The sequence below is a fragment of the Acinonyx jubatus genome, chromosome X (assembly GCF_027475565.1).
Source record: "Acinonyx jubatus isolate Ajub_Pintada_27869175 chromosome X, VMU_Ajub_asm_v1.0, whole genome shotgun sequence".
Lineage (NCBI taxonomy): Eukaryota > Metazoa > Chordata > Mammalia > Carnivora > Felidae > Acinonyx > Acinonyx jubatus.
The window spans coordinates 34,940,569-35,001,829 of record NC_069389.1 but is presented as its reverse complement, the minus strand read 5'-3'; the positions used below and the strand labels follow the sequence as shown (position 1 = coordinate 35,001,829).

Here is a 61,261-nt window from a genome sequence, read left to right as displayed (position 1 = left end):
CGTGCTGGTATAAATAATGGAATAAATAAATGGGGAGAAGGGAAAGCTCTTCTTTATAGAATTCCAGTTAATAAGAAGGAACGATGAAGGGGCCCCTGGGTGGCTCAGTCGGCTGAGCATCCTATTTAAGATCAGGTCATGATCTTGCAGTTTGTGAGTTCAAGCTCCACACTGGGTTCTCTGTTGTCAGTGCGGAGCCCGCTTCGGACCCTCTGTTCCCCCCTCTCTGTCCCTCTCCCGCTTGTACTCTCTCAAAAATAAACATTAAAAAAAAAAAAGGAATGATGGAAATAAAACATTTGGGGGCGCTTGGGTGGGTCAGTTGGTTGAGCGTCTGACTCTTGATTTCGGCTCAGGTCATGATTCCAGGCTGGCCTGTGTCGGGCTCCATGCTGAACATGGAGCCTGCTTGAGATATTCTCTCTGCCCCTTTCCCCTGCTTGCATGCACTCACTAAAATAAAAATAAATAATAAAAACATTATTTGGTAAATACCACAGTAATAATTCTTTCAGGCAAGAATCAATGGATGCTAGAACGGGTGACAGTAAAATGAATAATGAGATATACATCTATTTTTTTTTTTTTTTTTTTTTAAGTAAGCTCAGGGCACTTGGGTGGCTTGGTCGGTTGAGTGTCCGACTTTGGCTCAGGTCATGATCTCGTGGTCCTTGAGTTCGAGCCCCGTGTTGGGTTTTGTGCTACTAGCTTGGAGCCTGCTTTGGATTCTGTGTCTCCATCTCTGCCCCTGCCCTGCTCGCTCGCTCTCTCAAAAATAAATGTTAAAAAAAATTTTTTTAAGTAATCTCTGCACCCATCGTGGGACTTGAATGCACGACCCTGAGATCAAGTGTCACACGCTCTACCAACTGAGCCAGCCAGGTGCCTCTAAATAATAGTCTTAACGTGTCTAATTACAAAAGAAAAATAACTGTTTAGGGGAAAAAACTGGCAGATACCACCTTAAACAAAGCTAATGTCACCAGAAAGGAGACATTGACATCCATGCGCCTCCTGACAGGGACAGGCTGAGATGGACCCACCACTTCTGTGGTATTCTTTCTGAAAACATATAACCTGAATTTCATCATGAGCAAATATCAAACTCAAGCTGAGGGACATTCTATAAAATAACTGTCCATTACACTTCAAAAACAAACTGTTCCAGATTAACGGAGCCTATGCAAACAGGAGAACTAAATGCATTGTGTGCTCCTGAATTGGATTCTGAGCCAATAGAAGGCTCTTAGTAGGACAGATGGTGTAATTTAACCAAACCACTGTTCCCATTGTTTGCAACCAAGAAACTGGCGAGGACACATCAAAGGTACAACCATAGGCCCAAGCAGACTTCCTGGGATTTAGCACTGTTATTTTAGAAAGCATTCACAACCCTTAGAACATGATAGTGTACTGAATGCTCATTCCCACAAACTTGGGAGTATTACCATCCCCATGATGTAGATTTAAAACTGATTCAGAGATTGAGGGATTTGCCCAAGATCGTTCAGCAATTAAATGGTGACATGGCAAACTGAATTCATCTGTAGGACGACCCTTGATGCATTTTAATCACAGTACTTCTTACTAACGGCCTTCTCCAACAACTCCGTTGTTCCAAGAAACCATTGCATAGTCATTCCGTGACAAAAAGGCTAGAAAGAAACTGCCTGAGCCTAAGGTTAGAAGGCCTGCTCACTGACCCCAGTTCCTATGTCCTTTGCAAATTGTTGGTTTGATCATCCATTAAAAAGTAAGTTCATGGCTTCTCCATTATTTGGTATCAGTGAAAATGTACTCAGATTACCATTACTTCCAAACAGCATAGCCAAAGAAAATAAAAATCAGTTCTATATCATTCCTAATAGAATTAGGCCTTAAGCAGTACCTAACACATGTAGAATCTCAGATATTTTATAAACCTGGAATATTCTGATTACATAAAAGGTGATTAGGGTTTTTTTTTCCCCCATCTGTCAGTAGATAGTCTGTCACGAGTCTAGCTTTCCTGCCTCTCACACAAATCTCGACACTGTGATTTATGTTCCTGAACAAATTAGACTTAATTTAAGAGCAAATCATCAGCAACAGGTATAATAATCTTGGCAGAACATTTATTTTAATTAATTGCCTTCTGCCTAACAGACAGAAGGGTGCTGATGCCATCTACCCTATAAGGATTAGTGCGGTCATGTAATTTTTTTTCTCCCCTAGAACTTAGTCTCATCAGTTTTAAATTACAAAGGCATTGGTTTACCTCATTATAAAATCGTAATCTTCTATGGCAATGTTTATATAAGAAACTTGTGAAAGAAATGTGGATTTTAACTACTCTGTAGCGTTAGACGTTCCTGGCTCCCCAAACACAGGCCCTGTTGAGTTCTGTGGAGGTCAGTGTTCTGGGGCTAAGCAGCTGAGAACACCTTCACCCCCATAAACTTGCCAGGGAGTTAACAGTGGAGAATACACATGTGATTTTAGAACAGTGTCGTTTCTTTTCTTGGTGAAGTTATCAGCTTGACTGTTTATGGTTAAATGAGAGGCAAGAAGAAAACCTTCCTCTACGGACATTTAACGCTGTAACTGTTAAAGGCGTCTTGCATTAGGTGGTAGAAAACACACTAACTAGACTCCATCTTTTCCAACCTGCCAACTTCAGTGTTACTTAGAAATGATTTGATGATCTTTCCAAAGAAGAGGCACAGAAACGTTACACACTAAATCCAAGTAGGGTTCCCAGGGGCAGGGCAGCATAACTCTCCGACTCAAGTAATCTTGCTACATAATCATGAAATTTGAAATTCTATTAAGTCTTTTAAGAAATAAAATTATAACCTTTAAGACTTCATCTTAGTCCTTCCTATTTTGACCGATTACTTATTCGTCTTTTGAATACCATAGGGAAATTTAAGCTTTTCCTACCTCTAGTATGAATTCACCACATATTCTGTATAAATTCAGTAACAAGAATGGTAATTCAGATGTCTTCCTTGTCTTGATACCGAATCTCGGAGACAGCGAGAATAAACAAACGTAAAAAAAAAAAAAAAAAAAAAAAAAAAACCACGAAACCGTTTGTATAACAAAACTGCCAATTCTGATTAAAACCCTGTTTAGTTCGGTTTTTACAATACAAAATAGATTTAGTATTGAAATGACACAAATTTGGAATCATTAACTTTATTTGTCACTCTTTATAGACATTGGTCCACTTCTGCATGAAAAGTAGGGAGCATCTCCTTCCACTTAATATTCCAGAGAATGACGTTGTACCACAAACCATTAACAGTAACTTACACAGGGGGAAAAGTTACTAAAAGATTTTATATTCAAGCCCCAAGATGTCCCCCAAATATTGGTTTTTGTGGGTATAATTATAGGTATCTATAACTCCACAAAGCTAGTTTCTTTTTAGATCAGTGTAGTATTTTTTAACACCCACACCATGACCTGCATCACCCAACTTTCAGGAGAGGTTAAAAAACAGCTATCCTCTGTCAATCAGATGCAGTGCCCAATCTAAGTAACTGTGTAAGAAGCACTCTTATAGTTTAGGGCTACTTGAAGTTAAAAAGTTTCTATCTTGTTGCAGAGATATTTACATCAAATTAAGACATTTACACATAGTTCATAGGATGTAACAACTGAAATATTTTCACCTATCCTGTGTAAGGAAGTTATTAAACACTCATAAGTTTCTCTAATTCAGTGCATTTTCCCAACATAAATAACACAAGCTATTCTAAATGTTTTACATTTATTTCAGTGCACATTTCCAAATGTTAAATGGAATGAAATTATATTAAATGGTTATATCATATTTGAGCATATTATGGAATCTAATCACACAAATCAGTTCACATCAATATAATTCACTTTAAAAGAACATCACAGGCACACAGAACAAAAAAAATTTTTTTTTTTTATAAATTTAAAGTATACCATCTACTTTCAACTACACTAAAAGATTTAACAAAACAGCCAATTTCCAAACCCCTTTTCTAAGTCTGGCATAAGGAAAGTTCAATCCATTCGAATCTTCTGGTTTGTCATCCTATAAATAATGCTGTCATATCCAGGATCCATGTTCCAGATATTGTAAGAGGTGACAATCACAGCCAAGGCCAAGGCGATCATTATCCAAAGTACCATGTTGAAAACCACTGAATACTCAAGGTTATACTTATATGCAAGATTATAGGGGCTTGGTGGGTTCCTCTACAATGAAGAAAAGAAAGATATCAAAAGGGAAGAATTTTAAGATAGGAAATTATCCCGGTTTGGTAGCTATGATTCATTTATCTGATGATCACTTATTTCTAGGTGGAATCAAGACATGCTTATACTAGGAGGAACCAAGAAGGGGAGCTTTCCCAGAAAAGGTAAGCACATGGTCAGTGGAAGTATAAACCAGTCCAACTGCTTGAGAAAATGGGGCAACACCAGTAACGTTGAAAGTGTGAATATCCCATGATCTGGCAAGTCCACACCCTAAGAACCACTGCTGTATGTACCAAGAGACACGCACAAGGATATCCATTAACAGCACGGAAAATGCGGCACATCCACACGACGGAACCCACAGCAGGGAAGACTGAACTACAGCCTGTGTGACCCTTGGAAACAAGAAAGAGCAGCAAACGATACAGAAAAATACAGATAGTGTGATTCCATTTATGTAAAATTCAAACACAGGCAAAACCAAACAACACTGCTTAAGGATAAATCCATTAAGTGGTCAAACCGTAAAGAAACAAGGGCATGATTAACGTATCAGGGCAGCAATTACCTGTAGATGGGGAGGGTAGAGAGAGAAGACGAGGTTCCTAGGAACAAATACTCCCTTCCGCTTTATACAGTATTAAAATGTTTTTCCTTAACTAGCACCACACACATTACATGTTTGTGCGCATGTTCATCCAGCTGGGGCTTGGTGGAGGTGGACTCTATTCCAGGCCTGTGCAAAGGCACCGTTTGGGAAACAGTTCATTCTGACTAGAGAACACAAGGAGGGAAACCGCAGATGTGGCTCGAGGGTAAGTATGGAGAATCTGGCCTGGAGCCTATGGGCAAGGAAGAGGCACTGACCCGTTTCAAGCAGGAAGTGAGTGACAGGACCAGGTTTGTCTCGAGAGAGAAGAGATTGTAGCCCCACAGCCCCAGCACCTGGCGTGCTGTAAGCACGCAAACGTTTCCTTAAACACTTCAAACTAAGAAAGCAAGCTAGTGATTTCCGTTGGGAGAGAGAGGGTGGGTACACACACATGGGGGGAGCTTAGAGAGGAGGCAAACGTTAAGGGATTTCACCCTCGAAGACCTTTCTTTTTTCGGGGTAAATGGGTTCCCTATCCCTGTGTACATCTCCCTGCATCTTCATATATTCACAGAGATCATCACGCACAGTCATCAGCACAATCGAATTGTGGAACGTTCCCATGACCGTAAAAGAGCCTCAAGCTCAAGGCCTCATTTCCAGTGAGGTTGGCAAGACTGTCAGCACAGGGTTGAGGGGCAGACGCTGGACACAGACCACCGGTCTGGGCAGAATGGTGTTTATTCCCAGGAATGTTTGGTACCAGTCTCCCATCTCAAAGTGGTTTCGTCTATTAGTATTAACAGATAGGAAACTTTAAAAATTCAGATTACATATGTAAAATGTTAATTCACAACCTTGTAAGTAAAGAAAACCCAACAACCACCACCTGGTTCTTGCTCCTCACCACGTGCATAATAATTTCAGAAACTACTTCCTAATAAACCCACTTTATCCATTATAAATTCAGCCTAACACCTCAGAGCCAATTCACCTCTATAAAACTGGTTTGTCAAACTCCCTAAACAAGGGTACCTTCTTCAAACTGGCACACTTCTCTTTGGAACTGCTTCACATAAAACTAGCGGGCCTGACGTGGACAATGTTGAAAGAATCTAGTATTTAAAGTCTCTGGTTACATTCAAATCTTCCTTTAAAAACAGTGTCCTGTGGGGTGCCTGGGTGGCTCGGGTCATGAGCTCACAGTTTGTGAGTTTGAGCCCCACATCGGGCTCTGCAGTGTGGAGCCTGCTTGGGATTCTCTCTCTCTCCCTCTCCCTCTCTCTCTAAAGTTCTTTTTTCTTGACTTCTTTATTTCTTTAAATTGTTTTGTAGCCTATACCCATATTCTTCTGAGGTTTTTGGTGGTCTAACGGACGCTTTGGTAGCTACCTTGCACTCACGGTGGACTGGCTCCACCTGCTTTACGGTGTTCTGAGTTCACATCTGGGGACGCCCCCTCCACTGTGGCTCGTGGGGAGGGAATGTCCTCCTGGAGGTTTTACACAGACTCCTGCTGGGCACCGCGGGTCTTTACCAGCCTGGGGCCAGGGTTTGTATTAATTTCTTGGCCTGGGGCTTTCTGGAACTTGCAGGTAAGAGAAATTTGAGCCGCACACCAACAGGAAGGTGGTCCTGTGGTTAAGAATTCCCTAAGAGACATTTCCATCCCCAAATATACCCCGACTACATAGGGCCCAAGCTGCTCTTCTGTCTCCTGCTGGTGGGCAGATGACGGTTTTCTGGTCTACCCTCTCCCTAAGGGCAGAGCCCTGACAGAGTCTCACAGTTTTATATGGAGGGGTCAGTTTCGAACTCCACCCTTTCAGGGAGCCAAGGGCCTTGTTTCCGGTCTCCTGGTAGCCCAACTGGAAATGTGCCTAGGGTAGCCTGCTTACTAGTTTCCAAGTACCTCTTCTTTATTTGCTCCTTAAGAATTTCCCTGTCTTGAGAGCTAAGCTGTGCACTCAAAAAGCTGTTTATGTTTTATGAGTATTTCTAAGTGCTCTGCAGTGGAAAAATTGTTGGATTGTCTAGCTTGCCATGCTGTCTTAAATCAGGTCCTGCAACTCCAATTACAGAATGAAACCACCTCAAACCAGGCACCTCTAGCTTACCTTGAGCAGGCATTACCTCTGACCATCTTTAAGGGCCACACCGCACTCAGTAAAACTGAGCACGGTGGCGGCTGCAAATGGGTCCAAAAGGGAGTGTCTACAAATGACGGGGTAGCTAATTGCTCCACGCTATGAAGCCAACCGTTAATAACGGCCACACGACGTTCGGGAGTATCCGCGATGCTACTGTCGTATAGGTGCACGTGTAACATGTAAAGCACGTGTTTTGCTACGGCTGGCACTCTCGCCCAGGACCCTCTAAATGCTGAAAGCAAGATCCAGGCCCAAAACTTGTGGTACATTATCAGGAGTATACGGAGCAGATCGTAGCAAATGAGGGACCACGCCACACAGATGGCACACGTCCTGGAAAAGCAGACTCCACGTGCTGACTCCTACCACTCCTTGCGACAGCAACATTTGAATTCCCTTACCGGCTTTGACACATTTATCCCGAACTCAAACGCTTGCTTTATCTGATTACAACCCCCAAATCCTGGCAAAACACATCGGTCCATGTGAATAAGCAACCTGTGTTTTCATTTGAATCGCTTTTCAGATTTCCTGACTCTTCTTCCAGGTCTCCCACAGGTGATCTAGGACTTCGTGGGCTTTCTTAACTTTATAGTTTTAAAACAGGACCTAAAAATGTACTCACCTCTTGTTTTGCCTCAAGAATAGTCCTTGTCTTCCTCACAAGAGACGTGTCAAATGATCTGACGGTCACTAACTCTACCACAGCATTCCCACCGTAAAGGTTATACATGTCATCTGCAAACTGGAGAGGTACTGACATCACTATGAATCACAAACATGTATTTATTAAAATAATTTTAAAGCCCTGTGCACCTACAAGAACATTTGCCTATTGGCTAATGAAATACACTATGTCTTAAAGGTTTGATTATGTTAAAATATTCAGAAAAGTTCACCTTCAACATATATTCAAATGTTCAAAATGAAATTAAGAGACAAGTTGTTGGCATGTAAACTGGGGGAAGGGAAGTGGGAAAGGGAAATGAAAATCTTCCTAAGTGGTCTCTGGTTCATCACAAACACCTAGAAAGTTTAACTCACCGAAGACTTGCAGGGGAGCAACTCCAAGGGCAGAGAAAAACTAGCATTTATTACACGTGTACCACACATCTACTCAGTGTCTGGGATTGTGCTAAGTACTCTCCTTCGATGATTTCCATAGGGCTAATGGGGACAGAGTTTCAGTTAGGGAAGAAGAAAGTTCTGGCAGTGGACAGGGGTAACAGTTGCACAACAATGTAAACGTATTGAATGCTACAGAAACGGACACTTAAAAATGGTCAAAATGGCAGATCTTGTGCGTATTTCACCACCATAAAAAAAGAAAAAAGTACTGTGCTGGAGTTAGTGATCTGCCAACATTAGAGAGAGACCTCCTGGCACACACCTCTGACCCACTCTACCCTGGGACATGAAAATGAGGGGTCCTCCAAGAAGGGGAAACTTCAATTAATGGTACTTCACTAAATGGATTTTTCCACTGAGAGGCTAAAAGTGAAATGGTCACACTCTAACTGCTCAGTAATTTACCTTTTGCAGAGCATCGACAAGAATCTTTGAAGCATCCCTGAATTGTTCAGAGTCTTCCCCATAATGTTTCCCAATTTCATCCAGACCTGCCAGCTCCAGCGAATATAAATCAGGAGAATGATCCTTGGCTAGATGCTTATGTCGAGACAACTTAGGAGAACAAACAAAAGGAAGTGGATAAAGTAATGTCAGACACAGCCACTTGAAGTTTTATACCTAACTAGACTAGGCTGAACAGAACCATACCAGTGTGCCACAACACACAGTCTACTAAAACGGTGGCAGACAGAATCAGTTGAAATGGGAGTTTCCGAGAAACCCAACACAAATCTCATTTTTAAGAGCAGTTTTAAGACTCCTTGAACATTTAATAAAAGCTCTTTAAAAAACTCCTTAGTTAAAAAACCTCAGATAGGAGGGAATGTCTGGCTAGCTCAGTCAGTAAAGCATGCAGTGCTTGATCGCAGGGTTGGGAGTTGGAGCCCCACGTCGGGCCTACGCAGAGCTAACTCGAAATAAAAAAACCTTAGATATGAGCCGGTGTATGAAAGAACAGATAGTTGGACCAGTTCGATCCCAAGAGAGCATGAGCCATCAGTGCTCAGAGGGCAGATACCTCCCAGATGCCCTCCTAGACCACCTGGGCTGACCCCTAGCAATACACCTCTAGACTCCCCAAACCAACCTGCTGAAAACTTTGGGCAATAAATTCAGAAGACAGTATACAGGTAAGTTTTCTTATTTCAGTAACAGGAGGATCTTTTCGAAAGTATTCACACAGGGGAGCCTGGGTGGCTCAGTCAGTTAAGCGTCCAGCTCTTGATTTTGGTTCAGGTTGTGATTTTACAATTCGTTGAGTCTGAGCCCCTCATCGGGCTCTGCACTAGCAGTGCAGAGCCTGCTTGGGATTCTCTCTCTTTGCCCCTCCCCTGCTTGCTCACTCTCTCTCAAAATAAATAAACTTCAAAAGTATTTAAAAAAAAAAATCACACACACACACACACACACACACAATATACTGCAGGGATATTTATTTCCTTCCTTGTGACAGCATTATTAGTCCAAACTGTTATTTCTATTTGTTTTTTAAATTTTTAGATAAAGCACGTGCATGCACGAGCAAGAGAGCGGGGAGAGATTCCTAAGCAAGCTCCACGCTCAGTGCAGAGCCCAACCCCATGATCGTGAGATCATGACCCGAGCCAAAATCAAGAGTCAGATGCTCAACAACGGAGTCATCCAGGCACCCCTGTTATTTCTATTTTGGACCCAAAGATAAAGATAGAGGAATCGGGTCTTAATGTCTCTCAAGAAATCAACAGCCCCGTCAGGACTACAGTGAGGGTGGCCTTACTCCCAGGCCTGTGTCCTTAGAAGATACACTCCCTGTCTCTCCCAAAAGCAAAAATGCAAAATAATTTCTCTGTAACAAGAGAGGAGTTCAAAATTCCCAACACCACTGATTTCTCAATTTTCGTGCTATTATAACTCTAGGGCATACTTAATCAAACTTCAGTTGGTTTCACTATCATTCACGGATTCTCAGGAAATGTCTTTTGGAACCAAAATAAATGAAACTGAAATACGAGAGTAACCTACTTACCAAACTTGAAATATCGTGTAGCACTTGCAATTCAGAAAGAAAGAGCAGATCAACCTGCAGAGAACCAAAGGAAATAAGCATTATTTTAAATCTGCACCAGAGATCTGCGTTTTGCCATTTATCACGTAAGGAACAAGATACTACAAATGTTAAGCACAGTAAGTGACTTCATGCAACAAATGTCCTCCATTTGGCAGGTTCACTTCAATTGAAAATGCACATAAAAACACTATTTCCTAACAAAAAGGTGATGGTCATTCCCAGCACAGGGACTACCACTCAACAGCTGTGTTTCTGATAAAGGCACGATAAAGCATCCAAAGTCTCAAGGGGCCTTCCCTCAGGGCATCACAATACTCTGACACACTGCAGTGAGATCCCGCCAGCGGCCCTGCCTGCTCCCCTTCCTTGAACATGTTCCGCAGCAGAGCAGAAAAGATGGTGGCCCTGCTCAGCCACGGGTGGTGAAGAGGGGAGGCTGCCACAGAGGTGGCATGCCGCGTGCTGAGGCTGATGGGAGTGAAGAGTGAGTGCCTCCCTCCACTGTATTGCTGAGAATCAGGAAGAGGAGGCAACGCGTCAGAAATGGCAGCGAGTAACGAGTATCGGCCTCTACGTAACCAGATCAACACAGCTCCACCCATCGGGTGGTTCGTGTGACTTCTGGCCGTCTGCATTCACTGGTGGCAGCCCTCGCACGAGAACGCAATACTCATTTGCTCAACTCACAAAAAAGAGTCTGTCTAGTCAGGAGATTCGTTTAAAAATTACACTAAAGGAAAAAAAGAATCTACTCCAGCAGTCAATTTGTAAAACTTGTCATTTCCTAAAATTGCAAGTTTGCTCTCATGTCAGAGAGCATAAGGAATGGGAAATTAGTAATGATATTTATTCATTCAGTGACAGCACCACTTACTTCATTGTTCCTACTCAGAGAATTGAGGGGAAGTGAATTGAGAACAGAGTTTTCTTGAAACAGGCGATTGCGGAGCTGTCGTAATGTTACTGAGAGGTCTTCAAAAACCGAGTTCGCCTTCCCCACCATATACACTCTCTGCAAGAAGAATCCAAACTTTTGTTACAGTCGGCAGATTAATTCTAATATACAAAGTAAATACAAAATAGAATATAGGTTATATATACTATATATATACACAGCATATGCAATCTTTCATAAAAGTAGGTTTTTAAAAATTTATTTAGAAAGCGTGTGTATGGGAGGGGCAGAGAGAGGGAGAATCTCAAGCAGGCTCTATACTGTCAGCATGGAACCCAACACGGGGCTCGATCCCATGAATCCTGAGATCGTGACTTGAACCAAAATGGACGCTAAACCGACTGGGCCACCCAGGCACCTCCATAAAAGTAGTTTTAAATTTTCATTACATAAGGAAGCTTATTAAAATAATTTTTTTAAACATTTATTTATTTTTGAGAGAAAGAGAGAGAGAGAGAGACAAGGTACGAGCAGGGGAGGGGCAGAGAGAGGGAGACACAGAATCTGAAGTAAGGCTCCAGGCTCTAAGCTGTCAGCACAGAGCCCGATGCAGGGCCTGAACTCACGGGACTGTGAGATCACGATCTGAGCCAAAGTTGGAGGCTTAACCGACTGAGCTATCCGGACGCCCCAAGGAAGCTTAGTTTTTAAAGCATCTTCAGTAAAAACTGTATCACTTACCTCCTCACTGGGAGCCAACTGCAAAACTACCGGAGTTTCTTCAGAAAATAAGGAGTGAATGGAATTTGCAACGCTGTCAAGACTAAAAGGAACTGCCTGAAATTTAAGAGTAAGACCTCAATTATCATTGGAACCCAAGGGGTAAGAAAAACCATTCAGCAACAAAAGAGCCTTAAAAGAAAACAAACAAAAACCCCATCATTTCCTATGTAAATTCAAAAGACCCCCATCATTTCAAAACATAAACAGCCTTTTGAGGGTGCAGACAAAACAGCCCTTAGTGGGCCAGGAGTATGTATCTCCCAATAAGCCTTAATGGGAAATAACTTGCCAACATGAAGGACACAACACTCTTGCACAAACTATCATTTTCTGGTCATAGGTCATGTATTTTAAGCAGGAAGTAATTTGGCTTCAATATGGATTAAGTGTGTCACAACGAATGTATATTCTACTAAAAGGTATTAACTTGTATGTAAGAGGAGGTCAGAAGAATTTAATTGAAAGAGAACTAGACTTCATTTTCCATTTCAAAATGTTTAAAATGCTGAATTTAGGGTTTATCTCCAGATAGAATGAAGACTCAGACAAGGCATAAAGTATGTCATAAGAATTTTGAAGCCTCTATCTTGGGACCACATCAAATTAAAAGAACCAATTGTAGCAAAATCTACTTTTTTCTTGAAATTGTTTTTACTAAAAGTATAACATACATGTAATAGTGCACAAATCTTGGGGTAACAGCTCGAGGAATATTTACAAATGGATATGCTCATAAAGCCCAGGCAGATCAAGACAGAACGCTATCAGAGCCCTAGAAGGCTCCCCATCCACTCTCTCCACGCCCAAGGGTAACCAAAATTGACTTCCATCCGCATAAATTTTTTAACCCCACGTTATTTTTAAAAATAAGTTACAGTAACATTTCCCCTCAAAAAATTATGCTATCCTCAATATTACTATAGTAAAACAGCACTATAATAGCATTTTTGTTTTTAATGGAGATTTCTTACAGTGATTGTTTTCCCGTAATTCCCTTTGCTAACATGGTATACAGGCAGAAAGAAATATGATTAATAAATCTTAGATGAAATCCCAGCATCAAAATGAAATTGATCAATTTCATGATACTGTGAAATAAAACCAACTTTTTCTCACTCAAGCTGTGTACTAATTCTTCGCAAAATTCTCTTAAAATAAGTTCTGGAGACACTGAAGAAGGAGGAAGAGTCACACTTGCAAATGCACACTGTCATGGTGCCCGAGGCGGCCCCGAGTGCTCTCCTCTTGCAGTCACACAGTTCACCTCAGGCTCTGGAGGGAACACAGGAGATGTGACACACTCTCCAGCCTCATTCCACCTTGTCAAATGGCACTTGTGTCAGGAAAGTGCCAGATTAAAGGTAACATATCCTTAGCAATCAAATTGGAGAAGCTAGAGTCAGATAAGAGCCAAACTGTAAAGGGAAAATCACACAGACCACTAAGCTCAGAAAGGAAAAGGCTCAGCTGCTTAAAATCTGGCTCGTTTTCTTCCACTGTATTAGAAGGATGTGTGTCTTTGTCCCGGAGAAAATGAAATTCCTGTATCTTTAGACTTGACATTCTAATGAGAACAGCTGGCTAATCAAGTAGAAGCTTCATTAAGGGGAATTCTAAGACATTCTGCTTTTGTAGGTTTTGTCCTCTGAGCCTTGGATTTCATTCACCACCTACTGCCAGGAAAAGTATTAGGAGCAGTCAGTCAGGGTCAAGAAATAACATGAGCTCTTTTTACAGCTTCTACTCCTGTAAAATGAGGCTGGTCTGTTAAAAATGTTGAGTTTCAGATTGTATGTGATTTAAATTCTTAGTAGCATTTTGGATATTTAATAATTTTTTTTAAGTTTATTTATTTAGGGGCACCTGGGTGGCTCACTTGGTTAAGTGTTCGACTTCAGCTCAGGTCATGATCTCACCACTTGTGAGTTCGAGCCCGTATTGGGCTCTGTGCTGACAGCTTGGAGCCTGGAGCCTGATTTGGATTCTGTGTCTCTCCCTCCCTCCCTCACGCTCTTTCTCTCAAAAATAAATAAACATTAAAAAAAAAGTGTTTTACCATTTATTTACTTTGAGATAGAGAGAGAGAGAGAGAGAGAGGTATGAATGGGGGGATGGGGGAGAGGAAGAGGGCAAGTAAGAATCCCAAGCAGGCTCCATACTGTCAGCACAGAGCCCAATGCGGGCTTGATTCCCACAACAAGATCATGACCTGAGCTGAAATCAAAAGTTGGATGTTCAACCAACTGAGCCACCCAGGCACCCCTATATATTTATTTTAAAAGGATCTTCCACAATGATTTTCACAGAAATTGCATACTTAATAATCTTACTATGATTAAAACATTTTTAAAATCTGCCTCTTTTTTTAATGTTTATTTTTGAGAGAGAGAGACAGAGACAGGGCATGAATGGGGAGGGGACAGAGAGAGAGAGAGAGAGAGAGAGACACAGAATCTGAAGCAGGATCCAGGCTCTGAGCTTTTAGCACAGAGCCCGAATCAGGCTTGAACTCACAAACCACAAGATAATGACCTGAACTGAAGTTGGACTCTTAACTGACTGAGCCACCCAGGCACCCCTGCCTTTTTTTAATAGGCTCCATGCCTAGTGTGGAGCCCAATGCGAGGCTCAAACTCACAGCCCTGAGATCAAGATCTGAGTGGAGATCAAGAGTTGGATGCTTAACCGACTGAGCCACCCCGGTGCCCCTAAATCTGCCTTTTGATTTTTATTGTTCCCTTTCTTCCATTTGTTCTGAGATTCTTCTGGTTTCTTTAGCTCATTGATTTCCAATCGTTTAAACTAACATGTAGCATTTAAGGCTATAAATTTTCCTTATCACTTTAGCTGCACCCCACTATTTTTTAATATATGGTACATTCACTGGTATTTAGTTCCAAATAATTTCAAAACTCCCACTGTGATTCTCTCTTCAACTCATGAATTATTTGGGAGCACATCTATTCCAACTAACTTTTCCTGTTGACTTAAGAAATTTTTTTTCAAGAGATATATAGAAAACCATATACAAAGTCTAGGGGTGCCAGGGTGGCTCAGTCTGTTAAGCGTCCGACTTCAGCTCAGGTCATGATCTCATGGGTCGTGAGTTTGAGCCCCGCGTCGGGCTCTGTGCTGACAGCTGGGAGCCTGGGGCCTGGGGCCTGCTTCAGGTTCTGTGTCTCCCTCTCTCGGCCCCTCCTCCACTCATGCTCTGTCTCTCTCTCTCTCTCTCTCAAACATAAAATAAAATAAAATTAAAAAAAGAAAGAAAGAAAATGAGGATTTACCTCTCCCACGTCTCCAACCACACAGCCCCATACATGCACTCCATTTCTCTATCTTCACCCTCCCAACAGTCATAACTTTCACTGGATCCATATCATTTCATTATTATGATGATTACACAATATTCTCAGCCTAGCCTTATACTAGACAATTACTGCTTTTCGGTTTTGCTCTTCTAGTCCCTAATGGCAATAGGAAATCTGCTATCTTTCTACTCTCATTCCTTTGTAATAACAATGTCTTTTCTGTGACAGCTTATATGATTTTCAGTGTGCTTTAAACCTGAGGAGTCATGTATTTTGTTTTTACCACTTCCAAATACATTTTCATTTATTTATTATTTCTTACTGAACTGTAGTCGACACGCCATACTCGTTTGCAGGTGTACAGTGATTTGACATTTATATGCATTAGGAAACGATCACTATGGTAAGTCTAGTTACCATCTGTCACCAAACTTATTACAATATTATTGACTGTATTCCCTCTGCTTTACCTCACATCCTTATGACTTGTTTCATAACTGTAAGTTTGTACCTCTTCATCCCCTTTACCTATTTCCTTCATCCCCCCCACCCTTCCAAATACATTTTTTTAAGTATTTTGAGAGAGAGCGAGTGAGCGCATGAGTGGCGGAGGGGTAGAGAGGGCGAGAGAGAGAATCCCAAGCAGGCTCTACACTGCCAGCGTGGAGCCTGATGCGGGGCTTAAACTCACGAACCATGAGATCATGACCTGAGCCAAAACCGAGAGCTGGACGCTTAACTGACTGAGCCACCCAGATGCCCTCCAAATACATTTTTAAGGTATCGTTTTGTGGTTTTCAGATATAAGTGCACTGTGGTCAGAGAGAGTGGTTTGATACTAATTATTACTTGTTGAGATTTGCCTCGTGGTCTAGTACATAGCCCTTTGTAATCACGTCATGTGTGCTTTGGAAATACTAGACCACAGAAAGTCTGCAAAATTCCTCCCAAACCATCATATAGACCAGTCTTACAATGCCATGAAATTAGAAACTGAAAAATCAAAAATTACTTGAAAAGAACCCACACGTTAAACACTTCTAAATAACTCATGGGTTAAAGAAATCACAATATAAATTATGAAATATTTAGAAGTGAATATCAATGAATGCATCACCTATCAAAAGCATCATCTAACTGTGTCATAGTTTGTATCCCTTCCTTTAACTCCTTCACAATTTTAACGTACGTATTTTCAAATGTCTTTGAGATTGGTCAATTATCTGTAGCTCTAGGGATTAATTTGGTTTGTGGCACCTGCTGACTCTCTCATGACATTTTTTTTTCTTGCAAGGGCTTTGTAAATTCAACTCATTTTCAATTTTTTTTTTTTTTTTTTTTAACCAAACCAGCCCCGGGCTGTGGAAGTTCCATATGCGGTGGGTCATGGGAATTTGGAGCACAGCACTCTGCACAGCACAAGCCTGTAGTTCTGATTTCTCTTGGGAGACTCTTTGGGTCCCAACGCCGAGAGCGGTAAGCCAGCCCCTCTATGGCAGCCCTGGGGCAGTTGGGGCTTTAGCAGTCCTCCTTCTGAGGACGAGACAGCACTCTACAGCCCCTGGCTTTCTGCAAGGAACATAATTCCAGCTTCAGCTCTTGCTCACCGCTGTGGCGTTTGAGTTTCCCATTCCTATCTGGCAGCTAGGTGTATTTCTTCCTTATCTGAAAGTTCAGTTACGCACATAAAAGCATTTTGGTGACTTCTACGTGCCAGCAGTGAAAGGAGGGTCTCTCACGACAGCTCAGCCAGCCATACTGCCTGAAGAGCCAGTGAAGGAAAGAGTGAAGCAGCAAAATAGCCTCCAGTCTCCTTCTTACACAAAAATCAGGTAAAATTCGGAAGGGAAAGTGACAAGATAATGCTCGAGAAAATGTAGACAAGAGAAGTGTGCTTAGAACACAATTCATAACGACGGCTGACAAGATTAAAAATGCATGCCTTTAATTTTTTATAATAAATACTCACATTCTCCAGAGGGTATGAAATGACACTGCCTGGGGGTAGAGCGAGTTTGTCTACTCCCTTCACCAACACCAGAACAGTAGCCCGAGGACGATGGAACAGGTTACCCACCGCAAGTCCCGGCCAAGAAAGGTCCTAAACATTGGAAAGCATGAAACGGTGCTTAATTATTAAGTCCAGAAACCATTTCCTCAGTAACATCTACTGAGCAGAGCCAAGGGGTTCTGGGATGACACTGGCAATGAAAATTCACAGGGAGAGCAAAGGTTTCGTTTAAGGCAGCAGCTGTAATCTAATGGAGGATACAGATTTCAAGCTCCTTCGTGCTCGTACACTTCTATGGATCTGAGATGACAAAGTCAGTCATCTCACACCTTTTGTGGAAGAAAACAGACAAGTAAACAAAATGCAGGTACTTTTCAAATTCCAGATTACAAACTATTCTCTTCATATAAACATGGACGTTTTCTTCCCCCACATCATCACTTGCCCTTATCTACAGCATGGCTTCTCTTTCACAGGGACACAGCAAAACTATCACCAAAAGTCTTCTCTACAGACTAAGCTCTTCATAAAAAAAATTCCTGCTGGAAGTAACCCATATTAATTTACTAATAATTATTTCTAAGGGTTATTTTGACAGCCATTGTAGTCGATTTTAAGTTTGTAAAGAATTAGGTACAAAGTTCATCCTTATACGTAAACAACCAGTCCCGGCCACACAGGGAGCTCAGGGGCTCCACCCACAGGCCCAGTAGAGAGTAGCTCCCAAGCGTGGCTTCTGGTTTCAAGGGCACTCAGCACCTAGGAGGAAAGTTCCTTTGAGTAACTGATGATATCTAGAGGCCACATCAAAAGCACCAGATTTATGAAGTGGGAAGAGATAATGACAGCAAGACAGAGCAAACTGCATCTCCTATCTTCTAGCCCTTAACTTCAGATCTCTCACACTGACAGGATCTAGGCCCCCTCCACTACATCATGTAAGCAGCCAGTTACTCAACAGGTTATGGCTTCATTGTGGGAAACCAAGGTCCTAGGCTATCCCACAGCTACTGACCACACTATCTTCTTAAACTCAGGCAAGATGCACATGCATTTTATCATTCATAATAAACTGCAGTAGGCTGAACGTTTCTGCCCCCCCCCCCCCCCCCCCGCCCGACACACACACACAAATTCAGGTTGAAAGCTATTCCCCAATGTGGTAGTATTAGGGACAGACCTCAGGGACCTGATTAGGTCATGAGGACGCAGCCCTCATGGTGGGGTTAGTGCCTTATAGGCTTCCCCCCGCCAATCTGAGGACGTGAAAAGAAGCCAGGGGTCTGCAAACTCGAAGAGGGCCCTCACAAAGAATCCCACCGGGCTGGCACCCTGATCTTGGACTTCTAGCCCTCAGAACTGTGAGAAATAAATGTTTGTTGTTTCTATACGCCACCCAGTCTATGGCATTTTGTAATAGCCCGAACTAAGATAAAGAAATATATCATGTACTGAAAAATAGGTACAACTATACATCCTATGGACAGAGGCATTCTCTCATATACAAAGAACATCACTACTCTGAAGAATTACATGGTTAATGACTTATGATGATTGGGTTTCATAAGCAAGCTTACAGCACATCTCTAAATCTCCCCAACTACAAATGAGCTTTTTTACTTCTCTAATCTGTACCCAATATACCTATGTTTGCTTGTTGCTTTCTTGGGCTATTAGCAGAAATCAGCAAAAATACTTTCAGAATTAGCTCCCAATATCTTTTTTTTAAATACACATACTTCTTTAACAGAGAAGCCCATGGACAATGCAGCCACGTCTGGGATTCGCTCTCCTGGTATAGGCCAATTTCCATCTCGGAAAACAACAGACCCTGGTGATCTCAATATACTAAACTCGTTCCCCAAAACACCTGGAAGAAAACAGATTAATAAATGAATGCTCAACATCATAAATCTTTTGCACCCACGTTGAAAATTATTAAATATAGAACATGTTTCCCCATTCTTGACTTAGCATACTATATATTATTAGACAAAATACTGAATCAAAAACATCAAATTATTTTTCAAAGTACTGCTCTCAGAACCTAAGTCGATACATTCTGCTCTAACAGAGGCACAGTTATGAAACAGGATTCTCCTAATGATCTACCTGCCTTCCTACAGGTAGCCCTTAAACAGGGGGGCATGTGGTACTTCGGCAAGAATTAGAAATCAATGGCATTTCTCCAGCATTTAAAAATGCAAACAAAACCCTGGCACAGACTAAAAAGGAAGAAACTTGAAATCCCTATTATTATGTCTGCCCTCAACCCTGTCTTCAACATGCAAACTCATAAAATTCCTAGTCTTTCACTCTGAAACTTTAGCAAGTTCGCCTATCTTAGGATGGAGATCTTTCTTTACATCCCATAAGCAAATAAGGACTGTCAGACACTGGGCAGAGGCAGTCAGAATATGAACACGTCATATGAACCAGACAGAATATGAACACATCAGACTTCAGAAGCAAAGTAGTCTAAGAAATAGTATTTCCGATGGGTGTATCAAGAGGCTGAGGAAAGGTATTCTGTAATAATAAAGCCCACTAGTCTAGCTAGGGAGCCTGGGATTAACAGGCGAAGGATGAGAATAAAGGGACTATTTGATAAGTCCTCCGGGGGCTAAGGATGAGGTCTTCGGCCTCTTCAGCCATTTTGTGTTAACCCATGATGTCTAGCTTACACAAGAACATGTAACTAAGGGAAACTTTCAGATTCCTATGAAAAGATTAGCTCCAAGTCCAAAACAAATCTTAGCCATGCTTACCTCGTATGAGAAAATTAGACTTTAATAAAGCATCACTGTTATTCTCTTGACCTCAGGAAAGTATCACTTATGGGGTATGGGAATAAAGTTGGAAGCAACAATAAATGTTTTGGTGTTGCAGTACTGACAGTAAATAAAAGGCCTCAGGATGGTGCTGATACAACATGAAGAGTTATGAGTTTCAATTCAGCGCAGCCGCCAGAGTAGGAATTTCCAAAATGTTCTAGCCGAAGGCAGGCAAAAAAAAATTAGCAGAATGGGATGGCTGTCTGTAACTGATGGACACCTTGGTTCACTCAAGTAGTGGTTACTGCAAACACTAAGGAAAATGGGGCAGCAAGAGACCTATACTTTCCAAGTACCATACACATATTTGGGTCTGGAGACAGTCCTGTTCTACAATATGACCCTAATCACTCAACCCTGGCAAAGAAAGCTATACGGAATGACTTTGCCCCTCAACATTGTTGTTGCTGTTGTTTTTTTAATGTTTACTTATTTTTGAGAGAGAGCGAGAACCAGGGTAGGGGGGAGGAGGGGGCAGAGAGAGAGGGAGACAGAGGATCCGAAGCAGGCTCTGTACTGACAGCAGAGAGCCCGATGCAGGGCTCGAACTCACGAACCATGAGATCACAACCTGCAGTCGGACAGACGCTTAACCGACTGAGCCACCCAGGCGCCCCTGCCCCCAACACTGTAGGCAGATCCCCCACTTCTGTGCCTGTACAACAGTCCTTCAGGAGTCTTGAGCTTTAGAAAACCTTATGCTGTGGCTCCCAGACTGAGAAACTCTACCAGAATATAACCAGGGAGGGAGGACACCACCTCAACTTACAAACCCTACATTTGCCAGCAGTCATCTCCACTGTGCCAACATTCCAGTCCCCTGAAAAGTCCTTCCTTGTACTGAACTGAAATGAGCTTCCCAGCTTCTTGCAACTTACTTTATCACCCCGACTCAGTCTTAACAGATAACCTCACCTCCAGTTTCAAGAGAAAACCGAGGAATCCCTCCCACTGCCTGCTTCCTCTCCCTACCACAAATTTATCTGCACAAGCTCCTAGCCTTATCTCCTCTCCCTCCAGATGTTGGCAGGGACGTCCCTCCAAGAGTCTGACATTATCCTGGCATTCAGCCTTCTTAGGGACCTTCATCTGCTCACCTATTAGTCATTCAACGTTTATTACGCCACTATTCTGGGAAGACAACCGATCAGGAGTGAGGCGGCTATGTGGTTGTAAGCATAAAAAGCTGGCCCTGCTGAATATAAGCTCCACGAGGGCAGGGATTTCAGTTTGTCTTGTTCACACAATATCCCCTAGAGCGGGAGAACAGTGCCGGACACATTGGTGCTCAAGAAATAGTTGCTGAGTTAATGAATAAAAGCCACACCTTGCACTACCAACTTCCCCTTTTCAACTGGCTCTTTCATTTCAGCATAAAAATACACTTAGAGTGCTCCCATTCTAAAATTACAACCACAAAAAACCCTCCTTTGGGCCTACCAGCCTCTGCTTCCCTTCAGAGGAAGAATCCTAGAAGAGTAATTAACCACCATTTGCTTCTCTACTTCATCTCATATTACTACCTAAACTCCCCCATGCCACTGAAACCACTCACCAAACCCAAAAGACAATTCTCAGCCCTTAATTCATTTAACTTCTCAAAGCACCTGATACTGAGCAACTCCCTCCTTAAAAATCTTCCTGCCTTGACCCTCCTGAAGCCCGGGCTACTGTTTGTTTTTTTCCCCAGTCCTTCTGGGACTTGGTCTCTTTCTCTTCCATCCTTTAAAACAGTGATGTCCTAACTTCTTAGATTTCAACTGTTTCAGTACAAAATCTGAAAGTAGCCCCAATATACACATAAAGTACACACGTGTAGGACAGACTATACGTTGATAATATATTACAAAACACACAAAAATAGAAATGTTTTAAAATGTTTATTTGAGAGAGAGAAAGAGCAGGAGCAGGGGAGGGACAGAGAGGGAGAAAGAGAGAATCCCAAGCAGGCTCCACACTGTCAGGTCACAGCCTGACACAAATCTCAATCTCACAAACTGTGAGATCATGTCCTGAGCCGAAATCAAGAGTTGGACACTTCATCGACTGAGCCACCCAGGAACCCCCAAAACAGAAATTTTTTTAAGAGGATGAGGTAACTGTGTAATATTCTTCCCAATTCAACCATGAGAAAACATCAAACTCAAATGGAGGGACAGTCTATGAAATATTGGACCATTAGTATTAAAAAAAACAACAACGGGGAGTCTAGGTGGCTCAGTTGGTTAAATGTCCAACTCTCCATTTCAGCTCACCTCATGATTTCCGGGTATCCTGAGTTCAAGCCCCGCACTGGACTCTGACAGTAGAGCGTCTGCTTGGGATTCTTTCTCTCTCTTCCCCCTCCCCAGCTCACGCTGTCTCTGTCTCTCTCAAAATAAATAGATATACTTAAAAAAAAACCCAACAACACAGGAGATTAAAATGGACGTTCTAGTACCCTCTTCTGGCATCCCAAGAGACCCCTCTTTTGAGATCTGAGGGCTCCATTCTTGACCCTCACCGCTTTCCTATTCTATATCCCTGTCCCTGGCTGAGCCCAGCTACTCCTCAGGCTGCAAACACTACAACACCGATGGCTCCCAGATTCTTCCCTTGAGCCCGAGACCCACAGACCCAACAGTCAGCTGAGCAGTTCCTTCTAAGTCCCACGGGCCCCTCAAAGTCAACAGGTTCCAAACTGAACTGACCGTCTTTTCACAGGCTCCTTCAGTATTCTCTATCTCAAAGGATGACACCACCTTTCATGCAGCTGCTCAAACAGGTCTTTAAATCCTTCCTCAGCACCACAGCCAATCAACTGCCAAATTCTGTGGATTTTTTTCTTCTTATCTCATATATCCCTTCCCCTCCAGGTCCATTTGCACACTCCAGGTCCTTACCGGGTTTGCTAGAACTGGCCGCCTTATGACCTGTCACACCATTCTCTGAGCCAGCCTTTCTAGAACCTTTTCAAAATAAGGGTGTGCTCATTCACCCACCAGTTTAATCACCTTCACTTGCTGCCCAGAGCTTTGGAGACAACCCAAAACATAACACCCAAGGAACTTCACCAAACTTACTTCTTCTGGGATGTCCCCAACTTAACTCTTATACATTCAAGCCCCACCAAACTACTGGTTCTTTTGCACTCACATCTCTGTGCTTACACATGCCTTTCTGCCTAAACTGCCTTTTGCCCCCACCCCAACCTTTCACATATTTGCCCCCCTCTCCCCCCAGGGAAATTTCCCTCAGCTTCCCCATTCTGGGAGAGAGAGAAAGTATCCTTCCCTCTAGAACTCCCACCATACTATGCTGTGATCAATGAACGGTGGATGGAATCAGTAAGAGAAAAAATAAATAGGGGTCCCTGAGTGGCTCAGTTAAGCTTCTGACTCTTGGTTTCGGCTCAGTTCGTGAGTTCAAGTCCCGCACTGGGCTCCACTCTCAAAGTGCAGAGCCTGCTTGGTATTCTTGCTCGCCCCCTCTCTTTGCCGCTCTCCCAACTGAGCTCTCTCCCCTCCTCAAAGTAAGTAAATAAACTTTCAGAAAAAAATAATACATAGGTCCTACTTTTGACCTCTGGGGCATCACTGACCACATCACACCCCTCTTCTACAGGACACTCCTTCAAATTCCACGTGTTTGCCCTTGGCCTTTCCTCTCCAGGCTAAACACCTGAATTTTTTCAAACACCCCTCATGACATGGTATTGATAACCCTAGTTCCCTTCCTCTAGTCTCTCTCCAGTTAACACCATTTTAAAGGACTTCTATTTTTTCTCAAATAGAGAAGCCCAATCTCTTAAAGATGTTTTCCACTAAATCACATTTAGTCATTGTGGAAAATAGTAATTTAACCTCACATGACAAGACCAAGCAATGCAGAGCTGACAAGATCTGATTCTTAGTTTGTATGAACTAGACTATTCTAGTTAGGAAAGCATGTTCAAACCATGTACAGAAGCAATTACTTTGCCTCAGACCAAAAACAAACAAAAAACACCTAAACTTCACTGAATCAAAATAGTATCAGTCACAACATTAAAAGATGGAATTTCGGGGTGCCTGGATGGCTCAGACGGTTGAGTGCCGACTTTGGCTCAGGTCATGATCTCACCGCTGGTGAGTCTGAGCCCCGCGTCAGGCTCTGTGCTGACAGCTCGGAGCCTGGAGCCTGCTTCGGATTCTGTGTCTCCCTCTCTCTCTGCCCCTCTCCAACTCATGCTCTTCTTCTCTCAAAAATAAACGTTAAAAAAAAAAAAAAAAAAAAGACGGAATTTCAACAGACACTCAGTTAAATCCCAGTATCAAAGGGAAGATTCTGAAATTTCAAAAACTGTGGGTGCCTGGGTGGCTCAGTCAGTTGGGCAGCCAACTTCAGCTCAGGTCATGATCTCACACTTCCCGAGTTCGAGCCCCACGTCCGGCTCTGTGCTGACTGATCAGAGCCTGGAGCCTGCTTCGGTTTCTGTGTCTCACTCTCTCTCTGTCCCTCCCGTGCTTGCCCTCTCTCAAAAGTAAATTAAAACATTAAAAAAATTTTTTTAAAGAAGAAATTTCAAAAACTGAATTAAAAACATCCCTCAAAGTAACTTACTAGGAGTGCCTGGCTGGCTCAGTCAATTAAGTGTCTGACTCGATTTCAGTTCAGGTCATGATCTCATGGTTCATGAGATTGAGCCCTGTGTTGGGCTCAGCACAGAGCTTGCTTGGGCTCTCTCTCTGCCTCTCTCCGGCTCGTGCACACATGCGCACTCTTTCTCTCTCAAAAGAAATAAACAACCCTTAAGAAAAAAGTAACAGATAGATCAGGATGAATTTTCCAGAGCCAGGAGCAGAAACGAAAGGAACAAGACAACCCTAAAACTTGGGGGTATGAAAATAAGTATAGCTATCATCAACACACCACCCTGAGCACACCTCCCGGGATGGCCAAGACCTACAGATTTCAAGAACATCAGTGGTCTATACCCTCACGCAGAATTAAACCACCATTCCAAAAGTGGGTTGGGTCACCCCAGCACCTCACAAAGATGTTTAACCTACAGGTTTTAGGCACACTGGGGAACAGAGCCCCGTTTCTCTAAGTTGTTCTCAACTTGGCCTCTTGTTCGCCACTGTCTGAGCCCCCAGGCCCCATCATTCCCACGCAGTAGCAGCATTTCCATTACCTGTACCACAACACACATAATGGAAAAGACCCACACTCTGAAGCCAGCTGTCGTGGGTTCAGTTCCAGCTTTGCTGCCTACTACTTGCATTGGTGTTGGGTAATTTATTTAGGCTTGACCACCCTGTAAAGCGAGGACGATGTCCTCTTTAAGAACTGCTATAAAATTAAATTAATTCCATGATACACAGAAAGACGCCAAACATTAGCTGACTTGAATACAAGAGAACCTAGGTTCTACCCTGAAAGCTACCATTTACCTGACATGTGACCCTAAGAACGTGACTCACATCTTAGTTTCCAAATCCTTAAAATGGAGAACCCTGACAAACTATTGAGAGGTACTCTGAATTTGCCTTTAGAAAGAATCCTATAGAAACAATCACTCCACCTCCAACTTTTCTATCCTGAAACACGTTAAGGGAAGAGAAGGGAATTTCATCAATTACTGATGACAACCGCTAGAAAGGAAGACGGCAGAAAAATGCCAAGAAACGCAGCATCTGATGGCAGCTAAGAAGTCTGCCTTCCCTTTCTCGCAGAGGGCTGCGGTTCCACAGTCAATTGGGAAATGCATCCCCGTGCTTCCGGAGCCGGAAAAGACCCGCGGCAGGACCGGCGGACGCGCCTTCCTGGAAGAGGCAGCGGGCGGAGGCCGGCTCAGGTGTCCCCCACACGGCCCGGCCCGGCTCCGCCCCGGCGGCCCTCCAGACTGCGCCGCCACAGGTCGGTCCGAAGAGAAGGTCGAGGGGGAGGCGGCTGGGGCGAGGCCGCCTCCGGTTGCCCGCACTGCGGCACCCACCCCGCTGCCGCCCACCTGAGGCCGCCCCCGACCCCCGAGGCTCACGGACACCCCGAGCGCGCCCCGGTCCTCACCCGCCGCCAACAAGGACAGGAGCACCACGAGCACAGCCATGGTTCCGCGGCGGCCGCAGCAGTGCAGGGCGGCACGGACCCGGCCGGCTGAACGCGAGCGACCACCGCAGCGGGAGGGGGTGACGCTCTCTGGCTCGTCCCGACTGCCTGAGACCGCCCCGTCGTCGCCTCCGCTGGGACGGCTGGCGCCTTCTCCACCAATCGCCAGCTACGTCGCGGCTTGCGGGAGAGACGTAGGCTGGGGAACGTCAGGCTCTTGGGCGGGGCCTAACGTGATGGATGGGAAGACCTGCCAATGGTAGGCAGCGATTGAAGAGTCGAGCAGCTCCGCCCCCCGGCCCGTGACCGCCAGTCACGAGATTGAGGGTAGGGCAGGGGGTCGGGGATGTGGGGGATGACGGTGCCAGTCGAGGGATCCTGAGTGCCCACGGGGTGGGACTGGCTCCCAGGTGCGGACCCCTTGGCCGATCTCTGGTGACGGTCTCCAACCGGTCTTTCCTGGTCGCATGGCTCCGCCCCGCTACGAGTGCAGCTGTGGAAGCTACGGGCTGATTTGGATTTCCTTCTAACAATTGCCCAGATGCTGAGCACCTGCTGGGAGGAAGCCAGGCGCCTTGGAACCCCGGCCCTCCAAGTAGGAGTACCGGATAAAATACAAGACGCCTAGTTAAATTTGAATTTCAGATGAACAACGAATACTTTTTATTATAAATGTCATGAATATTTCATTGGAACATGCTTATACTTAAAAAAATATATGTATTGGGGGGCGCTTGGGTGGCTCAGTCAGTTAAGTGCCGACTCTTGCTTTCAGCTCAGGTCCTGAAGTCATGATTTTGTGAGCTTGAGCCTGGCATTGGGCTCGTGCGGAGCCTGCTTGAAATTCTCTCTCTGCCTCTCCCCCATTTGCTCTCTCTCTCTCAAAATAAATAAAGTTAAAAAAAATTAAGTATTCATAGGGGACCCTGGGTGGCTCAGTGGTTAAGCCTCTGACTCTTGGTATCAGCTCATGTCTTGATCTCAGATGGTGAGTTTAAGTCCCACTTAGGATTCTGCAATGGGGCGTGAAGCCTACTTAAAAAATTTTGTTGTTGTTGTTGTTTATCTGAGATTCACAGATGAGTGGGCATCCTGTATCTTGATTTGCTAATTCTGGCAACCCTATCTCCTAAGACCCTCCTGTCACCAGGAGTGATGGGACAAGAATATTATTTCCTTCATCCATTTGCTCAGTGTTAGGTGAGGGCTAGACCTACTAATCATGCCTGCATCCATTCTTCCCCCTTTTCAGGGTTGGTTTTTTTTTTTTTGCCTAGGTTTTTTTTTTTGTTTTTTTGGTTTTTTTTTGCAGGAAGAGACACAGTTTAACACCTAAGGTCAGCAAAGGATGCCCCAGCCCAAGACCTTGAAAGGTGTTTGTGGTTTCAATATGCAAGTACAGGAGAAGAAGAGGTTCTGGCAGGTAGCAAAAACCGTGAGATGCAGCATGGAGAAAGCCTGTCAGGTTGAGCATTAACTGATTTAATGAAAGAAGAGATTATATGGGGAAGGGGTGGGGGGGAAGATGGAGCTAAAATGTTCAATTACGCACATGTTTATTGAGAATATTAAATGCTAAATAAAAGAACTGCACATCAACCTGCAGGAAATGGGGAGCCATCGAAGGTGTTTGAGCTTTGTAAAGTGCACAAAAACAAGCCAGACTTGTTGGGGGTAAAATACCCCACTGTTTACAGTTTCCCATTTCCATTTGCTTCTTGGGATTAACTGAAGGGGAAAAAAAAAAGAGGTGAGTTGGAAGCAGACCTACCCCAGGAAAAACTTGCCCTACTCAAAACTGGAATCAGAACACTCCCCAAATACTCAGTTTTCAATTTATGGAACCCACTATACTCACCAAAGCCACTCTCAATTTATAGAATGGAATCTGAATCTCCTCGTTCAACTTCAGGAAACTTTTGACTCTCAAATTTGTATTCTTTCAGAGGAGAATTGACACAAAAGTGACTTTAAAGAAATCTGAAAGGGGAAGGGAAATTTTTCCATTAGGAATGTGAAATTATTAGATTCCTCAAAATGTCTAAAGCAGCTGATTTCCAAAGCATCAACTCTGAAATGACTGGCTTGGGAAAAAAAAAAAAGATTGATAAGAATTTAATCATTTTTTGAAAATTAATTTAAAAATTTTTTTTAAGTTTATTTATTTTGAGAGAGAGGGAGAGGCAGAGAGAGAGAGAGAGAGAAAGAGAAAGAGAGAGAATCCCAAGCAGGCTCCACACCATCAGCACAGAGCCCGATGCAGGGCTCAAACTCACGAAACCGTGAGATCATGACCTGAGCCGAAACCGAGAGTCAGACACTTAACCAACTGAGCCACCTTGCCACCCCTAAAAATTCATTTTTACGCATGATGGAATCATTTCTCTTTGCATCAACTAAAATTGTATTCTTTGTCCATCTTGCTTCATATCCAAGAACACATTCTTAACCAAAGGCCCTGAAAGAAAAAATAAACCTTATTTAGGAGCATAATCAGCTAAAAGTGGAGAACTCCCGCCATTTCACCCAGCCTAAAGAAACAGGAAAAGGAGGGGCACCTGGGTGGCTGAGTCGGTTAAGTGGCCGACTTTGGCTCAGGCCATGATCTCGCGGTCCGTGAGTTCGAGCCCCGAGTTGGGCTCTGTGCTGACAGCTCGGAGCCTGGAGCCCGTTTCAGATTCTGTGTCTCCCTCTCTCTGACCCTCCCCCGTTCATACTCTGTCTCTCTCTGTCTCAAAAATAAAGATGTTAAAAAAATAATAAAATTAAAAAAAAGGAAAAGGAGTGAATTTTTCTGTTCTTGAAAGAGTTCTAGGACATTCTTCTTTTAATTTGAAAAAAACCAAAAGTGTTCGGAATAGACAGGAACATAAAATAAATCCCTCTTCCTTCCCCTCCCTGCAAGCAAACCTCAAAGTTTTCCATACTCTGTGTCTTGAGAAATAGCACCCTTCTTTGAGTGAGGGGTGAATAGCTTATCCTTTAAAGGCCCCTTTCCTCTGAGGTCTCCAAGGGGCATCACTGCTCCTTGTAGCCTTGGAATCCAGCAAGATAAACACTGTGGGAAGCTTTCTCTTTGTTTCACAGACTGAGAGATTGAAACCTGGGGAAGGGCGTAGGTACTCAAGGTCACATTTTGAATCGTCAGCAGTTCTGCTCCCTCAGTGTAGGCCCTCCGATTCCATCTTTTGCGCTTGGTAAACAATCAGGGATGTGCGGTTAACTTTCCGGTTGAAGCATTTAGAGGTAGGTATATGTGTGTCAGGATAATACAGGAACTAATGACCCGCATTTAGCCTAAAAGAAGCCCCCTCCTCCACCTCCGTCCCACCTCTCCTCCCAGGCCAGATAGCCAAGACTCCTGTCATTCGCTGCCCTGAGGGGAGGATTCTCAGAGACGAACCAGTAGACAAAAGCGGCTGATGCTTAGCCGCTGAATTTTCAAAGGAGAGGTCCCAGGATTCGGATTTGAAAGAATACATAGTTCAGTTTGTTTCCCTCATTCTGTCCCCCTGACCCATTAATTTCAGCAGGAAGTTCTGAGCGATCCCAGAGGCAGCATTTTGAGGTGGCTCGGTCCCTGCAAATCAGCCATCCAGGAGCCCTGTGGAGCCCAAGATCATGCCATGCCCCCAGAACGTGCAGTCCCCACTCAGTTAAGAATTTCTTTTCAGCTGCGCCTGGGTGGCTCAGTTGGCTAAGCGTCCGACTTTGGCTCAGGTTATGATCTCATGGTCTGTGAGTTCGAGCCCCAGGTGGGGCTCTGTGCTGACAGCTCAGAGCCTGGAGCCTGCTTCGGATTCTGGGTCTCCCTCTCTCTGCCCCTCTCCCAGTCGCACTCTGTCTCTCTCAAAAATAAACATTAAAAAATTAAAAATTTTTCTTTTCAAAAGATACCATATACAGAATGGGAAAGGGGAGGAGAAGGGGTGAGGGGAGAGGGACTTTACAGTGGAGAAACCTGACAAACACTACCTCAGCCAGCTGATCAAGGTCAATGGCAATAGTGACAAACCACGTGTGTACTCTTGATACGATGTGATGAAAATGGCACTTTACCTCTATGGCCTACCTCTCCAAACCCATAACCCCGGTCTACTCATGAGAAAAATATCAGACAAATCCCAACTGAGGGACATCCTACAAAATATCTGATGACAAGTACTGCTCAAAACTCTCAAGTTCATAAAAACAAGGAAAGTCTGAGAAACTGTCACAGCCAAGAGGAACTTAAGGAGACATGACAATGTAATGTGAGTTCCTGGATGGGATCCTGCAACTGAAAAAGAAAATCTGAGTACAGTATGGATTCTACCGAATAATATGTCAATATTGGTTCATTAATTGTGACAAAATGTGCCATACTAATGTAAGATGATAATAATAGAGAACACTGGGTGTGAGGCATATGGGAACTCTCTGTATATCTTCTCAGTTTTTCTCTAAATCTAAAACTGTTAAGCGTCCGACTCTTGGTTTTGGCTCAGATCACGATCTCATGGTTCCTGAGTTCGAGCCCCACATCAGACTCTGCGCTGACAGCATGGAGCCTGCTTTGGATTCTGTCTCCCTTTTTCTCTGCCCCTCACCCACTCATGCGCTCGCGTGCTCTCTCAAAAATAAACATTAAAAAAATAAAAATAAAAAATAAAGTCAATAAAAAAAATCCAGAAAGTAAAGTAAATGAAAATACAAGCCACAGCGGTGCCTGGGTGGCTCCGTTGGTTAAGCGTCTGACTTCGGCTCAGGTCATGATCTTGCAGTCTGTGAGTTTGAGCCCCACATCAGGCTGTCAGCACGGAGCCTGCTTCGGATCCTCTGTCTCCCTCTCTCTCTGCCCCTTCCCCCTTTTCTCTTTTTCACATAAATAAACATTAGAAGAAGAAGAAGAAGAAGAAGAAGAAGAAGAAGAAGAAGGAGAAAATACGAACCACAAAATGGGAAAATAGAGATAAGCTGTATCCAGACTATATAAATTACTCCTACAAATCAATAAGAAAAAGTCAGCCTGGGGTGCCTGGGTGGCTCAGTCAGTTAAGCGTCGGACTCTTGGTTTTGGCTCCTAGGTCTTAATCTCACGGTTCCGTGTGATCAAGCACCATGTCAGGCTCTGCACTGACCGCTCAAAATCTGTGTGGGATTCTCCCTCTGCCCCTCCCCTGCCTGCACCTGCGCGCGAGCGCTCTCTCTCTCTCTCTCTCTCTCTCTCTCTCAAAATAAATAAATAAATATTTAAAAAAAGAAGAAAGAAAAAGTCAGCCTGATAGAAAAATGGACTTGAACAGATACTTTTCAGAAGAGGAAATCCAAAAGGCCAGTAAATCTACATATAAAAAAACCACTCAACCTCGTTAGTAGTTAGGGAAATGCAAATTCGAAACCAGGGGAAATTACAACACACTGCTAGATGGGCAAAAGTTAAAAGGTCTGACCATGCCAAGTGTAGACAAGGATGTGAATCAACGGAAACTTTCATAACATGTTGGTAAGAGCATAAATTGGTACAATGATTTAAAAAAATTTTTTTTAACTGAGCTTTATGCCCAACGCGGGACTTGAGCTCACGAGCCTGAGATCAAGAGTCCCGTGCTCTACTGACTGAGCCAGGCAGGTGCCCCAAGTACAATGATCTTTTAAAAATATTGCCTAGTCTGGGATGCCTGGGTGGCTCAGTCATGATCTCATGGTTCGTGGGTTCAAGCCCTGCATCGGGCTGTGTGCTGACAGGTCAGAGCTTTGAGGCTGCTTTGGGTTCTATGTCTCCCTCCCTCTCTGCTCCCCCCCACCCCCATGCTTGTGCTCTGTCTTTCCCTCTCTCTCAAAAATAAATAAAACATTAAAGAAAAATTTTAAAACATTGCCTATTCTATTAAAGTTGAAGATATACATGCCCTGTGACCCAGCAGTGCCATTCCATGTATTAAATATTATAGGAATATGCACTTACATGTGCCAGAATACACGTACAAAATGTTCATAACATTCATTTGGTCACTATTCATAATTGCCAAAAACTGGAAGCAATTTAAATGTTCGTTAACAATAGAATGGATAACAAACTGTGGTATATTCCGTACAATGGGATACTTTACCACAATGAAAATTAAGAAATACGAATAATATATATTACATATCATATATATTATATTATACATAAATGTAAATAAGAAATGAACAATGTGATTCCATTTATGTAACGTTCTGAAACAGGCAAAAAGAAAGTATATTGTTTAGGGATATAGCATAGGCGTTCAAGGTATACAGAAAAGCAAGGAAGTAATTATCATAAAAATCTAATAGTGGTTACCTAGGCATGGGGTGGTAGGCACAGGGATGTGTCTAAAGGGGACATGCACAAGGATGTGGGGGTGCTGGCTGTTTCTTAATGACCTAGATGGTGGTTATCTCACTAGTGTTCAGTTCATAATTATCCGTATTCTGAACATTGATATTGTATGTTTGTGTGTTATATTTTACCATAAAAAGGTTTAAAAAAATCTAGTTTGCTTTTTTGAACCTTAAGAAGATGTATCTTCCTTTGACTTGGTAGGAATTGTTTGTATGTGATTTTCTTTTTTTTTTTTAATGTTTTATTTATTTTTGAGAGAGAGAGAGAGAGAGAGAGAACACGAGCATGGGAGGGGCAGAGCAAGAGGGGGACAGAGCATCCAAAGTGAGTTCTGTGCTGAGAGCAGACAGCCTGATGCGGGGCTTGAACTCACAAACCGTGAGATCATGACCTAGGCCGGAGTCAAGAGTCTGATGCTTAACCGACTGAGCCACCCAGGCGCCCCTGTATGTGATTTCAGTGTATGTTTGGAGAATCTTGTGTTTACAAAACATGTCTTCAGTGAGTGTGGAAGTTTCCAAAGAAAGTTCAGTTGGCATCTTAGAGGTGGTATCTATCGTGGGAGTTCACCACAGGACAGAATCTAGCCCTCAGCCTTCCAGCCTGAGAACCCCTGTTTTGTCACTGTCTCAAGAGTGAATCTGACTTTATGACAATGACCTAAAACAAAAAAACTTGGAAGATCTTAATATTGAAAACAGCATTTTGTTAATTTACAATGAGGTATAAGCATGTGGTAATCTGCATATTCATATCAACCGGGTCAGTGTATTCTCTCCAAAAATGGAAGTGCCACAGGAATCCTAGTTATGCAAAATCAACTTGGTGAGTTTGCAATCAGAGCAAATATTTAACGCATGGCATTCTGTTGTGCCCATCTCCACAGCTGGAATATACTCCCTGGGTAGGCTGGATATTTGTGTCAGACTAACAGGGCACTGTAATAAGCCACTTTTTTGGGGTGACTGCACAGACCATACCTCTCCGTTCATGAGAGCTCCCCACCCCCTTCCATACTCCCCACCATGTCTGTTTCCCTGATTAAACCCTGACTGAGATGTGGCAATCTTTTTTTAATGTTTATTTATTTTTGAGAGAGAGAGAGAGAGAGAGAGAAAATGCGTGTGTACACGTGCGTGCGTGCGCGCGCACACACACACACACACACACACACACACACACACACAAGTGGGGGAGGGGCAGAGAGAGAGAGGGAGACAGAGAATCCCAAGAAGGCTCTGCACTGTCAGTGCCCGATGCAGGGCAGAGCCCCATGCAGGGCTTGAACTCACAAACCATGAGATCATGACCTGACCTGAAATCAAGAGTTGGATGCTTAACCAACTGAGCCACCCAGGCGCCCCAAGACATGGCAATCTCATTTCCAAGCTTTAGTGGGCACTTTATCTCATTGAGCCACTGGATACTAACTACAGTGACTTTAGGATAGTTCTCTCCAACTCCCCTGAAAACTCTAATCAAAAACACTGTGTCCTCTGAATCTATGATAGAAGTCAGAATATTCATTATCTCTGAGGGTGAGGGAGGTAGACTGATAAAGGGCTTAGGGAAACTTTTAGGGTGATGGAAATATTCTATATCTTGATCTGGATGGTGGTCATATGGAGGCTATACATAAGTGAAAATACAATAAGCTGTTCACTTAAGATGAACTTTGCATTTTACATGCAAATTATACCTAAAATATTTTTAGAGTATTCACACTTTGCACCTAGTGGATGATCATATTGAAACTAACGTGAATAAAAGCCATTGTTCATTTAGTTTGTTCATTCACTCACTCATTCATTCGTGTATCCAACATTGTACACTTACAATGTGCTCTGTGAACTCTGGGCTCTGCTAACTTAGAGCTGAACCTTGGGGAAATAAGCTGAGAATTTATGTCCTATTTGCGGGGAGAAAGGGGAAAAAGCTTCCTTTCATATGGCTCACCTCTATGTTAGCAGGGACCCATGTTCACAGAGCACATTGCAAACACAACATTGGATATATGAACGAATGAATGAGTGAACAAACTAACAAATGATGGCTTCTACTTGTCTGTGAAGAATGAAATGGAAGGAATCTTCTGCTAGTGAAGTGATCACAGTAAATTCAATTTCCAGATCTTTACAAAGGCAAAATTAGGGCAAGACTGGGATGCGTGGCTGGCTCAAGAACATGTGACTCTTGATCTCAGGGTCATGAGTTCAAGCCCCACATTGGGCGTAGAAATTACTTTAAGAAAAAAAAAAAACAACAAGATGAAACAAAGTAGGGGCACCTGGGTGGTTCAAACAGTTAAGCGGCCGCCTCTTGATCTTGGCTCAGATCATGATCTCATGGTTTGTGAGATCGAGCCCCATGTCTGGCTCTGCACTAACAATGGGAAGCCTGTTTGGGATTCCCTCTCTCCATCTCTCTCTGCTCCTTCCTCTCTCTCTGTCTCTCTCTCTCAAAAATAAACATTTAAATAAAATGTTAAATAAATAAACATTTAAAGAAAAAACAAGATTCAGAAAAAAAACAAAAAACAAAAAACAGGGCAAGACCATGCCTCGGCCACAAGTGTTTTCAAGATTGTCTCTGGACTACCCCTCCTCACTCTTTCTCTTAAACACGCCCCGATTCCCTTTCCTCTCTGTCTTCTCTTGAACCTATTAGACAAAACCCTGATCCTGGAACCATGTAGCTGCCTGCCTTCTCTTCCTATAACAGGCTGCTGATTGCTGCTGTGGAAATGCCCCTACCCCTAGGATTGGCTCTCAGCTGGGCCCTCAGACCTGCCTGACCATCCTCTCCCCTGACCTACTCACTGCCTCCTCCCTCCTCCCCCACCTCTACAGCTATTTAAAGCTTCCAGCAATGCCTTCAAGCCCCTATCCGCCCCCCAATCCCTTGGGAGACCACACTCCTAGCTCCAGCCAGCCGTTGGGCATCCATCGTCCTGACCATAAGGGGAAAGAGTCTAGACTGAGAAGCGTGAATTGGTCATTACCGATCCATTACCAGCATCAGGAAACCAACTGTGCTCTGTCTTCTCTCATCACTTCTGGCAGCTACTTCCCCTTATGAACGCGATGACTTATGAATGAAAAATCTCCAGGCTGCGATACCCTTCCTCACCCTCGGGAGGACCACACCAAGAACCCGACACACAGCAGCGTGTGGGGTGCCTTGTACTGACCCACTCCCGGTCGTTAGCGAGATTAGTGAGAGTCGAGAGGGGAGTATCGGAGCCTGGTTTTGCACTGTCCGTGTGCTCACGTGTGGCCCTGTCTGGGTGTCAAGTGTCCTGGGCTAGGTGTGGAGCTGGGGTTGGGGAGAGAAGGGTGGATCAGACCCAGCTTTACAGTCCTAACTCAGCCTGCATTCGGACTTCTTGGTTGACTCTCTCTTTTCCTCTGCAGTCAGACCTGTCTCTGGGTGACCAACATGGGGTTGAACTCACAACCCCAAGATCAAGGGTCACACCCTCTAGTGATTGAGGCAGCCAGATGCCCCAGGATATTTTCTATTTTAGAATAGTTTGAAGCTTAGGGGCGCCTGGGTGACTCAGTCAGTTAAGCATTTGACTCTTGATTTTGGCTCAGGTCATAATCCCAGGATTGTGGGATTGAGCCCCGTGTCGGGCTCTGCACTGAGCACGGAGCCTGCTTAGGCTTCTCTCTCTCTCCCTCTGTTCCTCTCCCCCGCTCACACTCTCTCACTCGCTCTTTCTCTAAAATTAAAAAAAAAAAATAGTTTTAGGCTTATAGACACGTTGCAAAGATAGTACAGAGTTCCCTCTGATTTGTTTTTTTTTTTTAATGTTTATTTTTATTTTTGAGGGAGAGAGAGATAGACAGAGCGCGAGCAGAGGAAGGGCAGAGAGAGGGAGACAGAATCCAAAGCCAGCTCCAGGCTCTGAGTTGTCAGCACAGAGCCCGACGCGGGGCTAGAACTCACAGACCACGAGATCATGACCTGAGCTGAAGTCGGACGCTCGACCCACTGAGCCACCCAGGCGCCCCAGGAGTTCCTTCTATGTCCCATATCCAGTTTCCCCTATTGTTGACATCTCATATTTGTGTCGTATACCTGTCACAACTGATAAACCAATATTAATACATTATTATTAACTAAAGCCCATACTCCAGACTCCCTCAGTTTTTACCTAATCCAGCTTGGAGTTTTGATTTCTTTTCTTCCATCCTCTTCTCCTGAATTTACTCACCTTAAGATCCGAACAAAAACAGGGGTCCTTTATTGGCAGAATCTAAGGGCACGTAACAACAGTGTTGGGTAAAGAACTCATAAGAGCACAGATTCAGTTATTCAACTGCCTGTTGGGGGGGCACCTGGTTGGCTCAGTTGGAAGAGTGTGAGATTCTTGATTTGGGGGTCATGTGTTCAAGCCCAACGTTGGGTGTAGAGAGGTTTTTTGTTTGTTTTTTTAGTGATCTCTACATTTCTAATCTCTAAGGTTTTTAAAAAAATTTTTTTAATGTTTATTTTTTAGAGAGAAAGAGACAGAGTGCTGAGTGGAGGGGGGGGGGCAGGGAGAGAGGGAGACACAGAATCCAAAGCAGGCTCCAGGCTCCGAGCTGTCAGCACAGAGCCCGATGAGGGGCTCGAACCCGTGAACCGTGAGATCATAACCTGAGCCGAAGTTAGACACTTAACCGACTGAGCCACCCAGGCACCCCTCTAATCTCTAAATTTTTTAAAGATTTTATTTTTAAGTAATCTTTATACCCAGCATGCGGCTCAAACTTACAACCCTGAGACCAAGAGTCGCATGCTCTACCGACTGAGCCGGCCAGGCGGCGCCCCGTAATAAATAAACTTTTAAAAAGGCATCACTCAACTGCCTGTTGGACAAGTTACTTTACCTTTCAGGGCTCAGTTTCCTCATCTGTAAAATGAGGACCATAGCGGTGTCAACCCCATACATCTTGTGAGGATTAAAGTTAACACACGCAGAGCACTTAGAACAGTGTTGGGCACAGTGAAATTCAGTCACCATTAACTTTGATGATGATGATGATGATGGTGATGATGATTACAAGGGTATCTCAAGGAAGGACCAAGGGGTAGGAAGACTATCAGGAACAGGACAGGAAAATAGGACAGGAGGTCCCTCTCATTTTCTTTTAGGGCTGCAGGATCTCTCTCTTTCCTGCTCCTCTCTGAGTGTTTGATTCCTTCCGCTAACCTCTGCAAGCTGGGACACAGGTAGAAAATGAAGCTAAAGCATCTACTGCCCCCAAGCTTGGAGACTCAGTGTCAGTGTTCACATTCCAAATTTCTGGAAGAGAGAAACAGAGAACCGCTATGAGGCTCAGGCAACCTCCAGGGGTCCCACCACTGTTGGTATGTGTGGGTGCTCGTGTAGAGCCAACCGATTCTAAGGCTTCCTGTCCCAGGCTGAGGAAGTGGCAGGCTCTCTCAAAGGGATGTATAGTGTCTATTACACCCACACATAACCCCAAAGCTTAGCGGTTTCAAACAACGGTACTCATTTATTATCTGCCAGGGTTGCTGTGGGTCAGGAATTTGGTAGCAGCTCAGCTGGGTGGTACTGGTCCGGGGCGTCCCATGCTGTTGCAGTCGGATGGTGGCTGGAGGGGGCCTCATCTCCAAGGCTTCTACATTTGCATGTATGGCACCTGGGCCGGGAAGACTCAAACAGGTTGGGGGCCGGAACAGCTGGGGGATTCGGGGTACCTCTCTATTTCTACATGGTCTCCCCACGTGGACATTCTAGCATGGAAGCTTCAGGGCAACCAGATGTCCCATATGGTGACTCAGGACTCCAATGGCTCAAGTGTGTCTCCCAAGAAGGAGAGAAAGCCAGATGGAAGCCGTATCCCCTTTTATGAGCTAGCCTCAGAAGGTCACTGAATAGCACCTCTGTGCTCACTTGCTCGGGCAAGGCAGGTAGAAAGATCTTCCCAGGTTTAAGGGGAGGGAACACAGACTTCCCCCGCCACCTGTCATAGGAGGCTTGTCAAAGTCACACTGGAAGAAGAGCCCATGGGTTGGGATATTTGTTGGCCTGGTCATCTTTGGAAAATACAACCTGCCACGTGGGTTTGTGTACAGATGAGGACACAACGGCCGTCACATCTAATATAATACTGTCTAATGTCTTCTACCCAAGAATATATTATAAACATTTTACCTAAGAATATATTCTAAACATTTTACCTAAGAATATATTATAAACATTTCCCCACATAGTTATTCTTCCTCAACATCCTTTTACAAAAAGTGTGGATTTTTCTGACTCTTGATTTCGGCTCAGATAATGATCTCACGGTTCACGAGTTCAAGCCTTGCATTGGGCTCTGCGCTGACAACACGGAGCCTGCTTGGGATTCTCTCTCTCTCCCTCTCTCCCTCCCCCTCTTTCTGCTCCTCCCCTGCTCACTCTCTCTTTCTCAAAATAAATTTTGAAAAAAGAATAAAGAAACTTGTTTTTAAAAGTGTGCATTTTTAAAATTCATGTAATCAAATACATACTCACTATAAAAAATTCACAATAAAGAAATGCATGAAGAAAAAAGCAGATAGTTTCCTCTTCTCTTCCCTCTAATCACACTCTCTAGGGGTAACAATAGGTTCTATATCTTTCTAGACTTTCCTCTATATCTCTCTTTTTTTTAAAGATTTTTATTTTTTTTTTTAGTAATCTCTACACCCAACGTGGGGCTCGAACTTACAACCCCGAGATCAAGAGTCGCACACCCCACCAGCTGAGCCAGCCAGGCGCCCCAATATCTCTTATTTTTTTAATAAAAATAAATGTTATATATTCTTGCTTGCTTTACTTTTTTAAAGTTAAAATTGTAAAGTTTAAAATTTACATTTTAATGTTTCAACTATCTTCCCATGCAGGATGTAGAGATGTCATATATTCTTTTTAATAGGTGCATAATATTCTGCTGTCTGTGTTATAGTGTCTGTATTATACTTTACTGTAAATATTTCTTTAAGTAAGCTCTATGCCCAACGTGGGGCTTGAACTCATGGGCCCGAGATCAAGAGTCGTATGCTCTACCAACCGAGCCAGTCAGGCGCCCCTGTATTATACTTTAAATATAGGCAGTGTGTTACTAATGTGTGTGTTATTTAGTTTAAGCTATGCTTTTCCAAAGGGGCTCTTATCGTTGAATTGAGAGGTATTCAAGGTATACGGATCAGCTGAACTATTTGGGAGATGCTCCTAACACTTGTACGCACAGGGTGGTTGAATCTAGGCAGGCGTATAGCTGTGCTCAGTGGCCCCTAAGGCTTGATCTCTAAAGGGGCCTGACCTAACCATGAATTTGGACATTCTGGTTGCTTGACAGAGCCTACAAGGCTAATGGAATACAGCTTCTAGAATACTACAGCCTTCGCCTGCAATGAATCTTGCACTTGAGGACAGAGCTGGGACTCTTTTGCATACACAGAAGATGCTGTGCCAGTGTTGCTATGCCTGCTTGTTAATATATACCTGGCTGATGTGGGCCTGAGACCCACTTTCCTCAAAAGCCGGTGGCAAGGTGGGGCATAAGAGTATTGTGACCGGGCGCCTGGGGGCTCAGTTTAAGCTTCCGACTCTCGATTTCGGCTCAGGTCATGATCTCACGGTTTGTGAGCTCGAGCCCTGAGTTGGGCTCCGTGCTGATGGCACAGAGCCTGCTTGGGATTCTCTCCCCCTCTCTATGCCCCTCTCCACTTGTGCTCTCTCTCTCTCTCTCTCTCTCTCAAAGATAAATAAACAAACATTAAAAAAAAAAAAAAATGAGTGCCTTGACCAAATCGGCCTTGGTCAGTTCACAACATTATGCATTGCAATTTTCCAAACCCATTTCAACAGACATTTCAAATATTTCAATGTTTTGCCTTTACATGGAAAGCTGCAGCACCATCCACTTAACAGAATAACTGCACACGTCTTTCTTAATAATTGTATATTTCATTGTGTGGATGTACCCTAATTTATCAATCTAATCCCCTCTTTTGTATCTCAGATTTTGGCAGAATCTAGATCTGAATTTGGGTTCGGCTGATGGAAGCTCAAGTCTTTCCCAATACCTCTCGACAGAATTTTTGAGAAGACTGAACCCGGGAGTGCAGGAGCCAGGAACTCATTGTGGATGTTGCTCTTTTCCCAGTTCCTATGTGGACATTTCATCCCAGACCTCAATTGACTTTTCACCTGTTGGGGGCAGCTTGGAACGATTCTCCCCCCTTGTTACAGATACGATTTTTCTGAACAAACACAAGAAATCCTGTACGTTACAAATCTGATTTTCAAACCCAGGAAGGTGCAAAGCTCAGATTGTCAGTATATGGAGTTAAATATAACTTCATGCACTGAGCAATATATTTAACGTCCTAATTAATAATTCAGAGCATCAAGTGGAGTGTGGAAAGATATTATGTCTGCACTGCCTGTTTGTGGGAAAATTTGCTACCTTAACTGCATTACAATCACCTTTCACCCACCAACCAAAAGGCAAACCAGAGACATTTGCCAAGAAGTGGCAAGCATATATTAATGACAAAGGGCAGGAAGAGCATTATTCTAATTTGCCGGTGATGACGCTGCTGAATAGGGAAGGGACTTCTTTAAATTCCATTTTCTGAGACAATGGAGATTTTGATGTGGATTTTTGCCTTCATTATAGTGTTTTATGGTCTGTTTTCCTAAGAACTGGGTCAGATTTTGCATTATGTCTGTAATTTATTTTGGAGTGCCTGATATTTACATTCTTAGGCCAGCAGGATATATAATGCCATGTTAACACTAGAGTTTTTAAGTTCGAGGAGGTTTGTTCTTTTAATTGAAATAACAACTTGCCCCCCTCCTTATTGTACATTCTATACACAGTCCAATGTAACTGAATTGTTTTCCAAATGAATTCCTCTGTGATTTCCCCTCGTGTAGATTCCGTCTTTCCCACCCCACCCATCTCTTCTCCCCGGCCCCCAGACAGCTAAAAAGTAAGTTCTATCTTTTCCGGTCCTCCAGAGTATTTTATCATCCTTTATCTTATACAGCAGGGTGCCTACTTAGTTAGAATGTTAATTTGTTTCCAGGCAGGAGAAGTTGCTTGTTAAAAGCTGTCTGGGTCCTGTTTATAAGTTTGTTCAGTACAGTGTTATTCATAATTGGAAACGATTGCAAACAACCAGAGACCCTACCCGATGCAAGAGTTTAGGTTAAATAATTTGCAGTACATTCACACTATGGGATACTCTGCAGCTGTCATAGGACCAGAAAGCCCCCTGGATTGATTGTAAAGATTATACTGTAAAGTGAAGAAAAAAAAAAAAAATCAAGGTGCAGAACGTTGTGTAACGTATGCTACCATTTATGTAAAGAGGAAGGGAATCTAGAGATATACGTATGTTGGCTTCTACAGACAGAAAATATTTCTGAAGGAAACACAGGAAACAGATAAAACTGGCTGTTTGGGGGGAGGACCTGGGGGGTCGGGAGCAGGGTGGGGGGCTTTCTCTACATTTCCGTTCATACCTTTTGAAGTTTGAACCATGCCAATGTCTGACCTGTTCCAAAAATAAATGAACAAAATGGAAATCAATAAAACAAAAGGAAGGCAAAACAACTGCACAAGCTGTCTAGGAGGAGGCAACAGGTCACCTTGAAATTGACCGGTGTCTAAGAGATCCTTAAACCACCTCTCCTGCTTATGTAAATGCACGGTGACAGGTAGCCCAGGGGAGGAGTATAACATGACCTTTCTTTTTTTTTTTTTTAATGTTTATTTATTGTTGAGACAGAGAGAGACAGAGTGCAAGTGGGGGAGGGGCAGAGAGAGAGGGAGACACAGAATCCGAAGCAGGCTCCGGGCTCTGAGCTGTCAGCACAGAGCCTGATGCAGAACCGGAACTCATGTACTGTGAGATCATGACCTGAGCCGAAGCCAGACGCTTAACCGACTGAGCCACCCAGGCGCCCCAACATGACCTTTCTTTGTGACTGGATGTGGCCTGCCTCTTCCAGTAGGCATTGGGTTGCAGAGACTGTCCCAGGGCAGACTTGTGTGGGGCTCGAGAGGTTCCTGACATTACAGGGAACTGGGTCTCAGTCCTTCACTTCTGAGACATCTCCCCTCTCTGATGGGTTGAAAGAGTCCTTGCTGGGTGTCTGTTGGCTGAAGAGGGGACACGGGAACACTTGGGGAAATGCACCAAGAAGGAAGAAGGTTGACTGCAATCAATACCTTTGGTGTTGGCCGTTGTTGGGGAAGGTGGATTCTGGTCAGGGTTGGGGCTGGGCCGGCAAGCCCCAGATGTGTTGTAGAAACAAGGGCTGAGTGTTTCAGGGGAAAGTGAAGAGCCAGACACTTGGGATCCCCACTCTGGGCACCTATCCCAAGGGTTCCCCAGAGGAAGAGGGTCGGCCTTCCTGGGAGAGCCACCGGGGCCTAGACGGGAGCTTGACTAGCGGTGAGTCAGGGTGGTTGGATTGACCAAGATCACTGGTTTCCAGCAGCAAAACTCAGAAGCAGCCATGGCAGCAAATAAAGAGGGTACCTGTCGGCGGACGGCTCAGATTCTCCAGTTCTTTCTCCTCCACGTGTTTGGAAGCAGGACCGCAATGGAATTGGACTGGTGTCTCGGCTAATTCACCAAAAGAGGAGCCCCAAGAGAGAAACTGGGCTTTTATTAATCTGGACCCCCAAGCAGTCAATTTGAATATGTAAGTGACTTGTAAGGGAAGCAGAATTTGCCATCCCCAAAAGTGTCTTTGGCAAAAGGATTACATTAGGCTGATTATTATTTATTTATTTTTTTAAAGAAAGAGCAGACAGAAGAAAAGCTCTGAAAGTCCAGCGAAATTTACCATTTTGTAGGAGAAAATCATGTGTACAAGGGAAATCTCCATTTGTAAGGGTTTCACCCTCTCTATACTAGGATGACTCAGTCTCTAGAAATTGATCAGTGGGGAAGGCAGTGACCTAAATCTGCATAACAACCATAGTCTTGATTAATATGCTTTGCCTGATAATTGCCCATAACTGACCTTCCCCTTCCCCAGGGTCGGGAAGTTACTCAGTTTTCCCGGATCTCTCCCATGTATATAGGATGTATACACGTTGCTAGACATGTTTGGTTTTCTCCTGTTACTCTTTTATTATTATTTATTATCAGCCAAGAACCTAGAAGGGCAGAGGGAAAATGAATTTTCCTCCCCTACAGGCTGAATGATTATTAAGGTCTCATTGTTAATTATTTGACGGGAGGTATTTGTATTGCTGTTATGTTTATAAGGATTACTTATCTTCAAAAGATACATACTGATGTATTTGTGGATAAAAGAATAGGGTGGCTGAGAGTTGCTTCAAAAAATCCAGTAAGGCAGAACCTGGCTGGCTCGGTCCATAGAGCATGCACCTCTTGATCTCAGGGTTGTAAGTTCGAGCCACACGTTGGGCATAGAGATTACTTAAAAATAAAATCTTAAAAAAAAATTTTTTTTTTTTTCAAAACATCCGGCAGGGAAGAGGTGGGGGAAGGAAAAAGTAGGTGGGGTATAGAGGAACTGAGATGAGCCGTCAACTGGGTGGTTGTGTGATGGGTACGTGGGGGTTCAATATGTTATTCTCTCCTCTTTTGGTTAAGTTTGAAAGTGTGCAATGTTAAACCCAAAATTCTGTCAAGACAAAGGCCACGTGAATTCATCTAACCCCAAACTGGTAAAAGCCTGTCTTACCAAGTATGGTCTATACTATTTGCTGCTGGGCTGGGTTGAGCTGTTTGATTTCTTCACCTCTAGAGTCACCTCCCTGAAGTGAAGAACTTGGCGGAAACATCGCTCCATCCCAGCGCCCAAGTTTCTCGCCGGGCACATGGAGGGAGCAGAGGATAGTGGCTGAAAGAAAGAGCACTGGACCAGCAGCTCACCACCAGGAGCTCACATCTGGGTGCGGCCACTTAGTAACCGGCAAGGTAGCTTCTCTCTGCCTCCGTGTCCCCATCTGGGCAACAGGACTAAAAAAGACGTATACTTGAAAGGCTAGTAAAAGGATTAGACAAGATGATATCTGTAGTTTTAGCATAATCCCTGATACATAAAAAGACTCGCTGTTTATTATTATTTACATTAGGCACTCAGAGTCTATAACTTGGTAATTTGTCTTATTTTTAAAATGCATTCAATATTCCTAACACCCTTAGCTTTATTTTATTTTTATTTTTTGAGAGAGAGAGAGAGAGAGAGAGAGCGCGCACCCGTACACATGCGGGGAAGGGACAGAAGGGGAGAAAAAGAGAGAGAGAGAAAATCTCAAGTAGGCTCCACCCTCAGCACGGAACCTGATGAAGGGCTTAATCCCATGACCCTGGGATCATGACCTGAGCCAAAAATCAAGAGCTGGATGCTCAACTGCCTGAGCCACCCAGGTGCCCCTAATGCCCTTAGTTTTAAAGAAAATTATGAAATTAGTTAAAATTTGCCATCTTTTTAAAAATGACATAAATTACACTTCATTTGAGGTCTCATTTGTAATAATAGGGGGTGTCCAGAAGAATTCGTTCTGAAAACTTATTATTTAGCATACACATTTAGTATTCTATAGTCTCAAACTTCAAGGATTTCTTTTTTTAGTTAACGAAGTGTATTTATTTTGAGAGAGACAGACAGCACGAGTGGGGGAGGGGCGGGGGGGGGGGGGAGAGAGAATCCCAAGCAGGCTCCTTGCTGCCAGCACAGAGCCTGATGCAGGGCTTGAACTCACGAAACTGTGAGATCATGACCCGAGCAGAAACCAAGAATGGGGACACTTCACCAACTGAGCCACCAGGTGCCCCGAACTTCAAGGATTTCTTAAAGAGAAATGTAAAACTTACACTTTCAGTTACTTTATTTTTGAGAAGATTAGATACTTGTTAAACATAAAATGGGGATATATTTTTGTCCTATGCTTTGTTAATTAAAAAAAATTAATTCAATTAAGAGGCAGACTTGGAAGGAGCGGGAAATGGGGAGTTACTTATCAGTGGGTATAAACTTTCAGTTATGCAAGACGAAGAAGTTCTAGAGATCTGTTGTACAATGGTGTGCCTATAACTAACAACACTGCATTGTGCACTTAAAAATCTATTTAAAGAGTGGATCTCATGTTGTGTTCTTAACATAACAACAACAACAACAACAATAATAATAATAATAAAGAGTCAACTTTAATGCTTTCAGGTAGAAGTCTGTCCATTCTTTTTTTTTTTTTTCCTAAGTAGGTTCTCTGCCCAACATGGGTCTCAAACTCATAACCCCAAGATCAAGAGTCGTGGGCTCCATTGACTGAGCCAGCCAGGCATCCTGAAGTCTGTCCATTCTTAAGTTTTTCAGGAAACAGTAAGCACCAAGAAATGTTGAGCTAATGAAAATACTGTCACCAACATAAGCTTTCTTAGTCTTGGCCAAAATGTTGGATTTAAGAAATGTACAACCTCGCAGGGGCCACCCCTCTGATGGAGTCACTGAAGTGGGTTGGGCCTCAGCTTTGGAGCCTGCAAACGTGACGTTAGCAGTTTACTCAGGGAGGATGTGGTTCTTGTGAACTGAATCATACTGGGTAGACTTGAAGGAGACCAATGGGTATACAAGCCCAATATGGCTCTCAGTATGGAAGATAGACTGGTCCTTGGTACCCACTTAGACTGGTTTCAGAAACCTATATTATCTTTCCTAGGACTGTGCCCGAACCACACACACACACACACACACACACACACACAGCACACGCACACACACAAGCTTGGGACCTTATCCTTTCTGAATGACCAGGATAGCATTCCTACTCTGCCCTTTGTGCTAGGGAATTGGCCTTCAAAATAAGGCAGTGGTTTTCAGTGTCCTATGGCTACCTAACAAATCATCTTAGTGATTTAAAATAACAAGGATTGGGTGCCTGAGTGGCTCAGTCGATTAAGCATCTGACTCTTGATTTTGGCTCAGCTCATGATCTCACAGTTCATGAGATCGAGCCCTGTGTCGGGCTCTGAGCTGACAGTGTGGAGCCTGCTTGGGAATCTCTCTTTTCCTTTCTCTCTGCCCCTCCCCCCAACTCTCACATGCACCCAGCTCCCCCTCTCAAAATAAATAAATAAATGTTAAAAAAAATAACAACGATCATTTTATTATTCCTCATGGTCATAATATTATATATATATATATATATATATAACCTCATGGTTATATTATTATTATATTATTATTATAATATATTATTAATATTATTATTATTAACCCTTTTAATGTTTATTTATTTTTGAGACAGAGAGAGACAGAGCATGAACGGGGGAGGGTCAGAGACAGAGGGAGACCCAGAATCCAAAGCAGGCTCCAGGCTCTGAGCTGTCAGCACAGAGCCCGAGGCGGGGCTCGAACTCACGGACCATGAGATCAGGACCTGAGCTGAAGTCGGATGCTTCACCGACTGAGCCACCCAGGCGACCCACCAGGGAAAATTTCTATGTTGGTATGAAATATTCAGTATAGGCAAATCCATAGAGACAGAAAGTGGGTTAGTGCTTGCCAGGGAGCTGAGGGGAGAAGGGAACCAGGAGTGACTGCCAATGTGTAGTGGGTTTTTTGAGAGGGGGGTGATGAAACTGTTTCAGAATTATGTAGTAGTGATGTTTGCACAACTTTGTAAATATATAAAAACCCACTTAATTGCACACTTCAAAAGAATGAATTGCACAGTATGTGAATTATATTTTTTTAAAAAAAGCATTTGGCTCTCTTCTGGTTTCCACTGTTGCTGTTGGCAACTATGATGACATTCTAATTGTCATTCTTTTATAGGTAATTGTGTCCCATCCCGTCCCCCACTCTCCTGGCTGCTTTTAGAATCTTGGGGGTTTTTTTGTTTGGGGGTTTGTTTGTTTGTTTGTTTGTTTTTTTGATTCTACAGTTTCATTGTGATGTGTTTCGATGTGGATTTCTTTTACCCTATTTGAATTTGTTGGGCTCTCTGGACCTGAAGATTCATGTCTTTCATTAATTTTGGAAAATTGTCAACCATTATCCTCTCAAATATTGCTTTTCTTCCATTTTTCCCTTCTGTGACTTCAATTAAACATTTATTAGCCTGTCTCATTCTCTCCTCTATAACTAGTAATCCTTCTTTTATATTTTTCATCTCTCTTTCTTTCCACATTTTGGGTGAGATCTTGGAACTTCATATTAATATGTTCAGTCACTTTCTCCATGTTTCCACCTGCACGCCCAGTAGAATCTCACCTACAGAACATTCAAAACTAAACTCCTACCTCCCCCATCCCGCACCTCGTCCTCCTCTCAACAAGCGGTAACTCCGCTCTTCCCATTGCTCGAGCCCAAAGCCCGGTGTTATCTTCTCCTTTCTTCTTCCCCTCACACCTGACATTCAATCTATCAGCAAATTCTGTCACCTCTTAGATCTTACATGTGGAGGAGAAAATGCACCCATCTGTTCCAGAAGGAAGAACATATATTTTCCCCCTTTTTCTAATTTAAATTTTAGTTGGTTAACATACAGTGCAATATTGGTTTCAGGAGTAGAATTCAGTGACCCAGTGCTCATCACAGTAAGTGCTGTCCTGGGGCCCCTGGATGGCTCAGTTGGTTGGGCATCCGACTTCCACTTAGGTCATGATCTCACAGTTTGTGGGTTTGAGCCCTGCATCAGGCTCACTGCTGTCAGTGCAAAGCCCACTTTGGATCCTCTGTCCACCACCCCCCCCCCCCGCCCCTCTCCTGCTCGAGTGCACGCACGTGCTCTATCTCTCTCTCAAAGATAAATAAACATTAAAAAAATTAAAAAACCCAAGTGCCCTCCTTAGTAGCCATCACCCATCTAGCCCATCTCCCACCCACCCCCTCTGTCAACCCTCAGTTTGTTCTCTATCATTAAGAGTCTCTTGTGGTTTGTTTCCTTCTCTTCTCTCTCCTCCCCTTCCCATATGTTCATCTATTTTGTTTCTTAAAGAGGAACATATATTTTTGACTAGATAGTCCTCTCTGGGTTCTGAACACAAGTGTTTAATCTACACAGAACATTCTTTCAGGAGGGTTGATCTCCTCAGTAGACCAAACTACGGACCAGGAAACGGTTTAGGAGGCAGAGAATTAGAACAAACAAATTTCTACCAAGCTATGGAGGCCCAATAGACCGGTGGTCTTCACTCCAGGCCTCTGTCTAAAGCACTTGGACCAATCATCCAGAATTAGTCAGCATCAGGCTCCCATCCCAACATCTATCCCTTATACCCCAGAAATTCTGCTTAAATCCGGCCCCCTCAGTCCTCACCCCATGCCTTGGTGTGTATCTCATTATCCCTTTCCGGGACTCGTGCGGTGGCCTCCTACTTGGCCTGCCTCCAATCTGTCTCCTGCCACTTCATCTTCTACCCCCCCCCCCCCGGAGTTATTCTCCTAGAAAGACTTCGTTTTACCCTACTTCTCTGCTGGAAAACCTCCTTTGCTTTCCCAGGGTTCAGCATCTAATCAAAATGCTTTAGCCTGGCATTTATCCTCCACACACCCCGTGTTCCAGCCACTCCGAATCTCTGCACAACGCCTGTGACACCTTCAGAGGTGTGGCTTCCTCTGCCTGAAAAGCTCTTCTGCCCCCTGTGTGCTTGGTAATCACTTGCCTTTTAAGATCTAGCTGATGCATCACCTCCTCCAGGAAGCCTCTCTGGACTCCACACAGTGTTCCCCTCCCTTATAGGGATGGACACATTATATTGCAGTTATTTGCTTACATCTGTCTCCTCTGTGACATGTGGAATACTTTGAGGGCAATGACCCTGCCTATTCATTTTTGATCCCCAGAGCCGAACACAGCGCTGGGCTCACGAAGGGTACTCAAAAGGGATTTGATGAACGGATGAAAGCACGAACAAATGCAAGATTATTTGACCATGGTGGCAGACTACCATTTGGTGACGCCTAATGAACCTTGCCCCTCTGGGCTCACGCCCCTCTTCTCCCTCCCACATTGAGTCTGGGGCCGGAAGTGACACCTGTCATTTCAGCTCACCACTCAGTGGGCAGAACCAACCACGTAGCCTTGCCAACTGGGAGATGGAGAGAAAGGGGTGGCAGGAAAGGGTGATGCTGGTGCTCTAAATCAGGACTGGGTAAACACTGACAAATTCTTACTCTTTGGCTCTCTTATTCCTGGATTTCTAACCTCTCTAATAATGACAAATATATTTTTAAGTTTATTTATTTTGAGAGAGAGAGAGAAGGTGTAAGTGGGCAAGGGGCAGACAGAGGGAGAAAGAGAGAATCCCAAGCAGCGCAGAACCTGACGTGGGGCTTGAACCCACAAACTGAGGGATCATGACCTGAGCTGAAGTCGGATGCTTAACCAACTGAGCCATCCAGGTGCCCCAGTGACACATATTTTTACAGACCTTTGCTCTGTATGGAATCTTCTCACATATGTGATCCTTGTAAGAGTGCTCTGAGATAGGGGCACCTGGGTGGCTCAGTCAGTTAAGCGACCGATTTCAGCTCAGGTCATGATCTCACGGTTTGTGTGTCCGAGCCCCACATTGGGCTCACTGCTGTCCTGTCAGTACAAAGCCTGCTTCAGATCCTCTGTCCCCCTCTCTCTGCCCCTCCCCTGCTTGCACTCTCCCCCCCAAAAATAAATATTAAAAAAAAAAATCATGCTCTAACTGAAGGTTGATAGGGGGTGGGAGGGAGGGGAGGGGAGGTGATGGGTATTGAAGAGGGCATCTTTTGGGATGAGCACTGGGTGTTGTATGTAAACCAATTTGACAATAAATTTCATATATTAAAAATAAAAAAAAATAGGGGCGCCTGGGTGGCTCAGTCGGTTAAGCGTCCGACTTCGTCTCAGGTCATGATCTCATGGTCCGTGAGTTCGAGCCCCGCGTCGGGCTCTGTGCTGACAGCTCAGAGTCTGGAGCCTGCTTCGGATTCTGTGTCTCCCTCTCTCTCTCTGACCCTCCCCCGTTCATGCTCTGTCTCTTTCTGTCTCAAAAATAAACGTTAAAAATAAAAATTAAAAAAAATAAAAAAAATAAAAAAATAAAAGCATGCTCTGAGATAGATAACATTGTATTTTATAGGGGAGAAAACCAAGACATAGAAAACTTCTCTATCTCTCAGCTAGTTAATGAGAAGGTTGGGGTTCAAGCATCAAAGCCAAGGTCGTTCCTCAGCCATGGCAGCCTTGGGCTTGTCACAGTCCAGTCATGTCATCGTGAAGACTTTCCTGAAAGAGCAAATACTGGGAACAGATTGGGCTTGGGCCAGTTTTCAGGAACAGCTCCAACTTTTTTGTCTGTTTCTCAACTGATTCACTTAAATAATTACAAAATCCAGAGAGAGAGAGGTAGGTGGAGAGAATCTGATTGGCCAGCTCAGGTCATGTGTCCATCCCTATAATGGGAAAATGGGGTCATGTTATTGGCAGCTGCATGGAAAGGAAGTATTCATTCCTAAAGGAACGGGGATGCCATTACCAGAAGATGGTCAGGCGTGCTGTGCCGGCGAAAATTAGAGATGTCCACTCTGAGTCTGGAATCAGTAAGTGTTATGGATTGAATTGTGCCCCCCTCCCCAAAAGATATGTTGGCATGCTAATCCCCAGTACTTCCAAATGTGACCTTATTTGGATGTAGGGTCTTTAGGGTCATAGGGTGGGCTTTCATCCAATATGACTAATGTCTTTACGAAAAGGGTACATTTGGACACAGAGGCACACACACAAGAACGTTCGACGCTTGATCTCAGCTCAGGTCATAATCTCATGGTTCATGAGTTCAAGCCCTGCAGGGAGCCTGTTTAGGATTCTCTCTCCTTCTCTCTGCCCCTCCCCACTTGTGCTTTCCCTCCCTCTCTCTCTTTCTGTCTCTCTCTCAAAATAAGTAAACTTAAAAATTAAAAAAAAATTTTTTTTTAACGTTTATTTATTTTTGAGACAGAGAGAGACAGAGCATGAACGGGGGAGGGGCAGAGACAGAGGGAGACACAGAATCCAAAGCAGGCTCCAGGCTCTGAGCCATCAGCCCAGAGCCTGACGCGGGGCTCGAACTCACAGACCACGAGATCGTGACCTGAGCCGAAGTCGGACGCTCAACCGACTGAGCCACCCAGGCGCCCCAAAAATTTTTTAAATAAATAAAATAAACTTAAAAAAATTAAAACAATTAAATTAAACAATTTAAATTTAAAATTAAAAAAAATTAAAAATTAAAAAAAAAGGCAGAGATCCAGGTGATGTTGCCATTTTTAATATGTTTTTAAAGTTTATTCATTATTGAGAGACAGAGAGAGACAGAGCATGAGCAGGGAAGGGGCAGAGAGAGGGAGAGACACAGAATCCGAAGCAGGCTCCAGGCTCCGAGCTGTCAGCACAGAGCCCGACGCGGGGCTCGAACCCACAAACTGTGAGATCATGACCCGAGCCAAAGTCGGGCACCCAACTGACTGAGCCACCCAGGTGCCCCCATGCTTCCATTTTTTAAAAATATATTTATTTATTTTGCACGTGAGAGAGAACGCAAATGGGGGAGGGGCAGAGAGACAGGGAGAGGGAGAGAATCCCAAACAGGCTCTGTGCTGTCGGTGTAGAGCCCAATGCTAAGTTGGAACCCACGGACCTGAGCTGAAACCAAGAGTCGGACACGTAACTGACTGAGCCACCCAGTTAAGCCACCCACTTAACTGACTGACTGTGCTCCTGGGTGATGCTTTTATAAGCCAAGGGATACCAAAGACTGGCATCAAACCACCAGAAGCCAGAGGAGACCCCTGGAACCGATCCCCTTCCCCCACCTCAGAAGTAACTAATCCTGCCGGCACCTTGATCTTGGACTTCTCATTTTAACCGTGAGACAACACACTTCTGTTGTTTCAGCTACGCAGCATGTGGTACTTTGTCACAGGAGCCCTAGGACACTCATACTCCAGGCTGGACAGAGTGGCATTCTGACAAAGGCTGTTACTGTCCCTTCTCTATCTCTGACCCATTTCCGTCTCTTCTCCTGTGTCTTTGCCCCTCTGTGTCTACATCAATGTTCTTCCCTCAACCCATCCAATTCCATCCCATCTCCAGCCAGCAAGGCCACTGTTCCCAAGCCACTGACGCGTGTGTGTTGGATCCCAGAATCCCGCTCCCTCCAAATGAAAGAGCTGTCCTCCCTTAAGGAGGGGCAGGAGGGAGTGTGGGCCTTACCTGTGTGGGTCATCCTTTGTGTCACTGGCCTCCAGATGGGCTGCGGGACTGGGTAGCTCACTAACCCCTGCCTGGTATGGCTGTGGGGCCTGGGGGAAAGGGATGGGTAAGAACCTGAGAAGAGAAAAAGGGAGTCTCTGAGTCAGGATTTCGATTCAGCTTACTGATGCCCAGAAAGCTATTGTAGGATGAGAAAACCATAGTTTCTAAGTGTCACTAATGTGCTCGAATGCTCTTTGTTCCCCTTGTAAGGCTCCTTAGGTTTGGGTAAAATTCCTTTGGATCATTACAATCCATCTGAAAGATGCTAAAGGATGTGGTGGGGCTAACAGTGGTGGTGATGGGGAGGGTCGGGGGCAGAATGTCTGGCCTAGCTGAGGCAAGAGTGAAAGATCCCACCACAGCCTTATTAACGGGAACGGCTGGTCAGGGAGCCCCTGTAGCAGGGCTCCGGGAGCACCTGGGACAGCCTGGTCATCTAGATTCAGATAGGGGCTCCCTTTCTTCTACAAGGTGTAAGAGAAGATCCAGTCTAGGTGGAAGATTGGGGCTTCTGCAACATTTGGAGCCCACGGGAGGCAGGTTAGCTTAATAGCACAGCAGAAACTGTAGACATGGGATTGCTTGCTTCCAGTGGTGGCTCTGTCACTCATTAGCTGGGTGACCTTGGTGTGGTGGGCACAGTGACGTGAAGAGGCCAAGGTCCCCCTTCAAGAAAAGATGTGTCGCTCTGACTGCTATCAGCAATGCTCTTGGTGGACAGCCCTCAGCTCTCGGCCCCTTCAGGGTCTGTCTTGGCTCCAGAGGGCACCTTGCCAAGGTCATGGCCTTCTAGGGTGGGCCCCATCCATTGATGGATGGCTGCCAGAGTCTCAAATCTGGCCATCTTGGTGCAACTCGGGATAACCCTGAAGGGCCTTTCTTGCTCCAACGGCTCCCTGCTGGCGTGGGGGGGGTGGCCTCAGGCCTACATCGCAGCTGACTTCGCCTTCTGCTCACCCTCCCCTGTTTCTTGCTCCTTTGCAAGGTACTTAATAAACATTCTGCGTGCTCACCTCTGCCTCAGAGTCTCCTTTCCTGGGAACCCAACTCGTGACACTTAGGCAAGTTAATTTGCCTCCCAGAGCCTGGCTTCCTTCATCTGTGGAGTAGTTGTGGCAACGCCTTCCTTCCCGGAGGCTTGTTATGCGGATTAAATGAGAGCCTGTCCGTACAGTCCTGTTACAGGCTGAGCCGCCAGGACATGGGAGTGATTCTCATTAGTATGTTTAGAGGCCAGAGCCCGCTGACTGGAAATGACAGCAAGTTGCTGCAAGGGACTGTTTCATGCTTCAAACCTGCACGTAACTGAGTGCTGCTGGGCTAATGCTTGTTCCTCTCAAACGTGTCCTGTGTTTGCCAGGGTCCCTCCTGCTGTGCCAAGGCTGGTGGCTCGGCGCGCGGTGCGACAACCGACTGGGTGGCCGCAGCCGCCCCACTGCAGCCCTGAAGGGAAGGGCCGGGCAGGCTGGGTGCCCAGTGTGAGGAGCCATCACTGCAGGAGACATTTCCAATTTTGTTCGAGCCCCAGGGGGTAGTGGCAAGGAGTTGAGGCAGGAAAGCTATTTAGGGGAGCTGCTGTCCTCAGGGGGCCCCCAGCAGGACCTTGGTCTTCTGTAAATGCCAGCACCGTCTCTAATGTTCCCCAATCCCTTTGAACGCGGCGGTAAAGGGAATGCACCCTGTGCTTGGAGTAGAGCATACCATTTCCCCTTTTGAGGAGGCCCAGGGTGGGGGGCTCTACAACTCTCCTGGCCTGGGTGTCACCTCACAGTGGGCTGGCGCTGGCTTAAAACATTATTATTTTGGGGGCGCCCGAACGGCTGAGTTGGTTAAGCCTCCGACCCTTGATTTCGGCTCAGGTCATGATCTCGCGGTTTGTGGGTTCAAGCCCCGCATGGGGCTCCGTGCTGAAAGTGCAGAGCCTGCTTGGGATTCTCTCTCTCTCCCTCTCTCTCTCTGCCCCTCCCCCACTCATGCTGTCTCTCTCTCTCTCTCTCAAAATAAATAAATAAACTTAAAAAGAAACATTATTATTTTTATATTATAGAAGTGATACCAAATTCACCTTCAGGCTGTCCACTGCAGAAAAATGTAAAAATATAGATAGGCGTGCACCCTTGCACAAACACACACACACACACACACACACACACAAAGAGAAAGACAAATGAAAAAAGTAATTTGTTAGCCTGACACCCCGGGATAGAAACATAACAGCATGGGGGCATATGCTTACGTTCTTTTTTTTTATTTATTTAATTGAAGTATAGTTGACCTACTATAGCTGTGATATGAATTCCTACCCTTATATTCTTCATAGGCATGTGTCAATATGCCATAGAGTTACCTCGTCCCCTTTCAGGAATGTCAATTGTCTTTAGTGCAAAGTATACACTTCACAGAGGAAGAGAGAACGATTTAAATAATAGGGGCAATTCTGTCCACCAGTTTACTCAGAATCTGAGCGTGACATGGAAGCCACAAATCTATTTCCTTAGCTGCTTTCCATTCAAATGCGTCTCTCCAATCTCACCAAGTTATACCAGTGTCGAGGGCACATATTTTTCACACGGTATGGCCCCCGCATGCAAGGAAACGACTGCATCAGGAATTCACCCTGAGAAGCAGTGACCTTGCTGTGGAGGATTTAGTGCCGAGCCTCTGGTAGGTAGGTTGCTGTCCAAGTTATTTTCAAGGGCAATTTTGATTCTTGGTGATTTCCTCTTATTGCCTGTCTTTAGAAGCCACCCCCTCCAGAGGGTGCAATTTCACTGCACATCTGTTGACAACATTTAGGATCTTTTCAATTTCCCAGTAAGAGCTAAGATGCTGAGATAAACATCCTCGTCCATAATACACTGGCCCTCTTGTCTCGTCGTGCCTTTATGATACATTTCCAGAACTAGATGCGATGGGTGATTTTATGCGTCGACTTGACTGGGGCCTGGGGTGCCCAGATATTTGGTTAAACAGTATTTCTGGGTATATCGGTGAGGGCAGCTCTGAATGAGATTAGCATTTGAATCAGAAGACTGAGGGGAGCAGATTGGCCCCCCCCCCACCTCCTCGTGGGTGGGCCTCATCCAATCCGTTGAGGGCCTGAAGAGAACAAACAAAACAGAAGAAGGGAGGATTTGCTCTCTGCTTCACTGCTGAGCTGAAACATCAGTTTTCTGCCCTTGGGTCGGAACTTACAGTGCTGGCTCTCCTGGGTCCCCAGCGTGCACACAGCAGATCGTGGGACTTCTCAGCCTCCAGAATCACGTGAGCTGATTTCTTCTAATAAATCTCCTTTATTGGACCATCGGTGTTCATCCTCCCTATCCTTATCTGCTAGCTTTGAAGGCAGACAGAATCAGTTCAAACTCAACTCCTACCTCTGACTAGCTGGCCGGCTTCTTAACCATTCAGAACCTTAGTTTCTGGGTCATAAAACAGGGTCCACAGCACGTTCCACTTGGAGGAGCCTAGGGCGCCTGGGTGGCTCAGCCAGTTAAGCATCTGACTCTTGATTTTGGCTCAGGTCATGATCCCAGGATCGTGGGATTGAGCCCCACATCCGGCTGTGCGCTGAGCGTGCTTGGGATTCTGTCTCCCTTTCTCTTTGCCCCTCCCCTTCTCTTGCTTTCTCCCTCTTTCAGTCAAAATAAATAAAAAAATTAAAAATGAAAGCAATTAGCCCAGTACCGATATGGTAAAAACACATCTAAATGTAACTTAGATGAACATTTGAATGTATATTTTATATATATACATAAATGTATTTCATGAATATACACATATATATTTCCTGAATATATATGTATACATACATACATGTATATAGATACACATACATATATATGCATATATATATATTTATTTTATTTTTTATTTTTTCTATTCATTCTGTTTCTCTGGTGAACCCTGACTGATACAGTAATGTCAATCCATACACTCGGTACATAAAAGCAATAAAAAAGGGTTTATGGTTTTTTAAAATTAATTAATTAATTAATTAACTTATTTTTAAGTAGGCTCCACGCCCAACATGGAGCTTGAACTCATGACCCCAAGATCAAGAGTTACATGCTCTACCTGACTGAGCCAGCCAGGTGCTCAAACCCAAAAGGGTTTATGGTTAAAAGTCAGTTTGGCATCCCTCTGCCGTAGTACCTTAGTTCTCTTCCTGAGAGGAGGATGTTCCTGTTAACTGTTCCTTGAGTCCCCTTCTGAAAATACCATGGATCTGTGCTGCCCAATACGGTGGCCACTCTCCAGGTGTGGCTATGGAGCACTTGAAATGTGGCTCTTTTGAATCGCAATGTACCGTAAGTATAACATACACACCGAATTTCAAAGACCTAAATGCACAAAATAATGTAAAATGTCTCAGAAGTCATTGTTCATATGGATTATATGCTGAAGTGATAATATTTTGATATACTGGGTAAAATACAATATCTTACTAAAATTAGTTTCACCTGTTCCCTTCTCACTTTTTAAAAATGTGGTTATTAGGGGTACCTGGGTGGCTCCGTCGGTTAAACGACCGACTCTTGACTTCGGCTCAGGTCACGATCTCACGGTCTGTGGGTTCGAGCCCCACGTTGGGATCTGTGCTGGCAGCTCAGAGCCTGGAGCCTGCTTTGGATTCTGCGTCTCCCTCTCTCTCTGCCCCTCCCCTGCTCGTGCTTTGTCTTTCTCTCTCTCTCTCTCTCTCTCTCTCAAAAATAAATAAACATTAAAAAAATATATAAATCTCTATTGTCCTCTGGGCCACTAAACTGTCAGCCTGGGCTCCAGATGTGGCAGGAATGGGACTTTGTATTTTCTGTCTCATATTGAGAGGTTTTGTTAGGCCAAGCCTCCCACATCCGGGGAGGCCACAGTCGGTTTTGTCTAGGACTATGAGGTGCACCGTATGTCAAGATCAGTGAAATGGAAAAACAAATGACTTTTTTTATAATTGTCGGTACTTTGCTTCGAGGTTACATTCTGTCCTAGAAAACACAGGCTATTGATTTCTCCCTCTGTATATACAAATCCATTTATAATCCCACTATTTCAGAAAAGTAAACACTTAAAAAAAGAAAAAAAGAAAAAAAAACCCCAACAGTTTGGCTACCAGGGAAAAGATACAGGAAACGAGACTATGTGAGAATTCTATTAAGTTCTAGGATGAAGCAGGGCAGGTTTGGAGTGTCAATGCAGGAAAGACTGGCAAGGAAAGATCAGTTGAAACCATCTGCTTCTAGACTGCTAGCTTGGCATGGGGCCAGCTGATGATGCCTAATAGCAGAGAGCAGAGGCTCTCCTCAGCATGTGTGGTGACCACCCAAATCAGGTCAAGGCAGGGCCACAGCGGCCTCTAACCCCCGTCCTGCTTTCTGAGGTGGAATTCGACATAGTGCTGAGGGCCAGACATGGAGGCTAGCAAAAGGAGACAGGCGGGAGATACCATGGGCTGCTCACCAGCGTGTTATCTAGGCAGGGGGACACTTGAAAAGATTCCTGCTTCGTACTCTGTCAAAATTGCCCATTAGAGCTTGGGCACAAGTTTCCCATGAACTTTAGCCTAGGAAACCGTTCCGTGAGGTGGGGATGGAAAGTGAATTGGAATTAGCTTGACGTTGCCAGTTGCGAGCATTTTTTTTTTTTCTCAATCAAAATGGATGCAAATGTCGATGGCATTTATTGTTTTTGCCCTTCCTTTCCTTGTCAGGGAAATTCTTCTGTTCCATTCATACCTGTGGCAGCTCACGCAGATGGCCACGATTCCCATCCCTCCTCTCATCGGTGCCCTTGGCCACGTGACTTTGCACTGCCTTTCCACGGTGGGTGGTTGACTGACCACAGCCCTGGACTCTGGGCTCAGCCACATGACTCCCTTTGGCCAATGGACTGTCAGCAAGCATGACACAGGCTCAAAATGGCTGACGCATCAGAGCTTCCTTTCTCTTGGGCGTACCTGGGTGGCTCCGTCGGTTAAACGACCGACTCTTGACTTCGGCTCAGGTCACGATCTCACGGTCTGTGGGTTCGAGCCCCACGTTGGGATCTGTACTGGCAGCTCAGAGCCTGGAGCCTGCTTTGGATTCTGCGTCTCCCTCTCTCTCTGCCCCTCCCCTGCTCGTGCCCCGTCTCTCTCTCTCTGTCTCAGCTGCCAGTCAGCAGTCAGTGAGTCCCGCTGAGCTTAGCAGAGCCACCTCGCCAACCATCCGGATGTGCACGTACTTATGGTTGGATGCCACTGACCTTTGAGTTGGTTGTTAGGCAGCACTGCTGTAGCAGAAGCTAACTGATACACCCAAAAGGCTAGAGGGCCTGAATTTGCCTTTGGTACACGTAAAAAGAGAAATCCATTTTCCAGCCAATGCTGCCCCACCAATAATATTTATAGAGGAATTGGTGCAAATTTGTCTCTAATTGCAGCGGCCCCAACAGCAGAATCCTGGGAGATTTCAGTGACCCAGAGCAGTCATAAATTATTCCGTATTAGAACTATGTATGATTTTATAATATGATCACCCATAAAACCTTAAGAGCTCCTTTAGAAAAATGTTCAAAAATGACGTGTGGGCAGAAAGCTCCATATGTGTAACTAGAGCCAGCTAATGTTTGTTTTAGAAACTTCCATATTTCCTGACTTGCAAAAGTTCTCCCTTGCAGACTCAGCAGGGTAATAACATTGGTATCTGCATTAATGTCCTGTGCCTATAACAAGAATCTCTCGCATCCACGTAGAAGTAATTTCAGAAGTTCTCACAGCAGGGTCGTAATTCTTAAATACTTAAAATATTATGTATGTTGTCTTTCCTGATGAATAGGACATTTTTTCATCTTGCTGTTAACAAACTGAGATTCTCTCAAGTGATTGAAAAGCACTCTGCAAGCCTAAAGTTCTATAAAAACTCTAAGTAATAGCAACAATAAAACCTTATTAGCCATTTCGGGCTCTGAATCAAGATTTCCAATCCTTGGCATCTAATTAAACGTTTTACATTCTAAGGGAACACGTAGTATTATACCTCTCTCCAAACGCTGCCTTTCCTGATTGGGATTAGAAAATTGGTCAAGACTTTGTGCAAGTGCACAAATGCAACTCGAAATAAAGATGTCTTTGGTATTGCTTTCAAAGCTTCTGAGCCTCAGTCCTGGCTGATGCGGCTAACTGCTGGTGGAATTTTGGGGGCGGGTAGTAAGAAAGCCACTGGTTTCAGATAACCTATGGGCATGCCGGGCGCTTTCGGGATGTTACCTTGTAAAAGTCTCGTACCTGGATTATGAGGCAGATACAGCATTATCTCTAATCAATGGAAAAATGACAGCTGGGGGCCAGTAAGAACCTTTGCGTTCAGGCTTAAAACTCATCAGCCCTAGGGTCCCCTGGGTGGCTCAGTCGGTTAAGCGTTCAACTCTTGACTTCGGCTCAGGTCACGATCTCACAGGTTCATGAGTTCGAGTCCCACATTGACTCCACGCTGACAGCACAGAGCCTGCTTGGGATTTTCTCTCTCTCTCTCTCTCTCTCTCTCTCTCTCCCCCCCTCCATCCCTCCTCCCCCTCTCAAAATAAATACACTTAAAAACAAAAACAAACTTCATCCATCCAGGAAACAAAAGTGGTCAGCTTTGAAATCCCAGGTTCTCATATACCTCCTTCTGCAACTGTCCTCACTTATAATCCTTGCATGCGCTGTCCGATATTGTCACCGCCGTGAATACCGGATGCTTGCAATGTGACTAGTCCACATTGAGAGGTGCTATGTCAAACACACCCCAGAGTTCAGACTTAGTATGAGCAGAAAGAATTTAAAATATTGCACGAATGATTTTCCTATTGATTACATATTGAGCTGACAGTATTTGGCTATATATTGGGATGTTGTTGCAATCAATTTCACCTGTTTCTTTTTACCTTTGTGTGTGGCTACTAGAAAAAAAAAAGTTTTAATATGTATTTATTTTGAGAGAGAGAGAGAGAGAGAGAACGTGCACAGGCGAGTGGGGGGCAGAGAGAAAGAGAGAGAGACAGAATGAATCCCATGCAGGCTCCGAGCTGTCAGCACAGAGCCTGACGTGGGGCTTGATCTCCCGTAACCCATGAGATCATGACCTGAGCCGAAACGAAGAGTCAGACGCTCAATCGACTGAGCCACCCAGGCGCCCCTACTAGAAAGTTTAAGATTACATTTGTGGCTTGAATTTATTTCATTGGACGTGGCTGCCCTATAGGAAGAGAGATAGCAAAGGTCAACATTGGACAACCTTCAATGGGAGTGGATGACCTCCCAGGCCTGTCTCTGGGTTGCAGTGATGGAGTAGGGGAATTATTCCTTAGAATTAAGCAGCAGGTGGGCTTGAAAACCAAATACAGCAGCACTCTTAAAATTTGGGTTGAGACCTGCAGAATCTCAGTACTCTTTCCCAGCCTGCCTGGGTGAGCAGCCACTTCTCTGTGTGAGTACATCTTTGTGACTGGGGTTCTCGGGCTTCGGAAACTTTGGATTTTTTGCCAAGTCCGGTTGCTGAGAGCTGGTGGGATCTTTGGTGGGCGGCTGTAAGAAAATGAGCCTAGCGGTGGCATTAAACATAGCTCCATGGCTTTGGCCAGCCTCCTGATATGGTTCGGAAA

The 61,261-nt window shown here is 44.3% G+C and overlaps 1 protein-coding gene across 1 annotated transcript; it reads right to left on the bottom strand.

Moving 5' to 3' along the window:
• Positions 1 to 3,164: 3,164 nt before the first annotated feature.
• On the bottom strand, positions 3,165 to 26,184 carry ATP6AP2 (ATPase H+ transporting accessory protein 2). The gene is made up of 9 exons (XM_027053907.2): positions 26,006 to 26,184; positions 18,881 to 19,011; positions 17,100 to 17,231; positions 11,778 to 11,873; positions 11,016 to 11,153; positions 10,100 to 10,153; positions 8,497 to 8,646; positions 7,589 to 7,708; positions 3,165 to 4,218 (listed from the first exon to the last, which is right to left on the bottom strand). Exons 1-9 carry the CDS (start codon positions 26,043 to 26,045, stop codon positions 4,024 to 4,026), a joined length of 1,056 nt encoding a protein of 351 aa, XP_026909708.1. The 5' UTR covers positions 26,046 to 26,184; the 3' UTR covers positions 3,165 to 4,023.
• Between the last annotated feature and the right edge of the window lie 35,077 nt (positions 26,185 to 61,261).

Bases quoted from the DNA above. Each gene is read 5' to 3' on its own strand.
- ATP6AP2 (XM_027053907.2), bottom strand. From the start codon at position 26,045: ATGGCTGTGCTCGTGGTGCTCCTGTCCTTGTTGGCGGCGG. The intron at 7,709-8,496 runs GTAAATTACTGA...GTACCTCTCCAG, and splicing joins TTGTCGATGCTCTGCAAAAG to TTTGCAGATGACATGTATAA. The intron at 4,219-7,588 runs GTGAGTACATTT...TCTTCATTGTAG, and splicing joins TTCTTGAGGCAAAACAAGAG to AGGAACCCACCAAGCCCCTA.